Source organism: Rhamphochromis longiceps, linkage group LG8, assembly GCF_057381845.1.
Source record: "Rhamphochromis longiceps isolate RC_006_pf linkage group LG8, R_longiceps_female_GT1.1, whole genome shotgun sequence".
NCBI lineage: Eukaryota > Metazoa > Chordata > Actinopteri > Cichliformes > Cichlidae > Rhamphochromis > Rhamphochromis longiceps.
The window spans coordinates 19,395,148-19,465,123 of record NC_140564.1 but is presented as its reverse complement, the minus strand read 5'-3'; the positions used below and the strand labels follow the sequence as shown (position 1 = coordinate 19,465,123).

The window sequence follows — 69,976 nt, the reverse complement described above, 5'->3', positions numbered from 1 at the left end:
CTTGCTGTATTTCTTATGCACCTTCTTTGTCGCACCTTTCTGCAACTCCGTTAGTTGGCTAACCTCCCTCCGTGCTACTTTGATCTTGCCCTCTAGCCTCCTTCTCCATGGAGGGTACTGCCCCTTGTGGCTGTTCAACTTGTAGCCAAGCATGTCACTGATCACTGCTGCCGTATTGTAGATCAGCTTGTTAGTGTCGGTAATCGTGGTTGTAGGTATCGTCCGTAGTGCTGCATTAACATCATCTAGCAGACCTTCTGAGGGTAATCTTGGTCACCGACTACGGGGGATACAGGTTTCAAGCTTGGCCATGATCCTATATTTCAGGTCAGTTCCTCTCGCACTCAACGATCCTTCTCCTATCGCTATATATATTTATATATATATATATATATATATATATATATATATATATATATATATATATATATATATATATATATATATATATTAGGGGTGCAACGATATTCGTATCGATATTGAACCGTTCGATACAGTGCTTTCGGTTCGGTACACATATGTATCGAACAATACAACATTTGTAATTTATTTTATCAACTTTCCTTCTGACGATGCTGTCTTTGTTGAGCGCTCAGTGAATCTGTGTTCGACTACTCCGCCTAGGCTGCACTGTCGAGCACAGATCCACTGAGCGCTCAACACAGACAGCATAGTCAGAAGGAAGAGCGCAGGGCACCTCCCCCACCCTCATTCAGATCTGGCGTTTGGAATTATTTTGGTTTTCATGTGACGTATGACCCTGAAGGTAAGCGAGTCATGGACTAAAGTAAAACAGTATGTTGGATGTGCCGTGCAATGCTCAATTACATTGGTGGGAACTAGTGTGTTAGCGCAGTTAGCTCGTTAACGTGTTGGCCGTCTAGCCCCATGCACGGGGCGATCGGCGGTAGCTCGTTAACGGAGATTTGCCGTGTTGTGGCGTTAAGGTCATTTCAACGAGATCAACCTGAAAGCACTAGTGGGAACACAACGAATATGACTGCACATTTACGCCGACATCATCCTAGTGCAAAGACAAAAACAACAAGCATGCTACTAACTTTAGCCGAGTCATTTAGACAGCTGTTAGCACATGATTCTCCTTATGCTGCTGAGAATATAGCCCAGAAGAAGCGGATAGTATAGCTTTTATTTTGGAAAGAGCCATTTCTCTGTAATAAACTCTCTTTTCCAAAGATGCATGATTCCTCAATCAGATACAGGGCTTGCAATATCGCTAGCCTGACGTCCTGGGGCTAGCGATTTTTTCAGTCGGGCTACCAAAATCTATCTCTTCCCTGCCCGTCGGGCTATTGTAGGAAGGAAAAATATATGTCAATGCTTTTGCATTCTTTCAGAAATGTAGCTGGGTAATTATGTCATTGGCATCGGTGAGCCACTGTCAATATGTGACATATTGAAATCGCGTTTGAATTTGTGCTTGTTTTTTTGCTTTCACTTTGCAATCGTGCGAACTGTGTATAGAGAGCGACAGCACTGATCTGTGAGTGATGATAATTTGCGCACCAATTCCTCTGACATAGTCTTATTAATCGTTAGCTTACTATGCAAACATGACAAGTGAAATCTCCCGCAGCAAGCTTAAACATGTGAGAGGTTGATCGCGCAGAGAATCGCTGAGCTTATGTGAGTGCGTGTGTAAAAGCAGCAGGATTTATATTTGACTACGATGACCTGGATGACTGAGAACCTTCACAGACAGATATATATTTTAGTTCTGCTGAGCCAAATAAGACAGGTCAGGGTGAAGAAGTGACAGCCAAAGAAAAGCTTACCACAAAACGGAGAAGTTATGACAAATCAGACTATAAGGCAAAAAGAAAGTGCAGCTTTATGGTTTCATGGACAAAAGAATTTCTGTGGCTGCAATATGACGAGCTAAATAACCAGGGCTGCACATAAGTGGTCTGCAGGTGCGCATTCGCTGTCAAAATAAAAAACGCGCACAAGGGTTAGGGTTAAATTTAAAAACTGTACTTTTGAGTTAAAATATATATATATAATTTTAATAAATGACAAATTAAAAAGGCATGAACATTTTTTTGTATCGAAAAAATATCGAACCGTGACACCAAAGTATCGAACCGAACTGAACCGTGAATTTTGTGTATCGTTGCACCCCTAATATATATATATATATATATATATATATATATATATATATATATAAAAACAAACAGGGGCTAGAAGAAGCTAAACTTTCATATGGTGTCACGGCTGGCGGAGGGAGCCGTGTGGTGTGGAGGAAAAGGAGGACCCAAGATGCAGCAAACTGATGATACGAGTGATGTTTTATTTACAAAGGTGGTGGTGACAAAAACAGGCAACGAGGTATGAGTACTTTACAAACGGAAACCTAAACTGGGAGAAACTAAGTGACAAACCTGAGACCATACAAAAGGGGTGCGGGGCAGAGAGACGCAGAGACAGGAACACCATAGAACGCAGAGGTAGATGGATGAATGCAGACGAGCCGACAACAGGCAGGAGAACACACAGGGCTTAAATACACACCAGTAATCAGGGGATGAGGGACAGGAGGGCAACACAGCTGGGAGAAATCAGAACTGACGGGACAGGGGAAATGTAAACTGAACACACTCACATCAGACAGAGACCTTCACAATAAAACAGGAAACTCAGACACGGGGAACCAAACAAGACACAGATCTAAACAGACAGCTTCACAAACAGATGGGGTGACACCATAGACAGACAGATCCAGACGCAGACTCAGAGGCAGACCGAATATAACACAGAACTAAAACAATCATCATCATGAAAATGATAACAAACTAAAAGCGCTGGGTCACCGACCCAGGACCATGACAGCCCAAAACAAAAACAGACGACCAACCCAGGGCGGGCGGCGGGGGACCAGGACGGAGGGACCAACACCAAACAAAAAAAACTCCAGTGACCCAAAAGAATTGACCAAAACACAACACACACTGGAGTCCCCGAACAGGGTCCCAAAATATAGTTCAGGAGGCCGGCCCGGAGGCTGACAACTCAGGAGCCTAGAATAGTTCATCTCCGGGGGCCGACCATGCGGAAGGCAGTGGCGGCGACGGGGAAACCGTTCAGGCGGCCGACCGTGTGGACAGCAACGGCGGCGACGGGGAAACAGTTCAGGCGGCCGACCGTGCGGACAGCAACGGCGGCGACGGGGAAACAGTTCAGGCGGCCGACCGTGCGGACAGCAACGGCGGCGACGGGGAAACAGTTCAGGGGGCCGACTGTGCGGACGGCAACGGCGGTGCAAATGCAGGTCCGGGGGCCGACTGTGCGGACGGCAACGGCGGCGTGTAGGAGGTCGTCCACGCAGCAGGCGGGGGTGGCAACAGAAGTCCGGAGGGCGGCCACGGTGGTGATGATGCCCAACAAGCGGCCTGGCAGACGACCGACGATGTGAAGGTGGTAGTAGGGGACCCGAAGGCTGCGTGGCCCCTGCAGCCCCAGGCGAAGCGGAGGTTGGACCAGACGAGGCTGAAGCCGATGCGGAGGCTGGTCCAGGCGAGGCTGAAGCCGATGCGGAGGCTGGTCCAGGCGACGGCGTAGGTGAAGCAGTAGCTGGACCAGGCGATGCTGATGAGGATGCTGATGCTGGACCAGGCGATGCTGATGAGGATGCTGATGCTGGACCAGGCGATGCTGATGCTGGACCAGGCGATGCTGATGAGGATGCTGATGCTGGACCAGGCGATGCTGATGCTGGACCAGGCGATGCTGATGCTGGACCAGACGAGACTGAGGTTGAAGCGGAGGCCGGACCAGACGAGACTGAGGTGGAGGCTGGACCAGGCGAGGATGAAGACACGGAGGCCGGACCAGGCGTGGATGACGGCAGCGGGACGGCTGCAAAACCTGACGGCAGCGATGCTGCAGGAGGTGATGTGGAGATGTGCTGGCTGGGTCCTCCAGGACCATAAGCAGGTGTGAGGATGTGCTGGCTGGGTCCTCCAGGACCGTCAGCTAACGAGGCGTGGTGCTGGGTGGGCTCCTCGGGCCCTCCAGCAGACGGCACTTGAGGCTGGCTGGGTTCTCCTAAACCCCCAGCAGAAGACACTTGAGGCTGGCTGGGTTCTCCAGAACCCCCAGCAGAAGACACTTGAGGCTGGCTGGGTTCTCCAGAACCCCCAGCAGAAGACACTTGAGGCTGGACGGGCTCCTCGGGCCCCCCAGCTGACGAGGAAGCGGAAGGAGGCTGGACGGGCTCCTCGGGCCCTCCAGCTGACGAGGCGGGAGGCTGGACGGGCTCTTCGGGCCCTCCAGCTGACGAGGCGGGAGGCTGGACGGGCTCCTCGGGCCCTCCAGCGAGAACAGTCTCAGGACCAGTGGGCACAGGGGCCCCTGGAACACATGGGACAAAACCAGCAGGCGCACGGGCCTCTGGCAGGAACGCAACAGAACCAGCAGGCACACGGGCCTCTGGCAGGAACGCAACAGAACCAGCAGGCACACGGGCCTCTGGCAGGAACGCAACAGAACCAGCAGGCGCACGGGCCTCTGGCAGGAACAGGTCAGAACCAGCAGGCGCACGGGCCTCTGGCAGGAACAGGTCAGAACCAGCAGGTGCACGGGCCTCTGGCAGGAACAAGACAGAACCAGCAGGCACGGGGACCTCTGGCAGAGACAGAGCAGAACCAGCAGGCGCACGGGCCTCTGGCGAACACAAAGCGGACTGCGGCTGCACAGAGCAGTGACTCAGCTCAGGCAGCGACAGCCGGATGCAGTCCTCAGCTGGCTTCTTGACCTCCAGGGGTCCAGAGTCGGCTGGGGGCTGGAACCCAGCCTCTGGGGAGGCCCTGGAGTGCGTCACAGTCTCTGTACTGGCCAGCTGTTGGGGACTGATTACTGCGTTATGTGGCGTGTCTCTCTGCTGGACATGAACAGGTGAAAAACAGTGCTTTTTGGGTTGGATGGACTCTACCAACTGAGCTATTGACTGGGCTATGGACTGTAACATAGTGTCTAATGAATCTGACTGTGACTGTAACTGGGCTATGGGTAGTGAGGCTGAATGTGATGGAGGTGGCGACTGAGCGGCTAACTGAGCTAGTGGCTGCTGGGCAGCTAACTGAGCTACCGGCGGGGCAGCTGACTCAAAAAACACAGCCCCGGAACAAACAGTCACACAGTCCAAAACAGAAAAAGGGTCCTTCTCACTCACCACAGCCGGCAGTTCCGAAGTCCTAATCTCCGGCTGTGGGGTGACGCGCCGACGGCGCGATCGTCGCTTCCTCCCGGGCAAAACCTCCGGCGGGCCGGGCAAAACCTCCGGCGGGCCGGGCAAAACCTCCGGCGGGCCGGGCAAAACCTCCGGCGGGCCGGGCAAAACCTTCACCGCCGGGCTGGGTTGGGAAGCGGTAGCGGCTGGAGGGCGAAGGTGCAGCTCATGAAGGAGGAAGTCTTGTGCTAGCGGGTGAAGCGAGTCCAGCAGCCAGGAGTGGGCAGAGATTAGCTGCTGTATCCTGGCTTCTACCGCGCGGTGAAACCCTTCCCCCTCGTGCTCGAGCCACAAGTTGACCAACCTTGAAACAGTGTCAATTAATTCCTCCCGAAACTCCTGGGAAGGTGCGGATGCTGCTGGGTCCATGTTGGTCGGCTCGTACTGTCACGGCTGGCGGAGGGAGCCGTGTGGTGTGGAGGAAAAGGAGGACCCAAGATGCAGCAAACTGATGATACGAGTGATGTTTTATTTACAAAGGTGGTGGTGACAAAAACAGGCAACGAGGTATGAGTACTTTACAAACGGAAACCTAAACTGGGAGAAACTAAGTGACAAACCTGAGACCATACAAAAGGGGTGCGGGGCAGAGAGACGCAGAGACAGGAACACCATAGAACGCAGAGGTAGACGGATGAATGCAGACGAGCCGACAACAGGCAGGAGAACACACAGGGCTTAAATACACACCAGTAATCAGGGGATGAGGGACAGGAGGGCAACACAGCTGGGAGAAATCAGAACTGACGGGACAGGGGAAATGTAAACTGAACACACTCACATCAGACAGAGACCTTCACAATAAAACAGGAAACTCAGACACGAGGAACCAAACAAGACACAGATCTAAACAGACAGCTTCACAAACAGATGGGGTGACACCATAGACAGACAGATCCAGACGCAGACTCAGAGGCAGACCGAATATAACACAGAACTAAAACAATCATCATCATGAAAATGATAACAAACTAAAAGCGCTGGGTCACCGACCCAGGACCATGACATATGGTATGTCTCTGGCAACTTTAACATGATGTCCCAGGGACAACTTCTACATGATGTCCCAGGGACAACATTTACGCGATGCCCCAGGGCAACTTCTACATGATGTCCCAGGGACAACATTTACGCGATGTCCCAGGGACAACATCTACACGATGTCCCAGGGACAACATTTACACGATGTCCCAGGGACAACATTTACGCGATGTCCCAGGGACAACATCTACACAATGTCCCAGGGACAACATTTACGCGATGTACCAGGACAAATTTGTAAATTTCTGGATTACTGTTAATCTCCATAGAATCAAGAACTCATGTCCAGTTTCACAGCTATGGACCAGTTAATTATGTTTCCAGGTGATAGTTTGATTCATAGATTCGGCACAAAACCATAAGTCTAGGCCTTTTAGTCCAGATTCTCTTCACTTACGTTTGTAAAATGATCAGGGAAGCTACTGCAATTTTGCCTGACCCAACCCCCGGGCCACGAAACACCCAAAAAGTTGGGGAACGCTGGTCTAGAGAACACTGGTTAGCTAATGCTGTCGTCAAGTAGCTTATCGCTAGCAAACAAACAGCAAGCCAAGTGAGGAACATATGTTTAATGCTTACCGTTTATTAAAGGAAAGTATCCTATATTGACTTCAAATTCGGCGGACAGGCGGCGGTTTCTCGCTTTTTCACTTGTATTTCAAAATACTCGAAGGCGGGTATTTCGAAGTCGCAATGGAATGACGTCACAAGAAGGTGATTGGTCACTTGTAATGTTGAACCTGGAACAACATTAATTATGATGATGTGGGAACAACGCTGACACGAGGAAATCAGATCGTCCCAGCATAAGATCTCAAAATGGTGGAGCATTGATCAAACTCTTATAGCCTCTAGTGGCCCCCACCTTATCATAAAAGCCTAAACATTCACATGCTTTCTCTCGCACGGCGCCTAAGCTACGACCTTGGCTCCCTGTTTATCTGCTCCTGCTGAGATGGGGCAGAAAACCTCTCCAGTATATTCTGTTCCCTTCTAATCAGACAAATAAGGCGATGACTTTCTGTGAACAGTATTTCTTATAACTCAGCAGTATAATGCATCATAAAACAATATCATTCATTCACAATAAATCAGCAGTCTAATGTAATGCAAATCAGTTTAACAAATGCAATAGTTATCACCTTCTTCTAATTCAGGAGAATAATGCAAACTAAAACTACATAATAATTCACAATCTTTAATTAGGGGCATAACATGGCATAAAATAATATTATAATCCCACACTCCCCCTGTTGAGCTCTTTAGAATAAAGAGCTCACCTACACCCTGTAATCCAGTGTTATCGGGTTCATTTCTTCTTACCCCTGAGGCCCTTTGTCCCCCTGTTGGGTGAACCATATGTGAGATGACCTCTGTGTTTGCGCAGTTCAGATGCAAGAAAAACTATTATTACAACAGTAGCCGGTACAGATGACACTCCTCAGTTCTCCCACAGCTTCATTTTGGTGCTACCTTATACCCTTCAGACGTACTCAGACTAGAACCTCTGTCCGAGGAGCTTTTAGCCTTCATTTTATTGCTGCAGCTACCAGTGTCTTCCAGTTGGGTGAACCTCTGCTCTTCTTTCTTCAACCTCAGGGGTTAGACAACCCTTCAGTCGTGGCACAGATCAGGGGATTATTCTGCCCCGATTTCAAACAAAGATCTGTGTATCCTCGGGTCCTGTGTATCCTGTGTATCCTCCAGAAAAAGATCAGGAACACGTCCCCCTTTTGACCAAGAGCCTCGCTGGTCTGGTGTTCCTGGATTTCCGCCAACCCCTTCATGGTTATTGCTGTGTTTATGGGATCCATCCTTTGAAGTGACTAATCGGAGCCCAAACGCCATGACACTTGGACCCAGTTGGTGTCTCGGCAGTCACCGTGTCTGTCTCTGCTGCGAAGGATCCCCGTATATCTGTGACCTCGTCTGGTGTCTGTTCCTTTCTCTGTAAGAGACAGAAAACCAAAACACCTCTCTTCCTAGCTCTAATAATCTAATGTTGTCATCTACTGATCTTCTGGCGATTCAGAATTGGTTTGGAATATTCAGAATGTCCCAGGGACTTATTCTAATCATATCCTATGTGTGTGTAAGCGTGTTTGCATTTAGCCCTCTGCACTCAAAGTCAATACCTGCAATATATCATCACGCCGAAGGAAGCTTATGACCTTCAAAAGACCAAGTGCCAACTCATTATAATAACATTTGCAAGGTGTGTCTGAAAATTATTAAAACCACTCATTTTAACAAAAGACATCAAAAACAAATTAGGCATTTTTAATTCTAACATTTGCCCCCCTTTTCACAAAAATCATGTGTTTCCTTGCTTTGCTCCACGGCCTTCTGCGGCTCTGCTGTTCGGCTCTTCTCAGAGGTCAGCTCCTGGCCGAGCCCCAACACTGGGTTGAGTCAAACGATGATTTTAATGATCACACGCGTGGGAGATGGACACCGTACGCAGACAGCATCAGATCTCAAAATGGTGGAGCATTGATCAAACTCTTATAGCCTCTAGTGGCCCCCACCTTATCATAAAAGCCTAAACATTCACATGCTTTCTCTCACACGGCGCCTAAGCTACGACCTTGGCTCCCTGTTTATCTGCTCCTGCTGAGATGGAGCAGAAAACCTCTCCAGTATATTCTGTTCCCTTCTAATCAGACAAATAAGGCGATGACTTTCTGTGAACAGTATTTCTTATAACTCAGCAGTATAATGCATCATAAAACAATATCATTCATTCACAATAAATCAGCAGTCTAATGTAATGCAAATCAGTTTAACAAATGCAATAGTTATCACCTTCTTCTAATTCAGGAGAATAATGCAAACTAAAACATCATAATAATTCACAATCTTTAATTAGGGGTATAACATGGCATAAAATAATATTATAATCCCACAAACCGTAAATTGATGGAACACTGTCATATCTTCATTAATAGTACCGTTCCTGACTTGAATACAGCTTTTCTGCTTTACCACAACCAGTTATGTCTGAGGTGGATCTGAATCCTCCGTTGGACACAGTACAACGATCTTTGCCCGCCTCTAGTGTGCACATAAATTTGTCTTTAGGCAGAAACATACTGATAAGAGCAGAAATGCTCATTAGCAGTGTAGTGGTAGTAGTATAAAATAATTTTATTATTATTATTCATTGTTTGAAGTTTTGATGCAAGGATAAAAAAACAAAACAGGAAATAACCATGTTTATGATTAAGAAATGTTATGTGCTCATTCTTGTTCTCACAGTGTGCAATTTCTATATCAAAATGTCCATTTTCAAATAAGATTTTCAGTTTCCTGATCTTTCAATCTGCACAATATAACAAAATTATATTATTTAACAAACTGCTATAAGTGGTGGCCATTAATTATAATCAGTAGTACCCACCACAAAAGAAGGATATCGTTTCCATGTCTTAAAAAAGAAGCCAATGCTGAAGTGCATTAACCCTGGATTCTGTGTAATAACCAGAATTGTCTGCTCTGGTTCTAACAGAGGTGTCAAACATAAGGCCCGGCGGCCAGAATCGGTCCAACCAAGACTCTAATTCAGCCCCACTGGGCAGCTTTAGAAAATGTGAAGGAGTTAAGAGATTTTGGAACTTTTAACTAACTTTTTATAAGTTTTACACCTTTTCCTGATGCTAAAAACGTTTAACCCTCAGTGCCATTCATACTACGCCAAAGTAATTAAATAATAGATAACAAATTAAGTCACAGGAAAGTTCCTGTTTATGTGCTATTATTGAGTTCACAATAAATTAACAAACACTTTATTTGTTGTAATCAGAGGAGAGTCAGTGCAGTGAACTTTGTAACCATGTAGCTTCACTGGTCTTAACATCCCTAGTCTAGATTAAGCTGCATGCATGTTTGTTGTGGCGGAGCAGCCGGAGTGTTTGAGCTGTGGACCCAAAAGCAGACACGGGAGAACAAAACTCAATCTTAACAGAAAGCGAGCCATTTATTGAGGCTGGCATCCGAAGCAAAAACAAGACAAGGCGAGTTGCGGAAAAAAGGAAACTAAAAACTTAAACTGGGCTAAACTAAAACTAAACATGAAAACTGTGACATGGAGACTTGCAGTGACATGATACGAGATAAGCAGACAACCCAACACTAAACAGAGGGAAACAGAACGTAAATACACTGAAGGATAATGAGGAAAGTGGAAACACCTGGGAAACAGAGATGATATAACAAGGAAACAAGACTTTCAAAATAAAACAGGAAACATGTACAGACATGAACTGGGACACGCAAGCTTGAAACAAGAGACACAGAGAACGAGCGAGAGTGATAGAGCAACACAGAGGAGAAAGACGTGGGGAAAGTACACAGACAAGGAGATAGAAGAATAGAATAGGTAGAATAGAATAATCCTTTCATTGTCCCACAAGGGGAAATTTGGTTGTATCAGCAGCAAAAACACACATATACAAACAGAACAGGACACAGAACAGAAACACAATTTTTACATATTTATATCATGGACAATAGTTACCAAAGCAGAGTACTGTACAGTTATTAAAAATAGAGTGCATATAAGAGGCAAACCCAGGTTGTAGTGTGCAAACAGAGCAGGATACTGAAAGATGTTTAAATAGTTAAGAATATTTAGAATAATTAGAAAAGTGCAGATTGTGTATTGTACCTGCGCATTAAAAAATTGACATGTAACTTCCAATAAGTTAGTGTATATATAAACTGAGAAAGGTAATGTGCAAGTTATAACACATGACAAACAGAAAAAGACACATATACAAGGAGAAGTGGATGATAACATGAACTAGACTAAACCTAAACTAAGACAAGCTAATAATAACCCTAGAACTTAACATTATCTCATAAGTAATCAAAAAATGCAAAATAACTCAAAATGCTGGGTCACAGCCCCGGCCCCCTGACAATGTTGTTGTTATTGCTCTTTCTTTTTTAGTTGGGAGGCTGAATGTCCCCTTGCCTTGATAACTGTCTGGTCAGTTAAATTCTTTTACCAGGTAAGGTGAGCAGGTTTTGTCCTTTGACTGCTCAGTAGCCCAGATTCTGCCTAAATTATTAACAGCAGCAAGTCTTAATAAGCTGACTTAGATCTGACAGATGCAGCACACTAAATTTGGTTGTGTTTCTGGCTTCTGGAGACAGTGGATGCTCTAGTCAAGAAAAATAAAGAGAACTTGTTTCTAGTTTTAAGAATTTCTTCTGTCAATCGTACTAAATATTTTGACTTAACATGAAAAATAGAGCCAAGCACAAACAGGTTTTATACAAAGACTTTACAGCTGGGATGAACTCAGTGCTGTGACCATGGAGCATGCTTTTAGCACCTTATCTGAAGCATTTATTCCTGTTCTGCCTGGAAAACATGTTGGGATGTGTTTACTGATATTTCTATTCCATTTCTAAGGGATATCCTTTTGTGATTTTCAGCTTTAGGAAATTATTTCATAAAAATATCCCACATACAGCCTGTAACATACATGCTTTAAGCATTCCAACATGCAGTTCTGCAGATAAAGGTCAAAATGTTTTTCTCGTCCTTCACCGTGTTAGGTCCAGATGTAGGCTGAGTAAGTAGAACAACAGCTGTGTTAAATCTGTGCAACTCCCCACATTCACATCTGGGGAATCGCTCGTGTTTGCTTCTCTTGGCTGTCTGCTGTGCAGCTCCATCAGGGCAGGTATGTATTTCTGGAAATGAAACAGCAGTCAAATGAGATTTCATTAATAAATCAACAGCCTGAAACCATTAAAGATTAAAACAGGGTACACCTCACTGCATACGGTACACCTCACTGACAGGCAATAATAAGTCAAGGCTAAGTGATTGCTCATTTTCTGCTGAGATTTTCATGGTAGTTTTCAGTTGACCTGCCTAAAATCAAACTAATTACTAAAAGAAGTGATTTTAATTTTGTATCTTTCCATAAAAGCTTCATTCCACTGTAATCCACTTCATTCAGTCCACTTGCTGGCAGATGGGAGGCATTTTGACTGAAAAAGGACTCCCTGCATAAATGAATAGTAGCAAAACACATGGTGATTCACAAGGAGATGCATTATTAACAAAAAGTTCTTTGTGTTCTTGATGTCTCAGAGAAAAATGACAGCACAGCAAGAGACGACTGAGTAAAGAAGGAGTTCAGAGCATAGTCGAGTTTTCAAAATATTACTATTCAATACCTAAAGTAGTAGAAGACAGCAGTGCAGATGTGTCATTTTGTTCTACTCTATTTTGCAGTGAGCAAAGTCCAACATGGAGTTAAACGTTTACATTTTATTGCATAGTTTTAATTATCTGAGCTTATCTGAGCGAGGCTAATGTACCATAAGCTGATTATTTTTTATCTTGTACACACAAATGTGTCCTTGAACAACTTATTATCTTGTATGTGGTAATTATTTATCATGTGCACAAACAATAATTTATTACACATGACATCGCCAGGGTTGTTTTCATGGTAATTGTGGGCTTTTAATGATTTCTTTGAACTGATTGCACAGCATGCATCAATGACTTTAAAAAAGTAGAATTGATGGCACATGTTTGAATTTATTTTGGATTTTCTTTAATACAACGGTCAGAATTGTACATACAGGCTCAAATATATACTTACACAGTATATATTTGGTTAATGTCCTTTATCAAGTTACACCTTGACCAGACACTGTTTGTAGCTAACAGCTGGCATCTGGTATAAATCAGGCTGAATATTTGACCGCTTTTCTTGGCAGAATCAATAGTTTATTTAGATCTGTGGCCCTCCTGGCACGGACTTCTAAGTTTTCTAAGTGCAGTCCACAAATTTTAAACAGGGTTGAAGTTGGGGCTTTGGGCCGGCCATTCCAGAAGCTTAATCCATTGCTAAAACCACTTTTGACTTGTTTGGCATCATTGACCTGTTGGAACAACCAACTATATCCAAGATTTACCTTTATGGCTGTTGATTTGAGGTGAAGTTGAAGAGTTTGACGATCATCCTCCGTCATTATTCCATCCGGTTTGTGCAATGCACCAGTATCACTGGCAGCAAAACATCTCAAGAGCATGAATCTACTAGCACATAAATACAAGAATGGTCTCTGTTGTAGACTAATCCATTAAGGGATAGTTTATTGGAAGCTTGGTGTTTATGGGTTTTATACAAGAAGATGTGGCATGCACCAAGCTGACAAAACAGCTATCTTTGTGTGGTCATGCAGTGGAAAAAGTGCATAACCACACAGATGTCTTAAGTTGATGATGAAGGAACACTGAGTTTTTCTCATATGAAACACAGGAAGATGTGAATTCTGAAGCAGTTCTTGCTTTTAGTGATCCAATGCAGAGTTTACACTGCAAAAGATTGAATTAACATTGAGAGGGGAAAACAACAACTTATGTGTGACCCATGAGGTTGTCCTGTTGGTTCTCTTCTGTTTGTGTAATTAGCTTTTGCCATTTTATTTCTTTAAGTGAAACTGGTGGGTGGAGCTGACCTGGCTCACATTTCACTACACCTGTGCAGGCTCGGCTTGGCTTGGAGGGACAAGAGCAGTTTATCAAATCCTCCAACACCGTCTTTTCCAGTGGCTGACAGAGCTTTCGTTTCATATGCACACACTCATACATTTACCATCCATTCTGACATACTGACAGTCACATAGTTTTGTTTCTTTATTTAGCTGAAATACAATCTGAAGACTATGTGTGGTCTCACCTCATATTTTTTGCAGGTTTAAAACTAAAATCATCTCCAGCTGCAATAATAAAGTGGTATCAAAATTAATCCCCAAAAATTTATTCTGTTCATCTGGATATAGCGTTTTCAGCAGGAGAAACATTTAGTCACTCAAGAAGGCTAGCATTCTTAGACAGAGATTTCCATCAGTAATGGGGGACATTTAAAAGTTAATATGTACCCTAAACCTACGCATACGGATCAGTTTTGAAAAGGCCACAGCGGCCAGGGAAGCAGAAGACCATCACATCAAGAAGGCCCTGAGTAGATGTGGTTATCCCATGTGGTTATCTTAGTTTCAGTAAGGCAAGGCAAGGCAAGTTTATTTGTATAGCACAATTCAACAACAAGGTGATTCAAAGTGCTTTACAGAGACATTAGAAACAAAAACAAATAAAAAGCATGATTTAAAATTGATTAAAACAAGCAAACAAACAAACTAACTAATTAACAAACAAACAAACAAAACAGTATATAAAATCAAAACAGATAAAATCAGAAATAGATAAAATCAGTAGTTAAAATGTTAGTTTTGAAATTTAAGCTTAAAAGTGTGGATTTGGTGCTTTATTCAAATGCAGCTGAGAACAGGTGAGTCTTCAACCTGGATTTAAATAAACTGAGTGTTTCAGCTGATCTGAGGCTTTCTGGGAGTTTGTTCCAGATATAAGGAGCATAAAAGCTGAATGCAGCTTCTCCGTGTCTGGTTCTGACTCTGGGAACTGATAAAAGACCAGATCCAGATGACCTGAGGGATCTGGAAGGTTCATACTGGGTCAGGAGGTCATTGATGTATTTTGGTCCTAAACCATTCAGAGCTTTATAGACCAGCATCAGAACTTTAAAGTCTATCCTCTGACGGACAGGCAGCCAGTGTAAAGACCTCAGAGCTGGACTGATGTGGTCCACTTTTTTGGTCTTAGTGAGGTGTTACGAACTTGTATGTCCGTGTGTTTGTTTGTGCAGGTGCTGTGTTTTTGTCTATGTTAATTTAGCTGTGCCAGGGCCCTGTTCCGATTGGTGCGTGGACTTACTGCCCCGGCGTGATTGGATCCAGCTGGAGGACCCGCCCAATAAAAGGAGGCTGGAGTGCTACAGCGGGGGAGGTCCTCGCATTTCTCCTCATCACCCAGCAGTAGTCCTGTGGTAGCCGCTGGCTGCAGTATACGTGCGAAAATTGTGGAAGTGGAGTGGGTAGGGGTGAGCTGCCGTTTATTTTGATCACCCGTTTTCCCCTGTTTTTGAGTTGGTTAAGGAGGTCAGACTCTGTCTTTATTTTGACTTTATTTTGGTGAGGTCAGGGGTGCGGGATTTGTGTAGGTTTGTTTTGTTTATTGTTTTGGCCTTGGCTCACCCTGAAGTGTTGACACTCCCGTTTTGGTTCTCTTTATTCACCTTGTAAATAAATCACTTCACATCTAACGGATTTGTTGCGTGTGACTGCTTGGGTCTTGGGGAGGGAAGCGAGTGCCTCGTTCATGTTATGGCCTGGCCCTAGACGGGTCGTAACATGAATTGGGGGCTCGTCCTCTGCCTTTTCCTGTGGGTTTTTGCGTGTGTTTGGTCTGTTGGCGGTTTTCTTGGGTGTGGGGGTGGTAGGTGTGTGGAATTATGGAGTTTTCTTTGGATGATTTTGTTACTTCGCCTTCGTGGGATAGAATTGTGAAGTGCAGGAAAGCGGATTTGCTTATCATTGCTAGTTGTTATGACGTTCAAGTGTCCTATGGTGCCCGCAAAGCGGTGGTTAGGGACGCTTTGTGTGCAGAGTTGGTGGAGCGAGGCGTTCTTCCTGCCCCGCAGGCAGCTGTAGAGCAGCCTGATGGCGGGGGTGTGAAGGTGGCTCCGGAGGCTGAGCCGGGGTCGGATGCCAAAGGGCCTGTTAACGTGCTACCAGCCGAGGCGGACTCTGATGCGGCTGAGGCGGGCTCTGACACAGCCGAGGCGGACTCTGATGCTGCTGGGGCGAAGCCTGAAGCAGCTGAGTCTGGTACGGCCGGGGAACCCCTGGCGGGGCGGTCTACGGAAGATCTCCGTTTGACCCTCCGTATTAGGGAGGTGGAAGCCCGTGCTAAAGAGCTTGAGGTACAAGCAATGCACCTCCGTGTCAGAGCTTTGGAGCTGGAGCGAAAGCCCTCCACATCTGCCTCTAGTCATCCTAGTACGTCCACCGCGGTCCCGACAGGTTTTGACATCACCAAACACGTTAAACTGGTTCCCCCGTTTCGTGAGGCCGAAGTGGATTCCTATTTTAACGCTTTTGAGCGTATAGCGGCCGCGTTAAGTTGGCCGAAGGAATTTTGGCCGCTGCTGTTACAATGCAAATTGGTTGGCAAAGCCCAGGAGGTGTGTACCAGTTTATCAATTGAAGATAGCCTGGATTATGACGTCATGAAGAAGACTGTGTTGCAGGCATATGAGCTCGTCCCAGAAGCCTACCGTCAAAAATTTAGGAAGTGTGAAAAAACCGCCAATCAGACATTTGTGGAGTTTGCCCGTGAAAAAAGTCGCCTGTTTGAACGATGGTTGCAGGCCAGTAAAGCACAGGATTTCGAGGGGCTGAAAGAGCTTCTTTTGTTAGAGGAATTCAAAAAATGTTTGCCGGACCAAGTAGTTATTTATCTGAATGAGCAAAAGGTGACCTCACTTGCTAAAGCGGCAGTGATGGCTGATGAGTTTACTCTCACCCACAAAACTATATTTTCAGCCGCTGTCTCACAGAATACTAGGGTGGGACAGGAAAGGAAGATAAAGTCACCAAAGATAGGACTGAAAGATAGACAGGAGGATGGTGTTAATCGCGACTGTTTTTATTGTCGCGGACCCGGACATCTAATCGCTGCCTGTCCTGCGCTCCGGAGGAAAGAGCAGCGCAAAGGCTCTAGAAATCCAGCGGGCGTAGGTCTCATCAAAGTTGTCCCTTTGCCTAAATCGCATTCCACTCTCACCCGTGATTTGCACCATGTGGATGCAGAAATAGAGCCACGTTTTAAACCATTCATCACGAAAGGCTTTGTTTCTGTGACGGGAGAAGAGGGGGACAAAGTGCCTGTTACTATTCTTCGGGACACAGGTGCGCATCAGTCGTTTATGTTGGATAGTGTACTACCATTGTCAGATAAAACTGCTTGTGATTCGGATGTGTTGGTTTGGGGAATTAAGATGAGCGTTCTTCGGGCGCCGTTACACAAAGTCCATTTACATTCGCCCGTGAAAACGGGGCATGTCAAAGTTGCGGTGAGCTCCCAGTTGCCGATTAAAGGGGTTTCGTTTATTTTAGGAAATGACTTGGCTGGTGGGACAGTTTTCCCACCGCCTGAAGTGGTGGAAACGCCTATTTCTTCTGTCACTGAGGTTGCCGCCCCTTTGTTAAATGTGTTTCCTGTTTGTGCAATCACTCGTGCGCAGTCACGCAAATTTGATGACGTTATGGATGTTGCTGACACGTTTATGGCGATGCCAGACGAGAGAATATCTCCCAGCCGTGAGAGTGACAGAACAAAAAGCGATGTGATGAAACTGATGCCAGAGCTGGATGAGAAATTGAATAGGGATGCATTGATAACCGCTCAGCAGAATGACTCATCACTGGCTCCCTGTTTTCTATCTGCAGCTAAGAGTGCAGGAAGTGAATCACCCACTTCTTATTTTTTGCGAGATGGAGTTCTTATGAGGAGGTGGTCCTCTGACCGGTGTGGTTTGCCTGGTGCTACGCAGGTGGTGGTGCCGAAGCCGCATCGAGGGCAGGTGCTTGGCCTAGCGCATGATGCCAGCATGGCTGGACATCTTGGGGTGAACAAAACATATCATCGGGTGTTGCGCAACTTCTTTTGGCCAGGGTTGAAAGCTGATGTGGTGGCATATTGCCGTACCTGTACCACATGTCAGATGGCGGGGAAACCTAACAGACCCATTCCACCTGCTCCGTTACATCCTATTCCAGTAATAGGTGAGCCGTTTGAAAAAGTAATATTGGATTGTGTGGGTCCCCTGCCAAAAACCAAATCCGGACACCAATACATACTTACAATAATGTGTTCAGCAACAAGGTACCCAGAGGCAATTCCACTACGCACGCTGAAAGCAAAACCGGTGCTAAAAGCACTACTTAAATTTTTCTCTACTTTCGGACTTCCAAAGGTTGTTCAAACAGACCAAGGAACGAATTTCACCTCAAAAATATTTGCACAGGTTGTGGAGGAGTTGCACATAAATCATGTAAAATCCAGTCCATACCACCCGGAAAGTCAAGGTGCTCTGGAAAGATTCCATCAAACCCTCAAAGCTATGCTGCGCAAGTTCTGCGCGGGGTCGGATAGAGAATGGGATGAGGGTCTGCCGTTATTGTTGTTTGCAGTCAGAGAAGTCACTCAGGAATCCTTGGGATTCAGTCCGATGGATCTGGTGTTTGGACACGTGGTCCGCGGTCCCCTCCGCCTTCTGAAAGAGAGGTGGTTGTCAGAAACTTCTGAAACTCAGCATAATGTTCTGGATTATGTTAGCGGACTTCGGGAAAAGCTTCACCTTGCATGTCAGTTAGCTCGAGAGAATCTGTCACATACGCAAGCTAAAATGAAAACTCGCTATGATAAAAAAGCTGTTTGCAGAAGTTTTCAGCCGGGAGAGAAAGTGTTGGTGTTGTTGCCTGTGGTAGGGTCCAGCTTATCAGCTCAGTTCGCTGGCCCATATGTGGTGGAACAAAAACTCAGTGACAACAATTATGTGATCCAGACCCCAGACCGCCGGAGAAAGTCTAGGGTTTGTCATATTAATCTGTTAAAATCGTTTCACTCGAGGAGTCCTTCGGGTGCGCCGTCTCCAGTGTGCGCCGCTAGTACTGTTTCTCCCTATGAACCCTCTGATGACGGGCTACTCCAGAAAAGTGAAGCGCTGGGTAGCGGCCGGTTGAAAAATTCGGAGATCTTAAATGATTTAGACACATATTTAGTCCACCTGTCTGAACCCGCTCGAGCTGACATCACTGAGCTGATAGAAAACAACTTATCACTTTTTTCTGATCACCCTCGTCAAACTGCGGTCCTGTGCCACGATATTGAGGTGGAAGGACATAAACCGATTAAGCAACATGCTTACCGAGTGAACCCAGTGAAAAGGGCGATAATGCAGAAGGAAGTTGACTATCTCTTAGAACACGGTTTAGCCTTTCCGAGCGCCAGCGCATGGAGTTCGCCGTGTGTGCTAGTACCAAAATCCGACAACACTCCTCGGTTTTGTAATGATTACAGGAAGGTTAACGCTGTTACCAAACCTGATTCGTTTCCTCTTCCTAGAATGGAGGATTGTATTGATAGAGTGGGATCGGCATCGTTTGTAACCAAACTTGATTTGTTAAAAGGTTACTGGCAAGTACCTTTAACTCCCCGAGCCTCTGAAATATCTGCTTTTGTTACACCGGACCATTTTCTCCAGTATACGGTTATGCCGTTTGGGTTGCGTAATGCACCCGCTACATTCCAGCGCCTTATGGCCAAAGTACTGGCGGGCGTGAATAACTGCGATGCCTACCTGGACGATGTTGTCATTTACTCATCCACCTGGTCTGACCACTTACAAACACCCTCTCTTGTTTTCAGCCGTTTTCAGGAGGCCTCGCTTACGTTGAACCTAGCCAAATGTGAATTTGGCAGAGCCACCGTCACATATCTGGGAAAACAGGTGGGTCAGGGACAGATACTGCCGGTGACCGCGAAAATACAGGCGATCGTTGAGTTTCCAGTCCCACAAACGAGAAGGGCGCTGCGCCGATTTCTGGGAATGTGTGGTTATTATAGAGGGTTTTGTAAGAACTTTGCCACTGTCGTCGTTCCTCTCACCGATTTGATCAGTCCGATGAAGCCTTTTGTGTGGACGCCTGTTTGTCAGACTGCTTTCGAGTCTGCGAAAGCATTACTGTGCAGTTCCCCTGTTCTTACGGCCCCGAATTTCATGTCCCCTTTCAAGCTCGAGGTTGACGCTAGTGCGGTTGGTGCAGGAGCTGTCCTTATGCAGGAAGACCATTGCGGCGTGGATCGCCCAATTTGTTACTTCTCAAAAAAATTCAACAAACATCAGATGAATTACAGTACCATTGAAAAGGAAGCCCTTGCCTTGTTGTTAGCCCTACAGCATTTCGAGGTGTATATCGGATCCAGCTCTATCCCTGTTCAAGTGTTCACTGACCATAACCCATTGGTTTTTCTCTCCCAGATGCAGAACTCAAATCAGAGACTTATGCGTTGGTCCCTTCTCTTGCAAGACTTCAACCTGCAGATTAGGCATAAGAAAGGGACGGAAAATGTCATCGCGGATGCCCTGTCGAGAGCAATTTTGTAGTCTAGGATTAAACACTAGAAGGATTGTTTAATTCTTATGGAAGGGGGTGTTACGAACTTGTATGTCCGTGTGTTTGTTTGTGCAGGTGCTGTGTTTTTGTCTATGTTAATTTAGCTGTGCCAGGGCCCTGTTCCGATTGGTGCGTGGACTTACTGCCCCGGCGTGATTGGATCCAGCTGGAGGACCCGCCCAATAAAAGGAGGCTGGAGTGCTACAGCGGGGGAGGTCCTCGCATTTCTCCTCATCACCCAGCAGTAGTCCTGTGGTAGCCGCTGGCTGCAGTATACGTGCGAAAATTGTGGAAGTGGAGTGGGTAGGGGTGAGCTGCCGTTTATTTTGATCACCCGTTTTCCCCTGTTTTTGAGTTGGTTAAGGAGGTCAGACTCTGTCTTTATTTTGACTTTATTTTGGTGAGGTCAGGGGTGCGGGATTTGTGTAGGTTTGTTTTGTTTATTGTTTTGGCCTTGGCTCACCCTGAAGTGTTGACACTCCCGTTTTGGTTCTCTTTATTCACCTTGTAAATAAATCACTTCACATCTAACGGATTTGTTGCGTGTGACTGCTTGGGTCTTGGGGAGGGAAGCGAGTGCCTCGTTCATGTTATGGCCTGGCCCTAGACGGGTCGTAACAGAGGACTCGAGCAGCAGAGTTCTGAATGAGCTGTCTGACTGATTTTTTAGGTAGACCTGTAAAGATGCTGTTACAGTATTCAAGCCTACTAAAAATGAATGCATGGACTAGTTTTTCCAGGTCCTGTTGAGACATCAGATCTTTTATCCTTGATATATTCTTGAGGTGATAGTAAGCTGATTTTGTTATTGTCTTAATGTGTTTTTCTAAGTTTAGGTCTGCATCCATCACTACACCCAAATTTCTCGCCTGGTTTGTGGTTTTTAGATGTATAGATTGAAGTTCTCTGGTGACCTGTAATCGTTTTTTTTGGCGCCAAAGACTATTACCTCAGTTTTGTTTTTGTTTAGCTGGAGAAAATTGTGGCACAGCCAGTCATTAATTTCCTCAATGCATTTACCAAGAGCCTGTACAGGGCCTCGGTCTCCTGGTGACATTGTGATATATATTTGTGTGTCATCTGCATAGCTGTGGTAGTTTATTTTGTTGTTCTTTATAATCTGTGCCAGTGGGAGCATGTAGATGTTAAACAGAAGGGGTCCCAAGATGGAACCTTGGGGAACTCCACATGTGATACTTGTCTGCTCAGATGTGAAGTTACCTATTGATACAAAGTATTTCCTGTTTTCTAAGTATGTTTTGAACCAGTTTAGTACAGTTCCTGAAAGACCTGCCCAGTTCTCCAGTCGTTTGAGTAATATGTTGTGGTCAACTGTGTCAAATGCTGCACTGAGATCCAGTAAAACTAAGACTGACATTTTTCCACTGTCTGTATTCAGACATATGTCATTAAACACTTTGGTCAGAGCAGTTTCAGTGCTGTGGTTCTGTCTAAAACCTGACTGGAAGGCATCATAGAAGTTATTCTGTTTTAATAAGTAATTGAGCTGTTGAGAAACTGGTTTTTCAATGATCTTACTTAAAAATGGGAGATTTGAGATCGGCCTGTAGTTGTTCATTTGTGTCCTGTCAAGATTGTCCTTTTTCAGTATAGGTTTAATTACAGCAGTTTTTAGTGGTTCCGGAAACACACCTGACATTAAAGAAAAGTTGACGATCTGTAACAGGTCTGACTCTAAAGTCTTTGAGACCTTTTTGAAAAAACTTGTTGGCAGGACATCTAAACAGCAGGAGGAGGAGTTCAGTTGACCTAAGATGTCCTCCAGGTCTTTGCTGTTAATAGGGTGAAACTGTTTCATGGTGTTTAAACAGTTTTTCGGTGGACACAGTACATATTCTGGATCTGCTGTTGATGTACCAATTGCTTGTCTAATCTTTTGGATTTTGTCTGTGAAGAATTTGGCAAAGTCATTGCAGGCCATGGTTGAATGAAGTTCAGCTGCCACTGACACAGGAGGGTTTGTTAGCCTGTCAACTGTAGAAAATAAGACCCGAGCAGTATGGCTGTTTTTAGTGATGATGTCAGAGAAGTAGGACCTCCTTGCACTCCTCAGTTGTAAATTATAATTGTGAAGTTTCTCTTTATAGATGTCATAATGAACCTGGAGGTTTGTTTTTCTCCATCTGCGCTCAGCTTTCCTACACTCTCTTTTTTCATTTTTCACTAGTGTGGAGTTTCTCCATGGAGACTTTTTCCTTCCAGAGATAACCTTCACCTTAATGGGAGCAATTATATCCATTACATTTAACATTTTTGCATTGAAGCTATTGACGAGCTCATTGACTGACCCTCTGGACAGCTCAGGTGTTAATGGGAAGACCTGGTTAAAGATCTCACTACTGTCTTCAGTTATACACCGTTTTGTGATCACTGCTGTTGATATATTTGTGTGGGCTGAGATTTTACTTTCAAAGAAAACACAGTAATGATCAGACAGGCCCACATCAGACACAGTAACGTTTGACATGCTCAGGCTCTTGGAGAGCAGTAGGTCAAGAGTGTGTCCTCTATTATGTGTGGCCTCTGTTACATGCTGAGTCAGCCCAAAGTTGCCCAGAGTGTTACTCAGGTCTTTAGTCCCTTTGTCCTGAGGGTTGTCCACATGGATGTTAAAATCCCCAACAATAATTACACAGTCGAAATCAACACAGATCACAGACAGCAGTTCACTGAGGTCATTAAAAAAGTCTGTGCAGTATTTGGGAGGCCTGTAAACATTAAGAAACACAACTTTGGATGGGGCCTTCAGCTGTAAAGCCACATATTCAAAAAGACTGAAAACTTCCAGGAGATAGCTGCTTACATTGAAATGATTCATTAAATAAGACAGCAACCCCTCCTCCTCTCATGCTCACCCTGGCCTCACTGATAAACTGTAGTTAGGAGGGGTCGTCTCGATGAGAACAGCTCCACTGTTACTTTGGTCCAACCAAGTTTCAGTTAAAAACATAAAATCAAGGCTGTGCTCAGTGATTAAATCATTAATTAAAAATGTTTTCCCAGCTAAGGATCTAACATTTAATAAAGCCAACTTAAGTGTTTTAGAGGCATTACTTGTCCCCTCGTGTTTGGGAGCAGTCTGTGGCACACAAGGTATGTTTACTATGTTTAAAGATCTTTTAGAGTGCAGCTCTCTGTGTTTTGACCAGGCCACATGTCTCCTGTCACCTAAAAGTACAGAAATTTTAAAACCTTCTAGTAAACAGGGTCCCAGCTTCTCCTGGGAAAAGTCACCACTGCCATAATCCTCGCAGCCCGGACCCTCCACACATCACACATCAGACTGCGGAGACAGAGCATGAAGGTGGTAAGGAGGAACTAAGGGGGGCGAGGCTGGGCAATGTGACTTCGATTGCTCTGTTGAGGGTGGGGCTCGATGGCGAACCTTTGGCTGCTCTGGTGGGGGGTTTATGGGGGACAAAAAGGGATTGGGCCGCGGGGTAGATCTGAGCCCAGCATTGACCCGCTCCATCATCTCCTCAGTGAATTTCAGGTGTGGGGAGGAGGGAGAAAGGGAGGGGGAGGAAGGTGATGGGGGTGATGGCCTGTCAGGGGTTTGGGGGACCTTGGGTCCCTGGTCCTGGTTGTTGGTGTTGTTGAGAGAGTTGGAGGCAAATAGGGACCCCTCTTCTTGCCTCAGATGTCTCTCCTTTCTGAGGCTCTTCCCAGGTGGGGGCAAATGGAGCTCCTCCTCAAGGTTTCTGCTGGGCTTTGTCTGTTCTTGGAGTACTGTTTGTTCCTCTTTATGAGATAACTCCTCATTTATCTCAGCCTTGGCACCAAGCACAGATGGATGACGTGTGGAATAAAACAAGTTGAAGGTGAACAGTTTCACCCCTGACTTGTTAAAATTAAATCAATTTGCTTTAAACAGATGCCTGCGTTCCCAAAAAATATTAAAGTTGTTGATAAAATGCACTGAGTGGTCAGTACATGCTGATATGAGCCATTTATTCAGTGTAAACAACCTGCTGAATCTCTCGTCTCCTCCTCTGACGGGCGGTACAGGTCCACTGATGAATACAGCTGCATTCAGAGAGTTTACAGTATTTAATAATCCAGTAAAGTCCAGTTTCAGAACCTCCGACTGTTGTTTGGACACATCGTTTGACCCTGTATGCAGAACAATGTTTGTCACAGTTGGATATTCATCTGCAATTTGAAGAATTCTCTCCTTCAGGTTGTTGACCATATCGTTAGGAAAGCAGAGGACTTTAGTGTTCTTACCGCACATCCTTTGTACATCTTTTACGGCAGAGTCACCCACAATCAGAGTTTCAGGCCTAGCCTTTAGCTTTCCCTGTGGCCTTTTACTTTTCAAAAGATTTTCGGACCTTACTTCGCTACTTTTAGATGGATGGTTGTCCGATATAGATCCAGGGTTAGTTTTAGTTTCTTTAATGGGAGGTATTTGAGAAAGAGGTGAGATTGAAGAACTCCAAACCAGCTATTATAATATAAAAACTTTGCTCAGATAAACATACACCCCAATGTCTCTTCATGCTACATGTGTCAGTCATTAGACTATTATGCATGTATTCTGTGTTGGTTACATTATTAAAAACAGTTATTAACAAATATTCTAAGTCTAGTTTTAAATAATATCTCAATCAAAAATGATTCTTTTTTCAGATTTAGTTATAGTTTTTAGTTTGATTTTAGTTAACTATGTTAACCTTGCTCGTTTACTGATTGTGGTGAATTCATTAACCTGAAATGACTGCGTCTTCTCTTTTACGTGCTTTACGGTAATTTTCTCTTAGAAACGGAAGTCTCAATGAGAACTTCCTTAGTTACAAGACGCTCGCACTCCGATTGTGTGTTGATTTTTTAGCTTGTAGCCTTCTTGCTACGTTTTCCAACGTGTTTAAGTCATAAAGACAAAATTTATTTGACCTTTAATTTAATTTTACTGTGACGCGAGACAGCGGAGAAACTCTTCGGGTAAAGTGTCCATATTCCCGCTCGTTTTTCATGGCTCTTTAGAGGAAATGACTTCCATCCAGTGGTGTTTTTTACCCCTTATATTGACGGTCATATGTGGACGTCTGGCACACGGAGCTACAGACCCAGTGGGGAGTTCCTCCATCAGTGCCACCCCCGCTAATGGGGAACCGATCAGCTCTGCCACCCCTGAACCGAGCGGTACGGAGGCCGTGAACTCCACTGGTGTCAACACCACGGAGGTCCCTACGCTTGCCACCGTGAACTCCACGATGAACACGACGCTGTCCGCGACCGAAGCGCCCACTGCGGCCGCCGAGAGTCCAACTGCAACCACCGTCCAGCGTGCGGTGTCTCCACAGGGTAAATTACACCTCCACCTACATCATAGGTGTCAAACTCTGGCCCGCGGGCCAAATATGGCCCGCAGCCTAATTACATTTGGCCCGCGAAGCCATACCAAATTATTATTAGAGCTGGCCTACTGGTATTATACAGCTAATATATATATTGTTTAGTATTAAGCTTTGCTTGTTCCATATTCAGTTTTTCAGCAAAACTTGTTTGACTCCATAAGAAAAGATTCATTCTTAAATCTGGAGGAAGATTTTTTTCCAATAAATATTAATGTTAGCCCGCGACCTTGTTCCAGTTTTGAATTTTGGCCCACTGTGAATTTGAGTTTGACACCCCTGACCTACATCGTTTGTTGGGGCGGTTAAGTCTTTTTGTTGCTTCGATCAGGCTTCCCGCTAATTACTCAAGCTAGACTTTGTGGATCTGACGGTGATACCACACCTAGCATAAGTACTCCCAAGCATGTCCAACCCTTTTCCTGATGTTTTCCAGCGTGTCTCTGTGATTTAACCCCTGGTTTCTGTGACATCGGCTGCTGCTGTGACACAGCTGACTGTGGGGTCCCTAGCTTGAGCGCTGTCTTCACTGGATGTCCGCAGAGAGCCATGTGAGTGTTGGTCGTTAGCTCTATAACACGTGTAGTACACAGCTTCAGCATTTAAAATACCATTTTTAACTTTACAGATCAGGTGTTTGCATTGAGAAATGGCTGATGTTCAGAGCCAATGTGGATTCGTCTCTTATCACAGTGACCGACTCTCTGTTTTGTGTGCAGCCTTCAGGTAAATGGCATAACTTTTTTTTAAAAAATTACAGGTAAGGTCAACGTATATCATTATCGTTTTCCAACCTCCAAACAGATAACACGTCCCAGTCTTTCCCAGCCCAACCTCAGCATCCAGTTTTAGGGGACTCGTACCACTTCTCTCTACAGAAGAGTCCAACTGTAGGCCCCAGCAGAGGTTTTTACATGGTAAGTGCTCACAGACTTAAATAATTAAAACAAAAAAAACGTAAGATATTTGAAATCATCACAACTTTTTTTCTGTAGGTTGATGATGTCATCCAGACATATTTCCCCAACTCCTCCGTGCGGGGTCTCCTCCGTCAGCCATCTCCAGGACCGGCAGCGTCAGCTTTTTGCATCGACCGCAACCCTGCAAGTAAGATCACATAAAAAGTTAAATGTTGAACTGTTGAGTGGCAAAGTGCTGTTACACCATTTTAAGTGCAGCCCTGCCACCTAGAGTTGCTTCTTCATATTTACTTTGGACAGTTTTGGGAGAATTAGTTTAGGATATTTTCTACAGATGTCTTAGACACAGCAGCCCAACTCAGACGTGTGGGTTTGTGGCAGTATACATGATAGCCTTTTATACTGGGGAGGCCAGCAAGTATCCTATAACTGACTCATCTCTTAGCCCCTCCTGATCAAGGACCAATCTCCACATTGTGTCCCAGGCTGAGCCCAAACACTGTTCAGAGGAAACGCCGCAATATCATTCTTTCTGCTTGTTGCCATAGGTGACGGTAGGAATGTAGACTGATTTCACACTCAGCTCTCTTGTCACGACAACAGTCCGTACAGAGACACCACACCAATTTGTGTGCATGTGGGGGTGCTCAGAGGAAATCTTGCACATGTTTTAAGGCTCCATCACTACTAAACAGGTGTTTACAGGTGTTAGAGTGATGTGTGCTGCCATCCAGGTGATGACTTTGTCAGGAAAAGACTTGCACACAACCACATTCTGCTCATATTGTACTGTAAACAATGTCTTACTTATCAAAAGTTGGTACACACATGCAGAATTATTACAACAACACGCTGTTTCCTACGCCAGATTTTATCCACCTTAATTCCTCCCCTTCTTGTAGAGTTCTTGAGGTCTGTGTCTCTGTCTTGTGCACGGATGGTGACTCCTCAGTCATGCATCACAGATCCAAGCCTCAGCGCCAACTCCTACTTCTCCGACCTGCATCTCGTCAAGGTCAGCGAGTCCATTTGCACTAAATCCTTTTAAGTGCATGATTAGCTGTGAGACTCTCACCGCAGATGGACTAATATCGTGTTTTTCTGTGACAGATCCCAAAAGCTGAGATGGCACCAGTGTCAGATTTTCTGGTAAGTCGTACATTGCTGTTGTAAATGCGCTTTGACACTCCACTTAAAATACTTTGTCTATAGTACATGTACTACACTGGAAAGGCAAAAATAGGACTTAATAGTTGTTGCTGGGCTAATATTTCACAGTTATTGATTATTCTTACAGGCTAATGTTTTCCTGACTGTTTTAGATCCCAGTGACCAACCTGTCAGTTTGGCCTTCACCAACGCTGCGGAACAGCTCCTGTATTAATGCAGTGCAGAAGGTGAACAAGTGCACAACTGTGTGGTGAACCACGAGTGCTCAAGTGTGTGACGAAACATTGACGTTGACTCTGCTGTTTCTGCCTTTCCTGCAGGTGAAGTTTGTCATATTTTACACCGGCAGAGGGGAACTCGCAAACGCAACGGTTGATGTAACCCTAGCCGACGTGAATCAGAGTCAGCTGTTGCTCCAGATGCACTCCGTAGAGTTCCAGGTAGAGCCAAAAGAATTAAAAAAACTAATTTTAAACAGTTTAATGTGCCAAGTAATGTCGTTTTTCTCTTTTAGCTGACCAAACCGATTCCCACTCCCGCAATACTGAACCCTGCAGTCGGACTTAAAGTTGGATCTCCTCTCATCGGTCGCTTTTTAAAGGAAGCGATGCCTGTATCCTAACTACAATTTTAAGATTGTATCTTTTAATTTATCTGCCAAGCTTCGGGGAAGTTTGGCTCCTTAACAGTGAGCCAGCTGACCTCACTGGGGGTGTCACAAAGTGGGACCTGTTCCCCTGATACAACCACGCGAACGCCCATCCTCTTCACGCACAACATCATCACTGGCTGCACATTCAGGTGAGTCTGCATTATTTCTTTTTGCCTCTGTTGTCTGTGGTTCTAGTTAGCTTACATTAGGACAAGTGGAGATGTCGCTAAAATAATGAGCAATATCCTCTGCTTTTTAAAAAAAATTTATTTCCGTGCTACAAGCTCTCCAGCCAACGACTGCTCAGAGCTGCGCTCGCAGATTTATGGGATTTTGCAGGGACTTGCTACTCCTGATGAGATCGCCATGAGCTCGGGCTCCCAGCCAGACTGGGCGAGAGTCCTCACACAGGAGTGTCCCTTCAGCCTGCAGGTATAACCGAAATCTGACCCCCATACACCGTTACAGCTGTTCTGGTGTCTGCAGCAGCACCTAGTGTCGGTGCTTTGTATCTCCCTTCAGCCAGTCGCAGCAATTCAATTCAGTTTTATTTATATAGCACCAAATCACAACAACAGCTGCCTCAGGGCGCTTTATACTGTAACCCAACAATCAAACCCCCTATGAGCAAGTGCTTCCTGTTAAAAGGGAGTTTTTCCTTCCCACTGTCGCCAAAGTGCTAGCTCATACAAGATCATCTGATTGTTGGGGGTTTCTCTGTATTATTGTACGGTCTTCACCTTACAATATAAAGTGCCCTGGGGCAGCTGTTGTTGTGATTTGGTGCTATATAAATAAAACTGACCTGAGTATCTGTACACAGACACGTTTCACAGAGACATTTATGTTGTTCCTTCTCAGGAAACGTGTGAATCAGGCTGTGTCCTCCCTCACTCTCTCTCCATCGAAGTACTGTGGGCTCGCCTGGGTCCCCTCGACATTCCCCAAAACTACATCCTAGGGGCCAGATACCTTTTCCAGTGTCAAAATTTCAAGGTGTGCTCTCTACATCTCACTTTTTTCTCTGTTTTTTCTGACAAATTGACCTTTAACATTCCTCTCCTCCTGTCTTTATTTTTTGTTTTCTTTTTCCTCCTCAGTGTCCTCTGTCATCCTCTCTCGCTCTGACCACTAGAGTTACGTTCGCTGACAGCACAGTCTACCCAGAACCCCCCAGGGGTTTGCCTCAGCCTTTCTGGAAGTTTCCTTTTGGCTTCTTCACGAGAGGCTCCGCTGAGCTGGACGGCCACATTATTATGAACAGCAGCAGCACAGAGAAGGTCACATGGAGTTTAATGCTGCTCACAGTCATGTCACTAACAGGATTAGAATTCCTCTGCAGGTAACTTGACGGGTAACTGGAGCAGCACTGGAACTCGAGGAAAAGTTTTCTAAAATACCTAATTTATTGTTTCAATTATTTCTCAGAAATAAATACATTTTCACAAGACAGTTTGAGTCATTTTTAGACTGCATCACTGAGGTAAAGAGGCACTGTTTGCACACAGCTCCTCATCTCTCTGCGCCTCCTGCTGTCGCTGGTTTCTGTGCGTTTCCTTCTTTTTCTCTGTGACGCGCACATAGTTGAGGAGATTGACGACTGCAGCGGGAGTTATACCTTCCAAGCGAGTAGCAGCTCCCAGCTGGAGGACAGAGCAGAAGAGTCAGGGCATATTTTTTCTCTTTTATTAAAATAAATATTTCACACTATTATTTTGAAAGGAGTGGGCTCACTGTGCTCGGTCGAACTCTGTCCAGGATCTCTCGAACTTCGTCGGAAAGCGACACCGGCAGAGAGAAATAGTCAATGTCCTGCGGCAGGGACATGTTCTCCTCCCTCTGAATTCTCTCGATCTCTTTCTTGTTTAAGTCGCAGTGAGGCTTGTACACAGCTGCGTGACAGACAAGAGAAACGTTTTAGCAAGAGTTTTATTGTAGATTAACATTTCAGGCGGGGTTATTTTTTTCTTACCTTCTATCTTAAGTCTCTGTGCGAATTCCATAAAAGACGAAAGGCTCTCGGGGAATGCAGATGCCAACATTTCAAAGGTCACGTCGTTGTACTGAAGAAGATCTAAGCCACTGAAAAACAAACATTAACGGGAAACATTTTTAAACTGTTGTGACATGAAAAATTTAATTATTAGCTTGGCAGATATCTATCGCTCACGTCAGTAAGGTGCTCTTGGTCTCACTGATGGGAACACTGGGAAGCTTCTTCTTCCAGCTCGATGTAGACAGAAAGAGAGCCTGAAGGGCTGTCAGTGCATCCTGGAGGCTGTTCCTCACTCTTAAAGACTCCTGGTAGCGCACGGAAGACACACATCCCACCTCCTCAAAGCCTGATGGGAAACAAAAGGTAATGAGAGGAGGAAAAGAAGGGGAAAAAACAAAACAAACGCAAGCACAATGACACGTTGAAGATGCTACACCTACCCTTCGGGGTCAGGCGGAGGTCGGCGTTGTCCGGCCTTAGAGAAGTTCGAAACTCGGCCCGGCTGGTGAACATGCGGTAAGGCTCTGTCACGCCTCGACTCACCAGGTCATCAATGAGAACTCCAATATAGCTCTCTGTTCGAGACAGCGTCACTGTGGGCATGGAGAGCGCCGAGCGGGCAGCGTTTGCTCCCGCCCACAAACCCTGCTCAGATAGAAGAAGAAAAATCAGTTACTCCTAAGCTGCTTCCAGCTGTGTGTGTGTGTGTGTGTGTGTGTGTGTGTGTGTGTGTGTGTGTGTGTGTGTGTCTCTTTAAGGAAAGAAGCAGCTACCTGTGCGGCAGCCTCCTCGTACCCCGTGGTTCCATTGATCTGACCGGCCAGAAACAGACCTTGAGTGCTCTTCACCTGCAGCGCCGGGCTCAGCTGAGTGGGACACACAAAGTCGTACTGCACGCCATAACCTGGAAATCCCAGAAAACAAACATTAGACTTTCAGTTCTGGAAACCAGCTTACTTCTGTCAATCCATTTTTTTTAGAATTAGGGAAGAATTGAGGGAACTGTCACTGCTCTCACTTGTTACTAGGCAGATCAAACAGGATCTAAAGACCTACCTGGCGTGTGGATCTCAGCTCTGCGCATGGGAGGGATTTCTCTGATGAGGCGTAGCTGTATGTCAGGGGGCATTGTCATGGACAGACCCTGTGGATACAGGAGGTCAGAGGTCACGCCCTCGGGCTCCAGCCACACCTGGTGGCTTCGGCCTGGAAAGCGCAGCACTCTCGACTCGATGGAGGGGCAGTACCTGTTAGAGACGAAGACTGCACGTCATTCCAATTCAGCTCGATTGTTTCAGTTTTGCATAAAAATTTTATGATACACAGTTACACTGATGTTTTTGTTTTTGTGGCATTTTCTTTGCAAAAACCTTCATGTTAAAACGAATCTACATGCTTTATTTTGCATTAATGAGCAGAAAATGATGGAATAACTGAAGTGATTCCTTCTGAGTTTCAAACCATTGAGTCCAAAGTGTGTGTGTGTGTGTGTGTGTGTGTGTGTGTGTGTGTGTGTGTGTGTGTGTGTGTGTGTGTGTGTGTGTGTGTGTGTGTGTGTGTGTGTGTGTGTGTGTGTGTGTGTGTGTGTGTGTGTGTGTGTGTGTGTACCTGGGACCTTTGGTGTCTTGCTGTATGTGACAGTTTAGTTGAAGGCTCTCCCTCACCACTCTCTCCACACCCGGTGTAGTAAAGGTGAGGTAGCAAGGCAGCTGCTCTTCTGGCTACAGAGGGTTACGTTTCAAAATAAAGCAGGAGGAACAATAAACTAGACAGTGAGTTAAAGAATAAAAGTCCATTCATTCAGCTGTACCTTGCAGTGGGTGTGGGTACTGAGGAAGCTGAAAGGAGTTGGGTGACTGTCAGGGAGGTGAAGCTTAGCCAAAGACAGGTCTACTGAGTCCTTCACAATCCTGGGAGGGGTACCGGTCCTCAGTCTGCCTGTCCTTAGCCCCAGCCTCTCCCTCAGCGTATGGGACAGCCCAGCGCTTGATGGAGCGTCTCCAATCCGACCCCCGGGGGAGGTAGTTTGACCCACAAAGAGGGAGCCAGACAGGAACGTACCAGTGGTAAGAACCACTGATCTGGCTGAGATGGCGTGGCTGCCATTAGCTGGTTGTTCAGGAAGTGCAAAAAACATGAGAAAGTAAATTCAGTGTATAATATGTACCGTTTGCCATTTAGGTCCTTGTCCTTAAAAGAGGTAATCTGCTGTGTACCCAAACGTATCCCAGTGACTCTGTGGTGCCCGGGCTCCTCCGGGTTTGGTTCTGTTACCAACAGCTCCTCCACTGAGCCCTCCACCACGGTCAGCCTGGGAGTGGACAGCAGCTCGGACTGAAGAAAAAAAATATGTAGAAAACAAACATTTTAATTCACTCGCAGACAAATATTTTACTTTAATGGACGAGTAATTCAAGTTTTGGGTTTTTTTCTTAACCTGAATGAAGTCTCGGTAGCGCTGACGGTCCAGCTGGGCTCTCGGACCCCACACGGCAGGCCCTTTTCTACGATTCAGGATGGAGAAATGAATCCCAGCCCAGTCCCCTGCCCGACCACACAGCCCATCCAGAGCATCAACCTCCTTCACGAGCTGGCCCTTCCCTACTCCTCCCAGGGAGGGGTTACAGGACAGAGCACCTGTGGGAATATTATCAGAGAAGTCTAGTTTTCCCTGCTGGAGGAAAAAGAGCTTCTTTGTTTAGGTGTCCCTTTATCCTCACCGATGGTGTGAATTTTCTGCGTGATGAGGAGTGTTTCAGCCCCAACTCTGGCTGCTGCCGCCGCTGCCTCGGTCCCTGCGTGACCCCCGCCCACCACGATGACATCATACTGATGTCCGGTGAGGTGACCGACATGTCTGGAAACCGGTGAGAGGAGACTGTGCAGGAAGGGAAGCTTCTTTCTCAACATGTGAGACGCACACCTGTCAGAGTAAAAGTTAAATGATGGTGTATCCCTGTTAGATACTCCATTACTTTCGTGACCCATCAGCTTTATTTCAACTCTCAACTTGGAAAAATAACTTTGTTGTTTACAGTGGGTAAAATAAGCAATGAACATGTCACCAACTTTCTAAGTAAATATATTTCTAAAGGTGATTTTGACATAAAAAAATCTCACCAGATTTCAGTAACAATCCATCCAATCCACACATCCAAAGAAATCAAAACATAGATGCCATGATGACAACGGCTGAAATCTGTCAGTAACTGGAAAATAATCCTGGCATTTATTGCAGATTAATATCAGCTGGTTCATTCCAAACTTGACCTCAGTTTCCTGTTCCTGACTAAAGTAACACCAGGTGTGGTTTTGTGCTGCTGCAGCCCATCTGCTTTAAGGGTCCACGTTATACACACTGAGAGATGCTCTTCTGTGTACCTTGACTGCAAGGAGTAGTTGTTTGAGTTACTGTTGCCTTCCTGCCAGCTGGAAACAGTACGCCTTTCTCTGACCTCTGGCATCAACAAAGCATTTTGGCCCTAAATCCAATTTAATTCTAAAAATGTGTTATGTTGAACATGTACAGCTGTGAATCAAACCGCATCCTCGCTCTCTGTTAGTAAGAGCACAACGTACAAATACGTAAACAGTTTAAATACGGCTTCGTTTACTCAGCGCACGTGTGGATCCACAACAAACTCTCCCCTCAGGTTTGAAATGCACTTACGGTTTATTTGGGAGAAGGCGTATTGTTGTTTTTATTTCAGACTCTCTGTAGCAGAAACTGAGACTAACAGAAAGGCAAAGATCATTTAGGAAAATTACCAAACTCCTGCTACATAAGTCTCCCTATGGAGGCCGCCATGATGTCTGTAGCTCACAACCGTAATAACTGGTTTACAGACGCACTGAAAAAAACGATGCTCAGCATGTTTCAGCCTTTCGCCTGTGCTGTTGGTGTCTTCGTTTGGTTAATGTTACAATCATGAATCAAATATAATAAATTAATAAATAAATACATGCGATCAATACAGATAGGAAAAAAATAATGGGAGATGATTAAATTAACAGAAACCAAGGTGGTGATTTGTAAACAAAACATTAAGTGTTCTGTATGGTGACTGCCACGTTTACAGCAGGGACCACCCATCCTTGATTATATCAGCGATACAGTGGTATCGATTAAGTCCTGATTTAATCAATGCACACATTCTTCCACGTAAGCGCGCTCACGTCAACGCCCCCTCCCCCTTTCAGCCGGTTTGCAGTCAGCCGCGCGCGGGTTCAGTCAAGCTGTCCTAGCGAGAGGAGGTGTTGACCGACCGCAGCAGGTTTTCCAAAGGAAACCTGAAAATCTAAGTTCCACGGCAGAGGACAGTAACGCCGAGCAGTAATTTTTTAACCGACGGTTCAGCGGTGTTGGATTTAAGGCGACGCGGCCGAGGATACAAAGTAAACCCCGGAGGGAGAGCGTCCGAAGTGAGCCCGAGGATCACAGCTAATGCTAACCTAGCCAGCCTTGGCTAAATAATTACACGGAAGCTGGTGTAATTTTTAATTGTCGCTTGCTTTGGCGTAGCCTGTGTGGTTGTAGAGTAGATAGCGTGGGGTAATTTGTTAAGTTATGTGTTCGATTTAGTTATATTATCGAGGTGTTTTTGCTTTTACATGTTAGGCCACACGCGACTGGTGTTCACCTAGCAAGATTAGCCACAATAGCCGGGGAGGTTACACCGGCTCTGCGCTTCTTAGGGCAGCTGATAACTGCTAAAGAGAGTTCGCTTTCAAAGCTACTTCACATAGGAGGTATCGGTGTTTTTAAGTGAGCTTACACTTGATACTGTCTAAGCCTTGTGCTTCGCAATGCTGAAACAACAGCAACCCGGATCCGGCGGGAGAAAGGCGTCTAACGGGACATCGGGCCCTGCCGGTATGTCTTCTCCAGTCAGCGGGATCAACAACGCCAACAGGGCACCGGCTGGAAGGTAAGAGGGCTGGGATTTTTCTTTCAGGACAGTCCGGGGATTGTCCCGTGACTTAAAGGCCTACCGGTTAAAGCGCTGTTTCCCAGTGGGCGTAACCCCAAAAATAGAGCTTACCTAGGAGCCAATGGGATTCACTCTTCTTAGATTGGCATCATATGTGGACCAATCAGCACGCTCGAATCGAACCTCAACCGAATCAGCGAAGTGGCGAAAGCTAGGAGTAGCAAATCAGCATAGAGGTGATACAAAGTTTATTTGGCCTGTTTTTGGTTGAGAAGGGGCGAAAGAGAGGGGAGGGAGAAACTGTTTACATGTATAACCTCACGTCCCAAATGCTTAATAAAAACGCCTGATACAATGGCTGTGTTAACATTACACAGTTGTTATGACCAGTACGAGGTCGCGTGTGCTGCTGATTTGTGAGATGAGCGCGTTTACTGAAGTCTTGTTAGCTCCGTCTTTGTTTTGTAACCGAGCATGTAGCAAGCATTGATACGAGCCACAGTGGCCATTCACGGTGGAGTTACGTTTAGCATGCAGATTGGTCTACATCACCCTTTCATGGCTTTTCCAGTCGTATATCAAACGTCTTTGGGCAGAAATGTGTTTTTAATTTTCGATTTAGACTTCCTGTTTTCTATCTTAAGGACGCATATTAAAAAAAAAATTCAAACTAAACTGACATACGTTATTTATGTCTAATTATATTTTATTTATGTCAGCAGTTATTATAGGGCAAATTGGATTACGAATATTACAGAGAAACCAATCAATACCCTTTCAGCAAGCAGGCAGTGAGAGTTGGGAGAAACATCTCTTTAAACAGAAGGAAACCTACAGAAACTTGCATAGCCAGGCCCCGGGGAGGGTCGACCATCTGCCTCAACTGGTTGGGGTGAGGGGAAAAGGGAGAGGGCAGGGGAATCAACAAACAGTGTGGTAATAAACACTGGGGAGAAACTTGAAGCTCTAGAGCCAGACATACCTGCAGTGAGGTGAAGGGGGATGGGACAGATGGGGGGGGAGATTAATCTGTAAACAAATATTATTTCTTTAAACAATATCTATGTTCGTATGCCAGTTTTTCCTTTAAGTCCCTCAGTTAGAGTGCGTGGATTGAGAATAAATTAACTGTGGAGCTTTTCTGGTGAGCAGGAGTGACATAAGAACTTGTCCTGCCACTCTGAGTAACTTTGTCTGCTTCTCGAATAACCAATTTTTCTAGTGTGTGATGTGGACTGTGACACTGACTCCTCAGACTTAAACAAGTTCTTCTCCTTCTGAACAGCGATACGTTTGTTTTGTTTTTCAGGAATCGATCTTCTGCAAAGCCATCATTCCAGTCATCTCCTGTAAGTATCCCGATGATATGAGTATGACCTGTGTTTGATAAAGTCCTCCTCTGTAAAAGGGCCATTGAAAGGTTTATCTACAGCTGCTCTTCACTCAGCTGTGGCTGATTGCATTAGCTGGTCTTTACTATACCTGATCCGATCCACAAAGTTACTCTGTTATGACCAGTCATCAGATTGGGGTTAAAACTGCGTGTGCGGTTATGTGATTGTACACAAGACTGTGGAGGTTGGTTAATATCTGATACGGCAGGTGTAAAGGATCAAAAGTGAAAGTAAAGGTAGTTGAGTAAGAGTGAAATTAAAGAGTCAAGCTGTCCAGTCAGCGCAAGAACACACCAAGGACAGATTAAATTTTTTGAAAAACGCAACCAGGAAACAAGTCATTGTTTAGACACTGGCAGCTTCTAAAAGTGGAAAGATATTGAAATCAATATAAACGTTGGCGTTTTTGAGGCATTTGAAAAGAGGTTTTACCCTTGCCTCGTGGATTGTTCGTCGTGTAAAGTAGCCGAGGTGGCCAGATGTTGAGTCGCGGTTCGACACTAACTTTAAATCCAGTGACACGTCTTGAGTAATTTATGATTTCTTCTCTCCACCACGTGTAAAAACAAAAAGTCTGTTATATGGCACGGGACGTCACCTTTAGCGTAACCTGTGCAGAAAAATTTTTACCTTACCTGCTCTGGACTAATTGCAGGATTTACACACGGTCATAGTCAGAAGACGGTTTAAGCTGATGATGTAACAGGCATAGCTGCCGGGTCGGACTTAAAAAGCCAAGTTATGACGGATTAACTTAAGACCAGGAATAAGCACTTCTTGGTGCGAAGGGCCTCTGAGGGTTAATGTTTAACTCTGTTCTAGTTTGTCAGCGTCAGCCCGCGTTAATTTAAATATATTGCGTCTTTGTAAAGCTTTGTTTTGAAAATCCTTGTTTCCCCATGTGTAGGTGTTTGAGGGTGTCTATAACAATGCCAGAATGCTTCATTTCCTCACAGCTGTTGTGGTGAGTCATTTGGCTGGTTGTTGTCTTCTTCAGACCATGTTGTTGTTATTATTATTATTTATTTTGTAAACAATAGTCTTATAGGTAAACTTACCTACTGTAAAGGCACTCTTTATTTCATGGTGGGATCTGTACACTGGTTAAATTTGTTTCACTTTTTTATGCAGTTTTTCCACAAATAATATAGCAGTTATTGATTTAATACTGATATAAACACTTCTCTGGTTAGCTATAGTTTTTAAAGACTGTCTTGTCTCTCTCAGGGATCCACATGTGACATAAAAGTGAAGAATGGCAGTGCATTTGAGGGCATATTTAAGACTCTCAGTTCTAAGGTAAGAAGCTCAGGTCACACAGGCATGCACATCAGTTTGCCGCCTTATTCGGGCTGTTAGAGTGATGGTTAGAGTGATGGTCATCTTTTCTGTGGTTGTTTAATACTTGCTGAGCGCTGAGTGCTTTCTCAATGTCCTTAGTGCGAGTTGGCTGTGGATGCTGTACACAAACGCAATGAGGAGGAGGGCTCAACATTAGCTCCGCCACGGAGGGAGGACATCACCGACACCATGATCTTCAGCCCCTCAGACCTGGTCACGATGATCTGCAGAGACGTCGACCTCAATTACGCCACCAGAGGTATGAAAATGCACGTGTGCCGAGGGTCAAGTCAGGGCAGGCTCTGGGTTTCTGCAATCTGGTTAAAAGAATGTAAACGTGGCGCTTCTTCATTCAGTTTGAATGGCTGCAGATGTAATGGGGAAACTATTTCAGATTTATCCACCTTGTTTTGACGTCTTCTTGCGTTTGATTTTTCAGACACCTTCACAGACACAGCCATCAGCTCCAGCCGCATCAATGGAGAACATAAAGAGAAGGTTTTGCAGAGATGGGACGGAGGTGACAGCAACGGAGAGAGTTACGATTTGGAAACTGATACAGTAGGTTTCATACACTCTGTCAAGTTTCTGTGTATACAGACTGTTACTTATTGTTAACTCTTGCGCTGATTCCTTTACTACCCCATTAATCTCCCTTTTTTTTGTCTCCAGTCTAACGGCTGGGATGCCAACGAGATGTTTCGTTACAATGAAGTCAAATATGGTGTCACATCAACGTATGATTCCAGCCTCTCAATGTACACGTAAGTTACTGCAGCAGTTTGTAAAATACGCCAAAAACATTCCCTTAACTAGTCAGTAAGGTTATAAGTATCAGTATTTTTACTGTAGGACACACATCTGACACAAACATGCAGATTAAGTCAGTTTTTATTTCTCCCACCGCCCAGTGTACCGCTGGAGAGGGGCAACTCTGAGAACTATCGGCAGAGGGAGGCACGCGCTGCCCGCCTGGCCCAAGAGATTGAGTCGAGCCCCCAGTACCGCAGTCGTGTCAACCTGGAAAATGATGAGGGCAGAACCGAGGAGGACAAGTTCAGCGCCGTGGCGCGGGACGGCAATGATCGAGAGAGGGGCCGTGAGAGCCCACGTGACAAAGAACGGGAAAGGGGTAGAGACAGTCCAGGAGCCAGCAACAGGTGAGAGGAGGTTTATTCTGAAATGCTTGTCAGGAACATAGATATAAGGGTTGTACTTATTTTAGGTGTTCACTCACTTTTTTCCCCCTCTTTTTGTGGGGGGGTTCCAACTTAAAGCTAAAGAGTAAAGTTTGAAACGCGTTTGCTCCCCTCTTTTCTCCACCAGGGAGGGCAAGTACATTCCATTACCTCAGCGTCAAAGAGAGATGAACCGGGAACGAGCTGAGAGAGGCTCTGGCGGGCCTCCATCTCACAATCGCCTGAGTGGAGGTTACCGCTCCAACCCTCCATCCTCCTCGTCCCCAAAACCACCCCTGCCCTCTGCAGCTGGGCCCCAGCCCGGTGTCACCCCCTCAGAGAGAAGCAGCCCTCTGTCGGGTCGTGTCGGTGCCTACGCCCCTCACCACCCACAGGGAAACGCCAGCCCGAGTCCATGCTCCGGCCCAGCCAGCCCCTACACGCCTGCTTCACCTGGCGGCCCATCATCCAGTTCAGCTTCCGCTTCAACTGTCCCGTCCCCAGCCAGCCCGCCCGCTCCACACGGACACACGGTTCCTCATTCCCACTCACTCCCGCACTCGCTGTCCGACGCTAGCAGACCAGTTAATGGAGGTGAGTGTGTTAACTTTTCTCAGGATCGACTTCACAGCTGTAGCATCTATGCCTGTCGCTAAAGCAGATGTTTCTGTGCTTTCAGTTGCTGCAAGGACCTCTCCTAAAGCCCAAAGACCTCCACAGTCAAGCCGGACAAGCCGCACTCAGAACTCTCACGCTCAGTCCACAGGTACAGTGACGTTCTGGTCACCCCCCATGTTAATTATGAAATTCAATCAAACTAACTTCACTTTCAATTTTCTTACAGCTACTCGTTCCCCTAAATCAGGCTCTTCCCAGGACACACCTTACTTGGACACATCTTCTGTCTCGCTGCCTGCTCAGAAGACATCAGGCCCCGCCCCTCTCTTCCCTGTAGATGGTACAGTCTCTCCTAATGTTTGTGTTCATAGAACAATTTTAAAACGAAAGTTAAAGCACGAGGCTCTTAACAGTATGCATCAGCTTGGAATTAGAAATTCTGCAACTAACTGGATTATTGTGCCGTTTTCACAGTGAATGAGATCCTCGGTGCAGCTGCAAAGGAACGCTCCGGCGAGAGCCCGAGCACAACAGAGGAAAGCAAGACGAGTAAAGGTATTTAAGTTTGGTGCTGGCTAAACGCTGGAAGTGAGCTTTTTGCCTAGTTACGCACCCTTTGTGTTGTTGTTTGAAGTTCTCAAAACTCTTTTCTCTTCCACCAGCGCCGTCGGTTCAGCAGAGGTCCCACATTGAGGAGCTGCGAAAATTTGGCAAAGAGTTCAGGGTAAGAGTGTTTCAGCGACATGTGAAATGAGAAAATCCGTCACCAATCACAAGGCTGCGTGCTGACATCAGTGATGTCAGACCTCCCTCCAACATCACTCCCATCTTAATCATGTTGTGATGATCAACTTTAGCAGATGACGCTCAATGCTAGTCATCCATCTCGGTCTTTACAGTGTCACTGACCAGTAACAGCTTTTATTCAATTGAACTGCCACAGTAACAAAGTAAAAAGGAAACAATGATCAGTATTAAATTATTTTACAACATTGGTGTCAGCCCAGCAATTCACAGGCAGTACATGTCTAAAATAAAAGGCACATAAGATTACAATACTCGATTGTTATTAAATGTGACTGAGCTGAAAGTTGATTATGACATCAGGCTGCTGCAAAGCCTCAGATTAATCTGTTATGACTCTGTTTCTGTGCACATTGTTGGATTGGACTCAAGATTCTTGTGTTTCACAGTCTCCTTTTCCACCTTTTCTTAGAAACAGTACTCCTCATTTGGATACTATTATGACCTATTATAGCGGGATTGCTAATCAACACGTTTTATATTCTTGTGAACTTAAATTAAACCTCAGTAGTTATAACAGGCTCCTCAGTTGTGAGGCTTTGCTGTCATGTCTGATAGTAAATTAATTATTTGATTTGTTGGATGAAACAAACAATTTTGCTTTTACAGACCAACTGCTTATCCCTCGACTCCTTTTTATCTTCCAGCTCCCACCCAGCGGAGCTAACTCCAGCTCTCCCAGTTCTCCTGCAGCAGGGACGACCCCTCCTGCTGTAAGCGAGGTCAGCCAGCCCAGCGCAGCCAACCCCGCGCCATCAGACGCTCATCCTCCATCAGAGTCTAAACCTCAGCCTGCAGCTCCCAGTCCTTCCCAGACCCAGCCTTTGCCAGCCGTCTCCGAGGACCCCTCCAAGGACACTGCAGCTACACTGGGCACCACAACAGCTGCCGCCACGGCACCCCTCTCAGACAGGCAGTCCCCAGCCACCCCTCAGCCTGCCAGGACCCCAGGAAGTGAGGAGGTCAGGTCCGAGGCAGCGGAGAGGACAGAAGGCGTAGCAGAGTGAGTTTAAATAAAAGGACTAAAGATTTCTGACTGTGAACTGTGTGATTTATTTTTTTTTAACTCAGTTTATTGCACTCATCATAATTTATAACAACTATTTTCTCTTTTGCAGCCAAGTAAAGAAATCAACCTTAAACCCAAATGCTAAAGAGTTCAATCCTATCAAACCTCAGATGCCTATGGTAAGACACTTGAATCTGTTAAGTCATTAAAACTTAAAAAACACACACAGAAATTAAGATATTATTTCATATATTGAATCTATATTTATTTACCCGTGATGTGTTTCTGACAGACGAAGCCCAACACTGCGCCCACCCCACCTCGGCCAACTCCTCAGAGCCCCGTGGTGCTGCAGCATCCAGGAGGACAGGGGCCGCTCTACAACCCCCAACCCTACCTCTCCTCCTACATCTCACAGATCCACTCTGTGCCGGTACGCAAGCCAAAAATAAATAAACATGGTCACTTAAGGCGTCTTTCTCTAAATGTCGTGCTTAACACCTTCTACAAATATCTTGCTGGCATTTGAAACATGCCAATAAAAAGCCAAATATTCACGTGGAACTGCAATCGGATACTGTTTGCAGTTTTTCTTTTCACATTAAAGCCACAGTTCTTGTGCTCACCTGTTCATCTTTTTGTCTTTCAGCCCCCACAAATGTATCAGTACACCATGTCTACAGTGGGCCAGGGAAAATACCCCAGAGCAAAAGGTAACTGCAGCGTGTGCTTTTTATATTGTTTCCCACATATTTAAAATGAATTTCCTGTCAGCTCTTGTCAGAGGCTTGACTTTCGGCTCCAGAGAAAGTGCTGACTGTTACCTCAATGTTAACCTTGAGTTGTGATCTGCTGTGAAACACAGAGCCGTCATGCTTTAAACTTGCAGAAACGCTTAAACACTTAAATTAGAGACGACTGAACTCTGGAATCTGCAGTGAGGAACGGGAAAGATGGTGTTTTTGTCCTCCATGTTTCTGTTCTCTTGATGATTGGCTCCTCTCATTAGGCTCGGTTGTGGCTCAGCGCTCTGACCATGGTTCTTCAGCACCCTCCATGCTGCAAGCTGCATCAGCTGCTGGGGCCCCGCTGGTAGCGTCCCCTTACCCCCAGTCCTACCTTCAGTACAACCCTCAGCAGTATGGCCAGCAGCAGGTCATCCAGGCCATGACACCCTACCCTGGACAGGTAGCACGTCTGCCCTCCAAACACATTCTGTAGTCGGGTTTTTACATTATTTCTCATTCAGCAGAATAACACCTTTTTCCTTTCTTTTCTCCATCCTCAAAAGCCCATGTACTCAATGCTGCAAGGTGGAGCCAGGATGATAGGTCAAGGTGGGGGTCCCCACCCACAAGCCCTCGGTCCACCAGGAGGGCCCCAGTTCTCTGCACAGGGAGATGGACCTCAAGGCCCACAGCAGGGCATCTACGGTGAGTGGAGATGGATGTGAACGACAAAATATCCACGTGACCCGAATCGATTGATTTGTAGATACAGAGTCGACCCTGACGTGAATTCTCTTCCTCTGTAGCTCCACAGTCATTCTCCCATCACACAGGCGCAGTTCATCAGCCTCAGCCCTCCAGTACACCAACAGGCAATCAGCCCCCACCCCAGCACACTGCACCTAGCCCTGGACAGGTAGGACGCCCCCGAAAAGGAGAAGGGACCGTCCACCTGGTCTGTGCAGTGTGGGCTGCTCATTGCTGCTTTATGTCAACAGCTTCGACACACCTTACATTTTCAGACTGGATTGTGTGAAATATGTTCAGAATTCATTCCAATTATATCTGTGAAGGTTCTCAATCATCCAGGTCATCGTTGTCTAAGGCGCTTGGGAAGAAAAGCGTCTGGACTTCTTTAAGTTGCCGTGAACAACCATCTTTGAACAGAGTCTGCCATCTATAATCCAGTTTTGGATAATAGATGGCAGACACCTTAGCGCCCGCTCACATCCTGGGCCATTTGATCACATGATAGGGTGGGGCTAGGTTTCACAGTGAGCTCATCCAAAACCTTGGCTGATTGTGACCTACACCGTTTTTCACACCTTGGCTCGTGTGATTAGTTAGAGGATCAATAGGGGATCCATTGTCCCTCTTGGGGGGACACTCCCACAGGGGTTAAATCTGGGACTCTCCATCATTTGACCCTAAAACTGCAGAAGCTTCTCAGATGAGAGGTAAACGTCTTCAAGCAACTTAAAGAAGTCCAGATGCTTTTTCTTTTTAAGCTCCTTAGACTATGAATTCTGAAATTAAGCAGCTTGCACTATCAGGTTGATTTTTGGTGATCTATTTAGATATGTTGACTTAATAATAATAATAATAAGCTGAAAAGCATAGCACTTGTTCTAATCTCACTTTTGGAAAAGGCACATGTGCACCTTTTCCTTCTCTACAGCTTTATTTTTATGGCCCTTGATGAATTTTCACACCTTGATGTGCTTTTCAGAACGCCCAGTCGGGCCCACAGCCCCAGTCCTTGTACCACTCAGGCCCCTTGTCAGCACCCACCCCACCCAACATGCCGCCTGGCCACACGTCTCCACAGGGTTCTTACTCCATTCCGGGGTACAGCATCCATGGTCACCAGGGCATCCCACCCACCTACCCCCTTGGACAGATAGCACAGGTATGTGCTCCATTTTCCTGTTTTCCCCCTTTTCTCAGCAGGTGGTGTTTTAACTTCTGATCTAAACCATGTCAACTGATCTTGTTGTCCCCCAGGCTCATGTTCAAGGAGCCATTTCGGGTCCCCACCATTCGGGGAGCCATGGTCAGCCCCAAATAGTAATGTTGCAGCCTCAGCAGGGCCCTGGTGCAGTGCCCCAGCACCCCCAACACGGACCTCAGCAAGGAGCACACCAACACTTCTACATCCAGCAAGGTATCACACAACCCCTCCCTCAGATTTCCCTTTTATGGGTCAAACAAAGGGGTCGTTTGAAGCGCGGGCTTTACAGGCTCTGTTTTATTTTTGTTTACCTCCCACAGCGATGCAGGTCCAGCCACACCCCGCTTCCTTCCATCCGCCTGGAAACTAAAGCCTCTCTGCAACCTCCCAGATTGTTCTCCCCCTCTCCCAATCCCCGTCTGCTGGATGAGAGGCCCAGAGTGAACGCGACTCATTTAAAACAAAGAAACTGACAGGATCACACGGAGCAGAGAAGAAATCAGAAACCTCGCAGCACCTTACGCTTCTTCAGTACAAACCTCGGTGTCCGTGCGGCACTAGGAGGAGCTTTTTAATGCTAACGATGAAGGTGACAGGATGGCAGCAGCGCCTGACCCCTGGTGCTGTCCCGCTCTTCTCCCCGACTTTTTATTTACCCTATTCAGAGACACGAGGCACCTTACTGGGAGGACCAGGCGCGGAGGGAAAACAGCAGCAGACTCTTTATCTTCCAGAATTGTTTTTTAGCCTTGTACTACGACACAAATGAGAAACGGACTGTTTCTCATGAATACAGGAAAGGAGGGATTTGAAGACGTGATGAGGACTTTTAGCAAATTTTTTTTAAAACTCTATCCAGTAGTTACAAACATCCCCTTTCCCCTTCTTTTCCCTTGTAGGAAAATCTAATTAAAAAACAAAAAAATGGACAAGACAAAAAAAATTTAAAAATAAACAATGACCAAAAAATAAAGTTTTCAACTCAACTACAAAGCGTTTAATTTATTGTATTGTTAATTATGTTTTTGTCTGGAGCATTAGTTTGCCTTCTCACTTCAGGAGTTAACGACCATGAGGCACACCAATTTATTTTTCATTATCCTTTAGCAAAAGCACATTTAATTTGAGGCTGGAGCGTTTGTCATTATGTCAGGTTGAACAAAACAAAGCAAATTACTTCCCAGAGGATGCTGCTCATTCATTTCATATTCTCATTAGCTTGGATTCGTTCTGCTCACAGGAGCAAATATGTTGATTTAAAACGGTCACTAGGGGGACCCCTGCTTATACGCTAGCCTCCGTGCCAACATCACGAGGCACTCTGTCCTTGTTCTGGCAGAGAGGACTCTTTAGGTTAGTAGGACACTGCTTCTGCTTCCCCTTTAGGCGACTATGACAACATACTGTGGCTCAGTGACAGCTCTCTAAATCAATGTACTACTGAGCACACCAGCTAGCTCTACTTCAGTGTGTCAGTGCGCGTGGCCCAGTTTCCCCCTTGCCGCAGCGGGCCGGGACACGCTCTGTCAGCACGGCGGGGTTGCAGCGACCTTCCTCAGTGTGACAGCACGTAGAGCTGCTCGGCACTGCGCTCCAGTCGCTCCCGGTACTCCAGGTTGGCGTAGTTGCCTTCGGGGACCCCCTGCAATCCGTAGAGGAGACCCCAACAGCAGCACGCAATCACTGCGGTGCTGTCGCTGTCACCTGGACAAGAGAGATGAGAGCAGAGTGAGCAGTTAGTGTGCGAGATAATGCATCACTGATATTTATCATTTATCTTTGTGGCCATCTTAAAAGTGACTAATGATTTTTTTTTAATATTATTATTAGAAATAATAACCATCCATCTATCACTAGACTGGCTTCTTTGGTGGGGATTAATATTGTTGCCTCAGAGACAGAAGGTCCCATGTTCAAACCCACCATTTGGCCGAGGCCTTTCTGTGTGGGGTTCACAGGTTCTCTCCCACAATCCAAAGAAAACAGAGTGAGGTTGGGTTAATTGGTGATCCTGTCCAGGGTGTACTTCTGGTTTGTTTTTTCTCTTACTAAACAAAGACACCAGATTTTTTTTTCATTCACACAGTTTGTCTCACACCTTGTTGCATAATTATTGAGAAGTCAAACAACTGGCAGCTTAATCTTCATGCCTTACTTTATCAGCTGACATCAAGCTGTCCGTTTAATGTCTGATTTACTTCTTAAGTCTTGTTCCATGTTCACAAAGTTGCTACTTTCCTTAAAACGGACCAGTATTGGGTGCAATTGCAGTACAATTTGCATTTGCAACACATTTGCATTCCTGAGTTCAGAAATCACATTAGTTTCTAATTATCTGCACTTTGAGACACAAACTGCTTAAGCAACAACCAGCCGAACTCAGTTTACATGGGAGAGAAATTTCCAGGGAATTTACAAGATTTCTTTGAAGTTGTACGAAAGGTTACATTGTTCCTTCAGCTGCTCTCTTTAGGGATCAGCACCCTTCTGTTACACCAACCCTCTGCAGGCCCTCCTCCACTACTTCCATGAACCCTGAGGTCTGCCTCCTTTCCTCTGCCTGGCAGCTACAAATACAACATCTTTTATCCACTTTCTGTCATCTCAGCCACAATTCCCTCAATTTGTCTCCATCATGTCTCCTCGTCTTCTTCCTCTGTCAGTGGATACACCAAATACCTTCTTCATAGTTCCCTGTAGTTACATTATTTAGCAATTAGGTGAAAGTGCATCTCAAGTGGTGCTGTTAGTTTAATAACTTACTTTGTACAGGGATTTAATAATCCATTGCTTGAAAACAACAACACCTTTTTCTGAGTGACTGTGTGTAAATGTTTGAAACGAGAGGAATGCTGGCTAATATATAAACATGATGGTTACCGGAGTCACTATCAAACTAAACCAAAGATTGTCAAAAAGAAAAAGCAGACTTCAAACTAAAGCTGAGTTTGTGTTAATATAATTAAACACATATTTTAGGTAAAGGTTTTACATTTAGTGCAAGACTTCACTCACAGCTTATAATACATTACACCAGTGAGACCTCTGACCTCCATGGAAGGCGGCCCTGCTCATCAGCTCTTCCCAGTCTGAACCTGCGCCTAGCAAGGCGTCCAGCGCTATCATTGGAGCATCATGGCCACTGCGTCCGGCCCAACCTGACAAGCTGAAGCTCTTATAGGCTTCGTCTCTTTCAGCAGGGCCGTAAGAGGCAGGCCAAATCGCAGGGCCCACACCGTGAGCGAGGCCCCTCAGATCCAAGTACCTGCAGACAGGAAAGGGGGGTTCACAGCATCTACACGGTCTACCTGTGTCATTCTCTCTCTGTTAAAATGAAAAAAATAAAACAATGCAGTCATGTCATGACTGTTTCTACAAAAAGGTCTGTTTTTTATTACCTTTGGACAAAATCAAAATATATTTCTGTGTCCAGTAGCTACTCCTACCATTTAATCACTCGCTTACTTTTAGGGTCATTCCATCTCAAATCACCAAAATGACTCAATCATTTTTGATTTGCCAGATTTAAAATGTGAACATACATAATAATAATCGCAGTGAATTTCTTTAGCTTCATATATGTAATATAAAAATAAAATATCAAAACATGTCTGATAATTGGCTAGTTCGAATATTCAAAAAATAACGCCGTCCTCTAAAGTCCCATATTTGAGCACACTTTTAAAATAACATTGCAAAATTCAACTAGCGATAATTTCTTAATATATAAATATATATATTAAAGAATACTTTAATATGAAAATGTTTGTCACAAAATGTGTTAGTCATTAAAAAATGATTTTTAGACAGCTAATCCAAATATTGTGGCGTTTCCAGATGGTACTCTGAACATCAGTGTAGCATTTTCATATATATTGCAATAATTGCAGGATTCACTCTGGGGTTTCTCAGTTATAATTAGACCATCTGGAAACATTTTGCTTTTGTTGTACAACTTAGCAGTTTTTCTGTTCGGTATGAAAGTTGAAGGAAAATTTAGTTTTCTTACTTTTTGTGATTAAGAATTTCATGTTAAAAAGTATTCTGCATGTTTTAATTTGCATTTGTCATCAGTTTTCTTTTGCAATGTGATTTATTAGTGTAAGCTCAAATACTGGACTTTACAGGATGGCTGTACCTCCAGTGTAATCACTATATAGCCAACCAAGTCCGTAAGTTTATTTCCCAAAATAACAAACTCTTCCTTTATATCACATGATCTCATTCAAGCATATATTACATCAAGTTACCAGAAATATAAAAGGCACATTTCGCACATTTACCTGAATATAGTGTTTTGCACTTACATTGATCTTTGTCAGAGGATGTAGTACTGCAGGATAAAAATGACATTTGTTCTGCTTAAGTAAACCTGACCGGTGACATTTTAGTACAATTTCATGTCACCGTCTGTTAACCTTGACGCTGAAATAGGTTAATAGAACTTGCTGATGCTGGAAACTTTAATCTGAATTCAACATGACAGCCTAACAAGGCTCAATTTCAGCAGCCCATACCATTGCCACTTGTCACAGAAGTAGCCCCAGTCTCTCTCGGTCTCCTCCACGGCATAGCCTCGACCTTCAACGAAGTTCTTTGCTATTGGGCAGGCCTCGTTTATCAGGCCCAGACCCCAAGTTGTGATTGGCCTGCGCTGGATGGCGTATGAAGTGAAAAGGGCTGACGCGACGGCTCCCAGGAAGCCCGTGGGGTGAGGATGGGTCATTCTGCCTGTCTCAACAGCAACCGCCACCAATGACAACAGCTGGTCGGGCTTTGGATACCTGATGGGGATGAAATATTAAAGACCTTATCAGTATTTATTAAGGAAGATGTTACAGGAAAAATGTTTCTATGTTTCTTTACCTTCTTTTAAATGTACAAGCATGCCCTTTTGTCTATGGTTAGATTAGTTTAGAATTATCTTTTTAGACTTTCTCAGCAAAGACATACTGTTCTGGGACATATTGTTTTAGATTGTTTTATCTCTCACAGCCTTCTCCCAGCTCTCTGCTGACGAGACTAGCGCCACATATGGAGTTGTTTATTTTATTTGTTTTGTATTTTCTTATCCTGTTCTCACTGTCTTTCCTATAAAAATTACCAAGCCACTGTGCATGGTGTGAGTTGTCCTTAGCAGCTCACCCGTGTACACGTTTGATAAAGAAAGTAACTTTGTCTCATTGTGTCTTTATTTCTCCTGGGTTTTTTACAGAGTTTTCCCCCAACATTTCTTGGTCCTTCGGAGCCGGAGCGCCTCCATCGTGTCCCATCTCCGTGACCAGTCCACGTTGCTCGTCTGTCGACAGCCCACACACTAGGTGTAGGGTAATTTCCAATAAACCAAGTTCAAAAAAGGGGAGTCTATGGCTGACGCGTGTTCCTGGTTTCCAAGAGAAATGCTTCCAGTTGCATTATGGTTTGAAGACTGTTTTATTTATTACAAACTGAGCATGTAACAATGAACTCCTTCCAAAAAAAAGGCATGAAAATTCCAAAAAAAATAGCAGTTATCCCATACTAGCTGTGTACACGGTCAGAAAACCGTGAGACTCCTAACCTCTCTGTCCATGCTCCTCCCCTTCCCTCTCACACAGGGTTTCATGCTACTACTGCACTTATGTAATAAATCTATGAATAATAAAACAAACATGAACTCAATCGTAAATAAAATATAAAGCAGACGTCTGGCGCTTACATTACCGGCCCCTAATTGTTCTAATAATGTATTGCCTTAGAACAATTACCACATTTTTTAACTTTACAAACTTAATATGAACCACGTTTAGACATATCCAATGTTTAAACACATGACAAAATATTATTTATAGACAAATGAATTGTCCAATACTTTGCCAATCAGCTTTGCAAAGTATATTAAGGCTGGTTTCTGTCCATTTCCAAAAGAACAGGTGAAAAAGAATAAGAAAGAAAAGAAGGAAAGAGAGAAAGAAGGAAAGAGCCAGAGGTTGCTAGCACATGGCTCATCGTAGGGGCTTAGTCTTTACCACTAGCCCATTCAGATTCCACAAGCAGACAAATCTTGGTGATGGGTCTGTCCAAAACATTAGTCTTTGTCTTTATCCGTACTCGGCGAACGAGACCCTTCTTGTCTGGAACTGTTTTGATGATCTTTCCCATAATCCATGAATTTCGTGGTGCACAGTCGTCCACAAGAAGAACAACATCTCCTTCTGCAAAGTTTCTTGATGCTGTGGCCCACCGCTGACGTTCCTGAAGTTGAGGTAGGTATTCTTTAGTCCATCTCTTCCAAAATAGATTGGACATATATTGCACCTGTTTCCATCTACGTCGTGAGTAGAGGTCATTCTGGTCAAACAATCCTGGAGGCAATGAAGATTTTGTTTTCAACAACAAAAGATGATTAGGTGTCAGAGCCTCCAAATCATTTGGGTCGCTTGATGCCCTGGTGATTGGTCGGCTGTTGATGATCGACTCTGCCTCGCATAAGACTGTATGAAGGCATTCTTCTTCCAGAACTTGTTCTCTCACAGTAGAATTCAGCACTTTTCGTATTGATCTTATCAACCTCTCCCATGCTCCGCCATGATGTGAAGCAGTGGGAGGGTTAAATGTCCACTTAATTCCATGCTGTTGAAATAGATGCTGAAACGGTGAAGTGTTCCAGTCAGCGATTGCTTCCTTCAGCTCACGATTGGCAGCAACAAAATTTGTCCCATTATCTGAGCGAATCGCCCTCACTTGTCCTCTCCGTGCTATGAAGCGCCGGATTGCATTTATGCATGAATCTGTGTCTAATGATGAGGCCAGCTCTATGTGTACTGCACGAACCGCTAAACAAGTGAATATAACACCGTATCTTTTTAAGATGGTTCTTCCACGTCTTACTTCGAATGGGCCAAAGTAGTCTACACCAACCCGGGTGAAGGGTGGATCATCTGGCAACACTCGCTCTTGTGGAAGATCAGCCATCAGTTGTTTCCCAACTCTCCCATGCAGGCGACGACATGTCACACACTTTGCGATGATCTTTCTAATGGCTGTGTTGGCACTTGGGATCCAAAACTTCTGTCGCAATTCAGAGAGCATGTGATTGCGTCCTCCATGCCCAGTTTCTTCATGTATCTGTTGGAGGACTAAGTCAGAAATGTGAAAGTCTCTAGACAGGATAATAGGCTGCTTAGCGATTTCCGGCATAGCTGCCCAGCTCAATCTTCCACCAACTCTCAACAGATCTTCCTGTAGTACAGGGTTCAGTTTGTATAAATGGCTGTTGCGCTTCACACTTTGTCCCTTGTGAAGAGCTGAAACCTCTTCCGAGAATTTCTCCTTTTGGCAAAATCTGATTATATCGAGCTCTGCTTGATTCAGGTCTTCCACTGAAATTTGTGTAGGCTTAAAGCTTGTCCTGAAACTGTCAATCTGACTTTGCCTCAGCTGTCGATCATTGTCAAAGCTATTCTCCACACTGGTTACGCATAGCTCTTTACGTTTTTGACAGAGACTCCAAAGTAAGGCTTTAAGTTTCAGGAACCACGCCACCGCTCTTTTCAACTTTGTCCATGATGAGAAGTAATTTATCAGTCTCTTGAATGGAGCAACATTTTCTTCCACCTCTATTTTGTTTACTGTGGCCTTCTTGATCTCAGGATCACCAGAAGTGATTTCCGGACAATTCAATGGAGTGTTAGGCCAAAACTCTACTGGACTGCGAAGAAAATCTGGCCCAGACACCCACGTTCTGTTCTTCATAAATTCATCTACTCTTTGCCCTCTTGAGGCGCAGTCAGCAGGATTCTTGTCTGTGCTGATGTGTTTCCACTGTTCCACATCAGAGCCTTTCAGAATAGCTGCAACTCTGTTTGCCACAAACGTACGAAAACGCGTGGTCTCATTCCGGAGATACTGGAGCACCACCGTACTGTCTGTCCAAAAAACTGATTCTGCAAGGTTCAGTTGTAGCTCTCTTCTCAGGACACTATCCATCCTAATGGCTACTGTAGCAGCAGTCAATTCCAGACGGGGTATGGTAGGAGGCCTGAGAGGCGCCACTCTGGACTTGCCCATCATAAATGCACATTGTGTCTCATTGCTCGTGTTACGCATGAGTAGGTAGCTGACTGAGCCATATGCATCCTCACTTGCATCTGCAAAGTGATGTAGTTGTGCAAATACATCATTTCCAAAATCTTTGGGCTTGAAACATCTTGCAACTGAGAAGTGTTCCAAAGCAGGAAGGCTGGTTAACCAGTCAGTCCACCGCCTCTTTATGTGCTCAGGTAAGTCGTCATCCCACCCGATCTTCAATCTGCACAATTCCTGCAGGATAATCTTTGCTGGCAAGACTGCTGGCGCCAAAATGCCTAATGGGTCATACACTGATCCAATGACAGAAAGAAGTCCTCTTCTTGTGAATGGGCGATCTTTGATGTTGATCTTAAATCTGAATGTGTCTGACTCAACACACCAATTGAGACCAAGGGCCCTCTCAAGTGGAAGTTTGCCATGATCCAGGTCCAGGCTTTTCATTTCTGCTGCCAGTTCAGACTTTGGGATGGAGTCAAGCACCTTCCTTCGGTTGCTCACCCATTTGTTGAGACGGAAGCCTCCGTTGGCACAGATTTTCATTAGATCTTGACACATTGATATAGCTGCCTCCTCCGTAGCGACAGACTTGAGACAGTCATCAACGTAAAAGTTCTGCAATACTGTTTGAACAACTTCAGCTCTGAACTGCCTACTCTGGTCTTCAGCACACTTCCTCAAAGCGAAATTGGCACAACTGGGTGAGGATGTGGCCCCAAACAAATGCACAGTCATCTTGTGCTCAGTCAAAGCTTGATTGCAGTCGCCACCTGTCCACCAGAGGAACCTAAGTAAGTCAGAGTCACCGTCAGGCACCTTCACCTGGTGAAACATTGCTTCAACGTCTGCCATAATTGCAACAGGTTCCTGTCTAAATCGTATGACAACACCAATGAGACTGCTGGTCAAATCTGGACCCTGAAGAAGTTGATCATTCAGGGATGTGCCCTGATAGGATGCTGCACAGTCGAACACAACTCTTAATTTCTGCTTCACAGGGTGGTACACGGCGTGATGGGGTATATACCACACTTTTCCTTCTTTGTGCGCCAGTTCATCATTTGACAGTTGTACTGCATAGCCCTTTTTAAGAAGGTCTTCCATGAAGTCTGTGTACTCTTGTCGGAAGCAGTCATTCCTGAGAAATTTAAGCCTCAAGTTACGTGCTCGTTGTTCAGCGACTGAGCGATTATTTGGCATGTTGACCAATCTGTTCTTCAGAGGTAGACATATTGTATAGTGGCCATCCATCAGTTTTGCAGATTCCATGGCCATGTCCATAAACTGATGGTCCTCTCTTGACATTTCCACTTCATCATGTTTTCTTCCCTCTGGAAAATCCACCATGAACTGTTGAAGCCACAGGTTCTCTAAACGGCTCACTGATATGCGGTTTGCATTAGCCTTGGCTGGGTTTCTCTTGTCTGCATGACAGCCAGTTTCTCTCAAAGGTCCATTCACAGTCCAACCTAGCTTGGTTCTTACAGCATACGGTCCATTACCTACACTGCTTACAACCTCCCATGGCTCCATTGCTTTAGGTACATTTGCTCCTATAAGCAATCCAATGTCAGTCTCAATTCGAGGCAGTTTTACTTCTTTAAGGTAAGGCCACTTTTCGAGATCTTTCTGTAGGGGTATGTTTTCTTTTCCTACAGGTATTGTCCTTTGTGTGAAGACATCTGGCAGATCAATAAAGTCGTCACCAGATAAACTACTGACCTCCAAGCCTGACACTACATGAGTACAGACAGGTTTCTCTTCATTCATAGTTTTCAGTAGTATGTCAGTTTTCCTTCCAGTGATCTTCAATTTGTCCATTAATGTCTCTGTACAGAATGTGGCAGAGCTTCCTGGGTCCAAGAAGGCGTAAGTCTGCACTACTACACTTCCCTTTTTGGCCTTGACCTGTACAGGAACTATTGCAAGTGTGCAGTCATCTTCCCCGGCCCCAGTTGGCCCACAATCCTCAGACTCTGCACAGACAAAGGCACTTAAGATTGTTTGACTTTCACTGTTCTTAGTTTTCTTCTCTGTGTCAGCGTCTGTGTCCCTTTTCTTGATATGCAACAATGTATGATGAGCAAGAGAACATACCTCACAGCTCACCTTTCTCTTACAAAGTTTGCTCATGTGACCTTGCTTCAAACAGCTAAAACACAGTCCTTTGCCTTTCAAAAATTCCAACTTTTCGTTGTGTGGCTTGCCCTTAAGCTTACCACACAGGTCTATGATGTGCCCACCGTTACAGAACAGACATGCCTGTGGAGTGGGTTTCACATAATTTGTGTTTTCCATTGTCTTTGTGTCTTTCTCCTGAATGTCCAATGGTATGGCACTGGTGGTGAATGACTTCTTCATTACAACCCATTTCTGATCCTTGTTACTGTTTTGTTTAATGGTGAATGGTTTAGCAGTGGTGCTATCCTTTATGTCACCAAAAACAGGGTGAAGTGCAATTTTGGCTTGTTTATTAATAAACTCCACCAAATCATTGAACTTGACTCGTCTGTCGCCTCGCTCTTGCATACCATACACAACAGATCTCCACCTTTCACGTAACTTGTATGGAAGTTTTGCTACAATGGCTTTCAGGCTTGCGACGTTATCAAGTTCCTCCATGTAACTCACTTCAGCCATGGTGTTACAGCAAGCTGTCAGAAAGAGTGAAAACGCATTTAAAGCTTCTGCATCTTCTGGCTTGATAGGTGACCAGTTTGAGACCTTGTTCATGTAGGCTACAGCAACTTTGTAGTCATTTCCAAAATGCTCTTTAAGGAGCTGTTTAGCCTTGTGATAGCCTACATCTGGCTTCATATGAAGGCAGCTCTTTATTAGCTCTTTCGGCTGTCCATTAGTGAACTGCTCTAAGAAGTAGAGGCGATCCTTAGGACTTTCAGTGCGAGACTCTACTCCGTGCTCAAAGGCGCTTACAAATGTATTGTAATCTAGAGGATCACCACTGAAGGTAGGGATGTCTAAAGGTGGCAATGTCATCATTTTTTGTTGTTTCACCATCAGCTCTGTTATATTATTCTGACGTGTCATAACAGTACAGAGTGTTTCAACTGCTTGCTCATCTGCTGCAAAATCCACTCTAGACTGCTGCGTACCAATAGGGTGATTTTGTAAAGGCATGAATTCCCCATATCCATTTTCTGTGTTGGTGACTGGAGTTTGACTTACAGGTAATGGTATGAATCCAGAATCAATAGTCGTTGGGTATGCAGGACTCACATGTGACGAGCGCTCATTTTCAAAATTCTCTAATACCTTTATTTTAGCATCAGAGGCGGCAATAGCAGTTTGCAGATCTAGCTGCTCTCTTTTTGCTTTCAACTCAGTTTCCTGTCGTTCAAGCTCTTGTTTTTGTTTGAGAGCAGTTGCTTGTGCAAGCAATGTGGCTCTCTCCATTTCAGCTTTGAGGCGTACTGAGGAAGCAGTGGACACTTGGCTCCCAACGGCTGACCTGCGCCTCCTGCTTTTACTGCTTAATGCAGCGGACATCACAGAAACACTGTCGGAAGGCTGGATGTCTGCATCACACTGTCTAGCTTGTTCTGTGCGCTCCTCAGCTGCTTTAACCCACGTTTCCACATGTTGCATAAATCCACGAATACGACTAGCATTAGGTTCATACCAAGAACTTTGGTCCTTTTCAAATTCTTCCTCATGCATTAATACTCTCAAACTATCATTTATCTTACACAGTTCTCCAAATGAATCTTGGTAGTCTAAACGCAATTTCTGCTTAACAGCATTCACGTTAGCATCATCTTCCATTAGCCGTTCGAGCTGATTAGCTTGGCTAGTTAGGTGGCCTAGCTTAGCCTTTCTAGACTGGGTCAACCTGTGCAGCTTTTCCTCGACAGCCTTTTCTGTCATTTTTGGTTCTCTTTTTCCACACACTAGTTCTTCATCACTCTCATGCATTATGACAAATTTCCACAGTAGCAAAGCTTGTTTTCACTGCTTACCGTGATTCTTCCTCCAAGTAGGCTATTGCCTTCAATCCACAGTGCACGGCGTTGCTAAACATGATCCTTTTCAGTATTCCTTTTCCCAAAAAAGGAGCAAGAAGGTTTTCTGACTAAATGTAGGGTAATTTCCAATAAACCAAGTTCAAAAAAGGGGAGTCTATGGCTGACGCGTGTTCCTGGTTTCCAAGAGAAATGCTTCCAGTTGCATTATGGTTTGAAGACTGTTTTATTTATTACAAACTGAGCATGTAACAATGAACTCCTTCCAAAAAAAAGGCATGAAAATTCCAAAAAAAATAGCAGTTATCCCATACTAGCTGTGTACACGGTCAGAAAACCGTGAGACTCCTAACCTCTCTGTCCATGCTCCTCCCCTTCCCTCTCACACAGGGTTTCATGCTACTACTGCACTTATGTAATAAATCTATGAATAATAAAACAAACATGAACTCAATCGTAAATAAAATATAAAGCAGACGTCTGGCGCTTACACTAGGTGTGTGGTCAAAGACCAAGGGCGTTAAATTCGAGTCTTGGCCAACGTTCTTAGAAAGCGACCCACGGTGGTGGGGCCCGATCGAGGTGGACCAGACCCGGCGACACTGACCAGGTAGATACAGACACACTGACACAATCTTGCGTAAAATCGTATTTTAAATTCAGGGAATTTAAAATAGCGAAAGTAGCTCGTCGCGACTGGAAGCTCCCCACTTCTGTGGGTTTAAAGTAGCTCGTCGGCTGGTAGCTTGGAGCTCGTCGACTGGAAGCTCCCCACTCTTGTGGGTTAGGTTTGGAGCTCTGAGTAGCTCCCCCAGCTGGGTTAAGGGAATAAGTAGCTCGTCTACAGAAAGACTGGCAGCTCCCCTTATTATAAGGGTTCCGATCGCGCGAATAAGTGTGAATGTGAATGTATGTGTGTGTATTGTTGTAATTAATGGAGCAAGCTGAATTTTCACGGTCCAATAAGAGACTGAGCTGCTCCTCCTGTGTTTTTTCTTTTACTGCTATTCACTGACGTGCTGGTGAGTTGAGAGAACGGTCGAGTTCCGTCTCGTAAAGTTCACACCGCTTTTGGAAATAGTCCGAAAGTAGAAGGGCGTGTGAGCAACCACTCTCGTCTCTAATACCAGCGAAGGTGATAGCAGCTGTATTGTGTATATATTACTTAAACAAAAATAAGTAAATACATAAATAAGATGGGTAATCAAGCAAGTGAAATTAAAACTCACTCCTGACGAGCAGTGGTGAGAAAAGAAAAGTCCAGACGCCGGACAAAAAACAGTGTCTGTAAACTGAGAGATTTAAGAAAACAAAATATAAACAGTCAGAAGAATAGAACTCAACTGCCAGTTTAGTAAAACCAGAAGACGAGACACTGTGCAGTGCCCACAACCCTTTTAGAAAGCCATCACTCATTCCTGCAGCCGCATCTGCAGCACCACCCATATCAGGAAGAACATAATAATCCCTTATTAAGTGAAAACTAGAGATCAAAGTAGTTTGAAGTAGTTTAAAAGGGTTGAAAACAGACCCCACTGAGTAGATATAAATATAAAAAGTACGAAATAAAGATGAACAAAGGGAAAATTACAGTAGAAATTATCTTTAGAGTATTTGAAATTAATAATAGCAAGGATAACAACCTGTAAAGTGATATTATCAATGAAACACAGTTGGCATGATGACCATGCCCAGCATGTATAAAATGAATATAAAGCAAATAATTCACACAAATATTTTAATAACATAAATAAGGTATATTAAGGCTGTGTCACTGTTCAGCCAAGGACAGTGTGTGAAAAGGTAACTGTCTCCACCCTGGGAAAAGGATGATTCTGCAGGTCATCTGAAGCCCTTGATGGATACAAAATAAAATATAAATAATATATTATAATAGAACTGCCTGGTCCGCCATGCAACAGAGAGAACAAATGTGACCGCAGATTGGATGAATTCTAAATTATCTGTTTGCTGAATAAGATGATCCTAACTAACAAATTGGCTCAGGAGTAGTATAGTGGTACACACTGATAAAATATTATAATATGCTATTGCTGTTATATAAGACAAAGAGGATAATATTAACAATGACATAATATTAATATGAAGAGGCACCTTAGTCGGTTATGATGTGAGGTGGATAATTGTTAAGCAGTAGTCTGCATCAAGCTTAAGGTTTGCTGAAACTCAGTGTAATGACATGTGAGATGAAGACAATACAGAGAATAACTAAACTAATGAAGTGCATAGAGGCACTTGACCAGCTTGAAACCTATCATCCTAGAATGACACATTGCTGAGATATAGAGCACACCTATAATAACAACCAATAAGCAAAACCCTGTAGACAACAGCTAAAACTACAGGATTGAGAAGCTGAATTAAATATGTAGACACTGCTAAGCTGATGAGCATGTTCCACATTTTCTTTTCTTTTTATTTATTTGTTTCTTTTAGAGCAGAAGCTGCTGTAACACACCCAAAGAAAGACTCTAGGTCTGACCAACCGTTTCAGTCATGGGCAAAAAGATGTCAGTCAATAAAATTCTAAAAGATAATTTATTGACGAAAAATATATCAAGAGATAAAAGATAAAACAGTCCAGTGTCCCACTTATGAATTGTATAAAAACACACAGTCCCAAGGCCAGAGCCAGCTATGCCACACGGCCAAGTTGCACCCCACATGTTGCCTTTAACAGGGTTAGAAGTTGTCCTTGGAGACCCACCACCCTGCAAGCATATAGTCAGTGGTCACTCAAGCCTCTGGAACTCTGCTGCCTTTAGGCTGTGGCATATAATAGGCCCTGGACTGCACAGAGAGACAAAACAACACAGCAGTGTTTGTAGTGTGGGCTAGATGTAGACCAGTGTATCAGTGCAATCAAGTACACCTGCCTCTAATTAGTCCAACCCCATTCCAGCCATTGGCTCACCAAAAATGTGACAACCACAAAACCACTCCCAACCCAGTGCAACTTCACACAATAATATGGAGCTGAATTAACACAGGCACATTAGTCTACCATGTTACAAGCTGCATGCTATTACAAGCCAACATATGCAGACTTCTGCCTTGTACGGGTGGCAGCATTTTTCTTTTTCTTTTGTGTCCTGACACGTTTATGTTTTTTGTTTTTGTTTGATTATTTTGTTGGTTTTGGAAACGAATTTAAACGAACTTGTGACCATACTTGAGAATCACAGTGACACATAGTGATTAGGCATATGATTGAAAAATGCCTAGGTTTAGAGCTGTGAGCTATGAGCTGTGAGCAATGCAAAGTTAAATATATATATATATTTGTATAAATGGGAAACAACCCTAACTTGAAAGTTTGAAATGTGTGAGATCCATGACTTGTTTGAAGAACTAGAAATTATCTAAAAATGCCTTAAGTGAAAATGTAGAGTTGCATCTATTCTCCCAAACCAAAAAAAAAAAAAAAAAAGGAGAAGAAGCATTCTGTAACTTAGAAATAAGGCTGACGTGTTGACAACAGACTAAAACACTAATCCGCAGGTGGCTATCAGGAACAGAGAGGCGAGCAAAGTCACAAACACCAAGGCTGCAGACAGCCACGCAGCAACAGCAGATAACATAGAGACAACGCCTGCTAGAACCGTTTTGAAACCTCAGCAAAACAATTTGTCAGAACGTGCATGACGTGTCAAAACTATAATGCTCAGGGAAACCTGAGACCACACAATCCATATGGACTTTATTGAGCTAAATGAATGCCAAGGGTAAAAATACACCCTAGTGGTTATAGATGTATTCTCAAAGTGGCCAGAAATCTACCCAGTGAAAAAGGCAGATACAATTTCAGTAGCAAAATGTATGTCTAAGTTGTAGGAAAATAAAGAGATGATTGTAAATGACGAAGAATGTAATGATGTCTATCAAGTGTCTTGCAGATCACAGCCCGGTGACTGGGTTCTGATCAAAGTGCTCCAAAGGAAAAACTGGAGCTTGCAAAATTGCGGAACGACCATCCTGGATCCATCAGAGTCACTGCAGGCGAGTCAGTGAAGCCATCTAAACACAGCTGACGGCAGGCTTGCCCACTTGTTGTGATCTCGCCCGGTGGAGGGGTCAGCTTTCCTGGCCGGGGGGTCTACTCGCGACAGGAGGGTGTGTCCCGTCGTCATGAGGTGGTGGCTCTTATCAACTGCAGCGGCCCTGACCATGGCCGGGCTCCTCACCTTTGCTTCCGTGAGGGACAACAAGTCACGCTATATGGAGAAAAGGCAGACACTGTATGACAAAGGAAAGTACACCAAGTTTCCCCATGGCTACGCCACTAACTTCTGGTGGCAGTTTATGAACACTACAGCTCATTTGAATAACAAAACTGACTGCTATGCATGTACCCATATGCCCCTATCCTCACAGACGTCTGGCCTGTGGCCGTACAGCATACCTGAAGATCGCAGTTGGTGTCTGTTGGGCCTGGCAACACATCCAGGCTACGGTACTCTTTGGTCCAAAGCCAACTACAGCATCCCAGCAAAAGCAACCTGGAGGTCATCGTCACTCACAAATGTGAACTGTTCTGGACAGACCTACCTACTGACCTGGCCCCAAGTCTCAGACCCACTGCCTGATGTAATTCTACTGAACAAACTGAACGCATCACAACTGCCAGTATGTGTGATGAACAATGGATCACGGGCAGTGGGGGAGCTGCCTACTCACCTATGTAAGTCCATATACACTTTCTGCCCACCAAGGAACGAGAGGAAGTGTATGACCTGTTCAATCAACGCCACCTGTGCCAGTAACACGACGCTGATGGGCCTAAACTGTCGCTCCGACTACAGCTACCGAATGCCACTACAAACAAAGACTCAGTACCAGACAGGATGTGCACGGACGGCACCCAGCAGCAGAGGAACCAGAGTTTTGGCTGACTGGTACTTCCTATGTGGCAACAAGGCTTATCTGTCACTCCCTGAAGGTTGGGGAGGTCTGTGCGCCCTGGTGGAATTATCAGATCACGTTTTCTTCATGCAAAGTGTTGCACATCACCCAAGCAGCCGGCAGAGACGTGAAGTGGACATCGCCTCCCCCAATTCTTTCGGCATTACCGTGGACACTGGAGTGCCGGGAGAGTTTCGCATCTGGGGAGGAGGAGTGAAATTCTTACAGAGCTTGATCCCCGGCATTGGAGTTGCCGAGGTGCGGGATCACGTGGAAATCAACCGATATGCTCTGCTACGACACATCAACTTGACTAAGACCCTGGGAACCGCCTTAGCAGGAGAACAGCAGGCCATCAGAACGATGGTGCTGCAGAACAGACTGACTCTAGACCTGCTAACAGCATCACAAGGAGGAGTTTGTAAGCGGAGACATTTATGAAGCTTTGCAGAATTTGACCGCTCTGCAAAAATATGTCACTGAACACACACCTGGAGCAGCTACAGCACAAAGCTGGCTGGACTGGCTGTTCAGCGGTTCATGGCTGGCTGCTGTAGCAAAGCCATTTTTCCTTCTAGGTCTCATCATGATAGCACTGCTCATATTAGTGTTGTGTGTGTTGCCATGCCTAAGAGTAATGATTTCACAGATGATAACAACTACAATGACTGCTTATGTTGCCGTGCCTGAAGAAGAACAACATCCCGTTGCAATTCTGTTAGAGGAGAACTTGTACTAGCTGCTAATAAATGACGTGGTGATTAAAAATGACTTGTCAAGTGATCATGCACTGATTAAAACATTAGTAGGTTATGCAAGTTTTCATGCTTTTATTTTTTTGAAGTTTTGAGTTCTAAACAAAGTTTTTCATTTTAAATATAAAGTTTTCATGCTTTTATTTTTTTGAAGTCTTCAGTTTTAAACATAAAGTTTCCATTTTAAATATGAAGTTTTCATTATTTTACATATAAAGTTTTCAATTTAAGGTTTGCATCGTTTTAAGTATAAGGTTTCATGCTTGTATTTTTTTTTTTTTTTGAAGTTTTCATTTTATAATATAAGGTTTTCATCCTTGTATTTTTTGAAGTTTTCCTTTTACATATTAGGTTTTCATCATTTTTAAATATAAACTTTTCATTTTACTTTTCATCCTTTATTTTTTGTAGTTTTAGTTTTATTTTTTCGTTTACTATGATTTTCATTTACTATGTTTTTCTTTGTATTATTTTCTTTTGTTTTATTCTTTAGACCAAATGACTGCCATTTCTGCTATGCTGACATTTTGAAAAATTAAAAATTGTTTAAGATACTTAATAAATAACCTTCACAGACAATTGTTGTATACATTTAAAATAAGTTAAAACAGGAGGGAATGTTACAGGAAAAATGTTTCTATGTTTCTTTACCTTCTTTTAAATGTACAAGCATGCCCTTTTGTCTATGGTTAGATTAGTTTAGAATTATCTTTTTAGACTTTCTCAGCAAAGACATACTGTTCTGGGACATATTGTTTTAGATTGTTTTATCTCTCACAGCCTTCTCCCAGCTCTCTGCTGACGAGACTAGCGCCACATATGGAGTTGTTTATTTTATTTGTTTTGTATTTTCTTATCCTGTTCTCACTGTCTTTCCTATAAAAATTACCAAGCCACTGTGCATGGTGTGAGTTGTCCTTAGCAGCTCACCCGTGTACACGTTTGATAAAGAAAGTAACTTTGTCTCATTGTGTCTTTATTTCTCCTGGGTTTTTTACAGAGTTTTCCCCCAACAGAAGATAATATCTATCACCTGAAATATTCAGGTTTTCTCATTGACATGCACAGAACTTCTGAGCATCATCATTCTGAGTTAGTATGGTGCAGATAAATACGTCTGGAAAAACATGTTTTTTCCATAAAGAAGCTGTTATTCTTCCAATAATTGAATTATCAGTATTTGTTGAGAGCTAAAAAAAAAACTAGTAAATTATTTGTTGTTAAAATGCTAATAGTAGATATTTTTCACTTTTTCTGTGTTTTTATATAAAATAAAAATAAAAACTCAGCATATCTGGCACTGTCAAAGAGTCAAAATCAGCATTATAGTCATAAGCTCGTTTTTTTTTTTTTAATGCAGTCTACGTTAACAGATGAACTTGAATCACTCATTTTAGACACTAAGAACTATTTCAATGGAGTGAACTGCAGATCACCTTCCTAATATTAAATAACAGTTTTATTTTAGTAGTTTTGTCTCAACTGCATTAACTGTCATGACTGATTTTTGTTTCTTGCCCCCGGGGGTATCCTGAAAGAGAGATCTTAAACTTAAAATAAGTAAAGTATACATATATTAAATATTGCTCCTTGTTTCTGCTACATGTAGATGAGCAGAATAACGTGAGATCACCTGTGTGACCTCCTCTTCTATGCAGGAGACAAAAACCCCACAAAGAAGTCAAAAACTCCACAGGAAACCTTCACCTTTGAAAGTCATGTGAGTTGCATAAGAAGGGCAACACTTTGCACCTCAAAAACAGATAAACAGAGTCCAAGAGAAAAATATTACTCTCAGCCAATGTGGACTATTATAACTGATGACTTGGACCTGGATCTGGGATCATTATTGTCTTTGGGTGGTTGTAACGTTGAGGATATTAAACTTATTTCTTGTATAATGTGATACACAAATAAAAATGGATTTACCTTTTACATTATAATACTAGACTTTTGTGCTCGGTAAAATAATTTAGGATCAAAAATAAAACTAGAAACACAGAAATAATTCTGTCCTCATCTGTATTGCATTTAGCACAAAGATGGTTCTCAGTTTAGATGTTGGTTAGTTTGCTGATTATCTTTCTAACAGAATTAAAATAGTCTCCAAAAGACTTCAGGTCAAGTCCATTTGCCATTTGTACAGGTGTTCCACAAGGATCTATTCTTGGAGCTCTTTTATTTGCCCTTTACACAAATAATACTCTCTGCCACCCAAAACTGTAATGTCAATTTTTATGCAGATGACACCACTATATATACCACAGTCTCTTCCTTTGCATTAAAAATCTACAGTTCGCTATTGATACATTTCAAAATTCTCTTATTAAACATAAGCTTGTTTTAGAATTAGATAAAGACAAGAGTATGGGATGGTACAGTCCATATTCAAACTCTTCTTAGTCTTTAAACTGTTAATTACTTTGCATACTTAGGACCCTGGTTGGATGCTAGACTCGCTTTTAAGACCCATGTGGAACACCTGTTAAGAAAATTAAAGACTTCCAGAAAAAAAAAAGAAAAAAAGGAAAAAAAAAGAAAAAAAAAAGAAAAGAAAAAAAAAAAAGAAAATTAAAGACAAAGATGAGCTTTTTATAGAGAAACAAATCTTGTTTCTTAACTATTTTATCTGCACTTATACAATTACGTATTAATTATACACAATTATGGTGATATTGTGGTGATATTGTTAATATATACACTCATATATGTTATCATGGGTCATTCTTTTCTTAGTCAAAATTGTGTCTTTTATGAAAAAAGTGGCACGGATTGAAATATGTTGCTGTTGATAAATAGAACAAGTTTAAAAAAAAAAGAAAAAAATACAATTTCTGCTTTGATTGGAATATTTTAATGGTTTTATAAATGATCTCCAACTACACTGCATGAGCTTTTCTTCATTTATGAGCATGCACAATGTATCCTTGTCTTATGTTCAACTAGCATGCATGTTTCTGTGCATTTTTTATATGTGGGTTTTGTACACAACTCTCACTCGAATAAGAGTTCTAAATAGGACTACCTAATTAACCTAATGTAATTAAAAATTTTAATTAAAAATAATAATAATTTGGAACGCCTTTCACTTACTTTTTTATTAAAAAACTGCTCTGAGAACACAGCAAAACACTCTCTCAAAAAAAGCACGACTCAGACTCAGTTCATGATTAAGATGTGCTGCATCTGCTCAACACAGCCATATTTCAGAATTATTGCCAATTAAAAAGTAATAACCAAACCCACTGCGGACTCAGGGAAAGAACAAACAACATGAAGATTGAAAAGTAAGAGCTTTTTACCTCAGGCCAATGCACATGGACCTCATGGCTGCTCCACAGCCTGTCCCGTCAGGGTTATATGCCACTCTGTATCCCCCTTCCTCCCCAGGCTTTAGCTGGGAAACCCCTAAAAGAACAAAGCTTTAGCTCTATATCGCCTCCATAAACAGATGTTAACCTTCCTGCCTTCTTGGGACCTTTTTGTGCCACTGCTATGTGTTAAATGGCTGCCATTTCCACTGTGTTCAGTGGAATATAACCAAACTTGCCACAGGATAGTTTTTACCTGTCAATGTTAATATTCCAGTGTGAATTCCTTAAATCAGCCTAAAATGGCTGAGCAGCAGAAATCCCCACACCCATCACCCTGGGGACCATTTTCTGCCCATTGACTTCCATTATAAACGCTATTTTTCAACCCCAAATTATCATCATATGATTTTATTTTTTCTTCTTTTCTTGGATGTCAATGAAGACTCAGGGCCTTGAAGTTTTAATTTTTAAATTGCAAAAAAAATGCAAAAAAAATAATGGCAGGTCAAAATGTATGTTGGTGCCAATCTTTGGTCCATCTAAAGGCCTACTTATAATGACAATCACATATTACTTCAACTGGTTTTTTGTGGAAATATTTAGTTTCGTTTTTTGGGTTTTGGGGCTTATAACACAGGGCGCTCATGTAATAACACTGGGATTTGAAGGGTTAAAACAACGAAAATATAATTAAAACTTTACATGAATATTTCAGGGAGAAGTAGTTTTACAAGGTTGGCTAATTTAAAGTGGAATAAAATATGGATATATGGTCTTTTTATGGCGTGGCTGAGAATGGTCCCTAGGGTGATGGGTGTGAGTTTTTTAAAGGATGGCAGGAGGGTTAAATGACTTCAAAATGATGTTTTACCCAGAATGCTCGAAGGCCCTGGTTTCCTGCCCTCCATGTCCTTCATGGCTTCCACATAACGAGCAGCCACCTCATGCATGAGCTCCTCCCCAGTCTTTCCTGTTAGGATGACACACATTGTTCAAACTGCAGACTTTAAAGAGGTAACTGATCTGTTAACAGGACTGCCTGGTTTGCCGTATCCCACTAAAGGTCAAGTTGAATTTCTGCCTCTTTTCCCCCCACTTGGGTAGCACCTAATAGAGCGCTAAATCAAGGCAAGGCTGGAAATTAGATTTGACCTTTTTTTGTGGAGCTCTTGAAGAGGCGTGAACAGCGGCTGTAAGGTCAATCCAATCAGCTCCTCGCTTCCAGCAAGATGTGCAACAGAGGAAAAACCAAGTAGAACAAAATGTTTTAATGTGGCTTTGGACTCGCCTGTTGCTAGTCCTTCAGCTGTAGCCAGATGCAGAACTGTGTCGTCACTCACAGGCCAGTCAGGGAGCTCAGCCTTGATGTTCTTTAGGCCACCAAGTTCCTGAAGCTCCTGCATGGACAGAGAGGATGATGATGAACACTCCTTTCTTAATAACTCCCTTCTAAGTCATCATCAATAAAAACTACATGTAACTCATAAATTAGATGATACCTTCATCTTTATGCATAAGAAAAAATAGGAACCCTGGATGGAAATGCTTTGCTGGTCCAGTACTGACCTGGTGAATAGCCGGTCCTGATTCATTGTACTCCCACAGCTGGTTCCTGTAGCCCAAGGCATCACCAACTCCACTCAGCAACATGGCTGCCTTGTAGAGCTCAAGCGTAGCAGACCTGCTGGGGCTGAAAAGATCACAGTTAGCCTGCTGAACTTTGCAAAGATCACCTAAAATGCACTAAAGCAGCGGTCCCCAACCCCCGGGCCTCGGACCGGTACCAGTCCGTGAGTCGTTTGGTACCGGGCCACGAGAGTTGAGGCTCAGGTGTGAAATGTATAGTTTTCAGGGTTTTTATCGGTTTTCAGCGTTATTTTGTTATCGTTTACTCGGTTTTCCTGGGTCTTTTCACGTGTGTTATGAATAAAAGGCCGGTCCATGAAAATATTGTCGGGCATAAAGGTTGGGGACCGCTGCACTAAAGGCCACAGACGGACAACCCGATCAGCTCATAGTGCTTTTAACTTTACGTTAAATAAAGAAAACTCATTGGAGAAGTCAATGAGCTAAAGTCTTGATTTAGCTCAGTCATAGATTGGCCTCCCCAGCAGCTGGATCTCAACATTACTTTAGAGGGATTATCTTGACAGAGAACAAAAACAAAAGGCAGCTAACATGAAAAAACAAAACAGAACTTCAAATGTCCTTTAAGAAGCCCCCTAAAGGTGTGCCTAAGAGAGTTCAGGCTGTGTTGAAGTATAAATTTGGTCATAGCAAATATTGACTTACAACATGGTTGGAATTGTACCAACTCTGTTTTTGTCTTATACACTGCACTCTATTGAAGTTTACACATTTTTTTTCAACAAATCTCCCATTTTTCTAGCAAAATATAAAGAACAGTAATTGCACAGTAATTTACGTTTACTTTTTAAAAAGCAATATTCACAGATAACATTTAACCCTTAAATAATAGCTCTGAATTAAAAATGTGCTTTATAGAAGAAATGCGCTGTTGTGTCAAAGCAGTCATTCTTCTAAGTTACTATGAGGCTAATTTACAGTTACTTATGTCTAGTCTAGACATACACTGTAACTATAAATATCCAAATATGTTAACGTGCATTGTACATTCAGCGTAAATCGCAAAAACTGTGTCTCTAGAAGTCATGATATGTCACATATAAACAATATCACGTGTGAAGAGAGTTGATCTAACAGGACAGGTCAATCACAGAGAAACCTGATTCAAACTAAGTAACGCAGGACGTCCTCCCTCCGTGCAGCTGCAGCCTCACCGCTCCATTGCAGCGTGTTGTTCCCACAAACGATCCTCAGGAGGCGGTTACACGCGTCCAGTTAACACCGCGGCTGCACACGGGCCCTGCTTGGTTGTTGCAAGCAGTAGCTCAGACTCCTAGCTCAAAAAATTGCGTTCATTTAGAAAAGTTATGGTAACAACTACTTTTCAAACCACAGCCAACAGCCGGACTCGCGAGAAAACGTGCGGGCTAAAAAAGGACACAGAGACGAACCAAGTTTAGCTCTCCAGCTGGCAAGATGGGGACAAATGTTTAACAGCACGATCTCTGACGAATTCCCAAGCACCGATCACACACACACACACACACACACACACACACACACACACACACACACACACACACACACACACACACACACACACACCATTTCTGTGTGTGGAGATCTGAAGGTGATGGATTTTTATGGTCAGTAAATGTCAGGGGGATTTTTTCTGGACAAAACCTGACTGTTTGGTATTTTCTTCATACAGACATTTCTCCTTGATCAAGTTTCTTCCTTGTCCATTCTTCACATTTGCACCAAAGTGGTGCTTGCATAACCTTACTGACAACCAGACACCACCATCAGCTCCACCTAAGCATAGGAATAAGTGTAATATGTATAAGTGGATTGATCCAAATACTGAGAGTATTTATACCAGTGCTGGTATAGGAATTAAATCAATACTAGCCCAATAGCATCGATACTTAGCTTCTATATAGTGCTTTTCTACTCTCCTGGAGCACTTAAAGCGCTTTATACAACATACCCCATCATCCATTGCTTTCTACCCATCATTCACACACATTCATACCCTGATGGATGCATTAGAGAGCAACTTGCAGTTAGTATCTTGCCCAAGGACATTTTGGATGTCATGATCAAACCACCGACCTTTTGATCAGTAGGTGACCCACTCCACCTCCTGACTGCCACCCCAATGTCTGAACCACGACTGTCTCGTCTATTTTATTTATAGCATATACAGCACATTTAATCTACAGAAGCTGACCCAAGGTGCTTTAGAGAGACGCACATTTACATTTCAGATCTCCAAAATAAGCGAGATGCACTATACATGATAAACTGAAAGGTGTGTTATGTCATGTTAATTATTGTGGAAACTAAAAATCACAGTCACATCACAGTGGTCATTCAAATGTGCTCAGAATTAGGCAAAGTGATGACGATTCACCTCATAAATCATGATACGCTGCTATCCCCCACATAAGCTGCTTTTATAGGTTAAAAGTATCAATATTGGTATCAGCGATACTGGCCCTGTATTTACTTGGTGTCGGATCAATACCAAAATTTGCAGTATTGCACAGCACTAGATGGGTGGCCTGATGTGAGCAGATGTTTGTAGCATCTCTGTCCTGTGAGCTGCATCAGAAAATCAGTTTGTATCCAGCTTTGTGACATTAACTGATCTCACAGAGAAACTGCTTTTAAAACAAAATGCTTCAAGACACTTCATCACTTCACTGAAGATAAACAGCACACATAAACTGTGGAAACAAAGAAAAGAGTTCCTGAATATGCATTACAAGAACAATAAAAGTTTGGCGAGCAGCGCATGCCAGATGATGATCTTGGCAGTTCAGATGAAGGAACACACACACACACACACACACACACACACACACACACACACACACACACACACACACACACACACACACACATAATAT

The 69,976-nt window shown here is 44.0% G+C and overlaps 4 protein-coding genes and 1 pseudogene across 10 annotated transcripts; 3 read left to right on the top strand and 2 right to left on the bottom strand.

Annotated features, from left to right (window-relative positions):
• Positions 1–25,164: 25,164 nt before the first annotated feature.
• LOC146663536 (tectonic-3-like) lies at positions 25,165–29,971 on the top strand. Its single transcript, XM_085416336.1, has 14 exons — positions 25,165–25,693; positions 26,180–26,294; positions 26,372–26,469; positions 26,548–26,660; positions 26,739–26,850; positions 27,566–27,678; positions 27,774–27,812; positions 27,986–28,060; positions 28,154–28,273; positions 28,348–28,446; positions 28,531–28,634; positions 28,770–28,917; positions 29,347–29,481; positions 29,586–29,971. Exons 1-14 carry the CDS (start codon positions 25,378–25,380, stop codon positions 29,829–29,831), a joined length of 1,833 nt encoding a protein of 610 aa, XP_085272462.1. The 5' UTR covers positions 25,165–25,377; the 3' UTR covers positions 29,832–29,971.
• mto1 (mitochondrial tRNA translation optimization 1) lies at positions 29,873–34,317 on the bottom strand. 3 transcript variants are annotated; one of them, XM_085416333.1, is made up of 13 exons: positions 34,152–34,317; positions 33,202–33,404; positions 32,919–33,118; positions 32,698–32,815; positions 32,292–32,590; positions 32,090–32,202; positions 31,538–31,728; positions 31,255–31,385; positions 30,922–31,126; positions 30,656–30,827; positions 30,458–30,567; positions 30,220–30,377; positions 29,873–30,128 (listed from the first exon to the last, which is right to left on the bottom strand). In XM_085416333.1, exons 2-13 carry the CDS (start codon positions 33,389–33,391, stop codon positions 29,961–29,963), a joined length of 2,055 nt encoding a protein of 684 aa, XP_085272459.1. In that variant the 5' UTR covers positions 33,392–33,404; positions 34,152–34,317; the 3' UTR covers positions 29,873–29,960. The 3 variants fall into 3 exon arrangements, with proteins under 3 accessions (XP_085272459.1, XP_085272461.1, XP_085272460.1); XM_085416335.1 differs by having other exon boundaries at positions 34,250–34,290; XM_085416334.1 differs by lacking the exon at positions 34,152–34,317 and adding an exon at positions 33,602–34,130.
• A 363-nt stretch (positions 34,318–34,680) lies between these two features.
• On the top strand, positions 34,681–45,421 carry LOC146663534 (ataxin-2-like protein). 3 transcript variants are annotated; one of them, XM_085416332.1, is made up of 24 exons: positions 34,682–34,903; positions 35,303–35,409; positions 36,722–36,761; positions 37,714–37,770; positions 38,034–38,105; positions 38,247–38,406; positions 38,587–38,708; positions 38,820–38,911; positions 39,059–39,307; positions 39,474–39,919; positions 40,005–40,091; positions 40,170–40,283; positions 40,418–40,498; positions 40,606–40,667; positions 41,395–41,750; positions 41,866–41,935; positions 42,049–42,189; positions 42,406–42,469; positions 42,766–42,944; positions 43,048–43,189; positions 43,291–43,400; positions 44,214–44,393; positions 44,489–44,648; positions 44,756–45,421. In XM_085416332.1, exons 2-24 carry the CDS (start codon positions 35,357–35,359, stop codon positions 44,803–44,805), a joined length of 3,087 nt encoding a protein of 1,028 aa, XP_085272458.1. In that variant the 5' UTR covers positions 34,682–34,903; positions 35,303–35,356; the 3' UTR covers positions 44,806–45,421. The 3 variants fall into 3 exon arrangements, with proteins under 3 accessions (XP_085272457.1, XP_085272458.1, XP_085272455.1); XM_085416329.1 differs by having other exon boundaries at positions 34,682–35,409; XM_085416331.1 differs by lacking the exon at positions 43,291–43,400 and having other exon boundaries at positions 34,681–35,409.
• Positions 45,258–68,609, bottom strand: adprh (ADP-ribosylarginine hydrolase). 3 transcript variants are annotated; one of them, XM_085416339.1, is made up of 8 exons: positions 68,221–68,609; positions 67,041–67,164; positions 66,763–66,871; positions 66,346–66,444; positions 65,463–65,568; positions 48,953–49,219; positions 47,486–47,700; positions 45,258–46,139 (listed from the first exon to the last, which is right to left on the bottom strand). In XM_085416339.1, the coding sequence occupies exons 2-8, from the start codon at positions 67,122–67,124 to the stop codon at positions 45,991–45,993; spliced, it is 1,029 nt and encodes a 342-aa protein (XP_085272465.1). In that variant the 5' UTR covers positions 67,125–67,164; positions 68,221–68,609; the 3' UTR covers positions 45,258–45,990. The 3 variants fall into 3 exon arrangements, with proteins under 3 accessions (XP_085272465.1, XP_085272463.1, XP_085272466.1); XM_085416337.1 differs by having other exon boundaries at positions 68,276–68,608; XM_085416340.1 differs by having other exon boundaries at positions 45,999–46,139; positions 47,451–47,700; positions 68,276–68,609.
• LOC146663533 (uncharacterized) lies at positions 56,974–62,408 on the top strand (annotated as a pseudogene).
• Positions 68,610–69,976: the final 1,367 nt, after the last annotated feature.

Bases quoted from the DNA above. Each gene is read 5' to 3' on its own strand.
- LOC146663536 (XM_085416336.1), top strand. From the start codon at position 25,378: ATGACTTCCATCCAGTGGTGTTTTTTACCCCTTATATTGACGGTCATA. The intron at 26,661-26,738 runs GTAAGTGCTCAC...TTTTTTCTGTAG, and splicing joins CCAGCAGAGGTTTTTACATG to GTTGATGATGTCATCCAGAC. The intron at 27,679-27,773 runs GTCAGCGAGTCC...TTTCTGTGACAG, and splicing joins CCGACCTGCATCTCGTCAAG to ATCCCAAAAGCTGAGATGGC.
- mto1 (XM_085416333.1), bottom strand. From the start codon at position 33,391: ATGTTGAGAAAGAAGCTTCCCTTCCTGCACAGTCTCCTCTCACCGGTT. The intron at 33,119-33,201 runs GTGAGGATAAAG...ATATTCCCACAG, and splicing joins GCAGAAAATTCACACCATCG to GTGCTCTGTCCTGTAACCCC. The intron at 31,729-32,089 runs GTACACACACAC...CGTCTCTAACAG, and splicing joins CAAGACACCAAAGGTCCCAG to GTACTGCCCCTCCATCGAGT.
- LOC146663534 (XM_085416329.1), top strand. From the start codon at position 35,288: ATGCTGAAACAACAGCAACCCGGATCCGGCGGGAGAAAGGCGTCTAAC. The intron at 36,762-37,713 runs GTAAGTATCCCG...CCCCATGTGTAG, and splicing joins CATCATTCCAGTCATCTCCT to GTGTTTGAGGGTGTCTATAA. The intron at 42,945-43,047 runs GTAGCACGTCTG...CATCCTCAAAAG, and splicing joins TGACACCCTACCCTGGACAG to CCCATGTACTCAATGCTGCA.
- adprh (XM_085416337.1), bottom strand. The intron at 66,872-67,040 runs GTCAGTACTGGA...CTGTCCATGCAG, and splicing joins CAGGACCGGCTATTCACCAG to GAGCTTCAGGAACTTGGTGG. The intron at 49,220-65,462 runs GTAAAAAGCTCT...CATCCCCATCAG, and splicing joins TCCATGTGCATTGGCCTGAG to GTATCCAAAGCCCGACCAGC.